Below are 72,089 nucleotides of genomic sequence, written 5' to 3' on the forward strand. Positions count from 1 at the left end.
CAAGATGTTTGTTTATTGAACAATGATGAGATGAGCTTATTAGAACTCATCAATGGAAGAGTTCAAGCGTAAGCAGTGTGAATTGTTACAGATGAAGTAGTCTTCAAGATGATAAGAGCTTGATGTGATATCTCTTATAAACTCTGTAAATACCATAATGTTTCTCCACTTTCATTGTTTTTTAGCTTCTGGATAAACTTGGCGCAATTGGTAAAGTTGTTGTCATGTGACTGAAAGGTCACGGGTTTCACCAGGCACCAGCCTCTTGTGTAAAAAATAGCATAAGGTTGCGTACAATATACCAAATGGTGGAACCTCTTCCCAGACCCTGCATATACGGAAGCTTTAGTACACTGGGTTGCCCTTTTTTAAAACTTGGCTCTCATAAACTTGAATGGAAGTCTGCACATAACTTTTGTTTTGGTAGGATTTTATCAATACGTATCAAATGGCATTGGTTGTGTATTATTCACAACATTTGATATTACACTCCACCAAATTATTCCCCCATCTCCCACCATTGGTGTGTGGAAACTGGAAAGGCAGTAAACTGAAGTAAGCCAAGTGAGTGTGGCTACCCATCAGAAGTAAGCCAAGTGAATGTGGCTACCCATCAGATTCAAAATCATATCCACAGTTTTCTTCATTACTCTATTAATTCACACACATTGCAATACATCACCTTCACTCTTCCCCATTTCAGATCCCAAAACAAATATAATGTGAAGAATTCAATGATTTCATGGATTGTTGACCAAGAGATGACAAACCAGAGAAGTCCTCAAAATTGCAAACATTTGCACTAACAGTAAACAAAAGTTGGGTTTCATGCACTAGTTATACCACTTGTGCACTCTAGACACAGTCTTTGTTCAATCCTTATACCTTTCTAAATCAAATAAAGAGCAGTTGTTAAGGAAACTAAAAGTAGTAAATTTACATTAAAAACTTCAATTTTTAAAATTTTAAAAAGTCGACATGCGCTAGTGTTAATTTCAGCGAGAGTTAACTCACGTTGCCATTTGCACTGGCGTGAGTTAACTCACGTTCATAGCAAACAACAGTTACATCATAAATGCAATCAGTTACTGAACAGACTTTGAAAAAGTCTAGAATGACCCGTAATCACGCCACATTCATAACATAACTGAATTATGCTAGTTTAACAATATTATCAGATAATACGACATAATCGATCCAAATTACACAAAATCATCGTTTTTCTCACAATAACATAATCACCAATAAACTATCCAAATGGGCCAAATTACACAAATTCGCCGGTAATGACCCGTAATCACTTAAACACACTTAATGACACGTAAACGATCCTGACAATTTGCAATGATTTGGAACAAAGATTTTGACCCAAAAATTTGCACTTTGAGTTTTTGGAGGTGGAGGGAAAGAAAAAATGGAGCTGTGTGCTTGTCTGCTGGGTTTTGTTCGACAAAAGTACTCAGTGTGAGTTAACTCACGCTGCGTGGCTTAACTCACGCTAAGTGAGTTAAGTCACGTAAGGGCAAAATTGTCCTTTCACTTGGGAGCGAGCATATTAAGTTGGGTAAAGAGCAGAATTCATTGGTAAAGATCATTCAAATAACAATCAATTTTCTCTCATGACGTTTTCTTTTGTAGCCTGTATTACATTTTCTCTAAACTTTTCACATCAAAATTCATTTCAACTCCTATTTTTAGATAAAAGACTAATGCTAGCAAATGCATCATTATAGGGAAAGATATACCCTTAACAATCATATACAACACCACATAAAATATTATTGAATAAATAAAATAAAATAAAATAAAAAGCTCTCTTCATCCTCATTTCAAATTTCACAAATCCAGTTAAATCTTTTGCATAGTAATGCCATTAGGTTGTTGTAACATATACATTCACAGCTATATCTGCATCTGCATCTAACCCAAGATTCCTCACAATCTCACTCAATAAAACTGTTACTGACCATTATATGCAGAGCCTATACAAAATTTCATGTTAACATTGAGCATTGACCTAACATCAAATCAAATGGTGGTCATAAGTAAAATGCAAATGATTGAATCACACAGGCCATTTGCAACAAACCCGCAAATTGAGTAACCAATCAATGACAATGACATATCTCAGTCCAGCATCACCACTCGTCCCATTTATTCAAGAAGTCGTCAAACATAGATGCAGAAACTGATTCACGTAATGAGAATGCAACCTGTTCTGGTATTGAAGAAATAAATTGAACATCGGGAAGTTCGTCAGGATCTGATTGTTCATCCACGAATGTCCCCCCTAAACTACTGAATAACCAGTCATTTCTTTCTTCACGGCGGATGAAATTATGCAAAACACATGCAGCTATGACTATATCCCGCTGAGTCTGAAAAGAATACTGAGGAGCAAGTTTCATGATTGGGAATCTAGTTTTCAACACATTAAATGACCTTAAGATAGTATTTCTCAGATAGCAATGCCTATGATTGAACAACTCCTTTGCATTTCTTGGTAGGTGATTAGCACCTCTAAACTCATAAGGTTGGTACCGAACCCCTTGAAAAGGAGCAAGAAATCCTTCTGTATTTAAGTATTCTTGGTCAACAAGGTAATACTTTCCTATGAAACAAATCCAAAGGAAATAAATTAATAGTTATTTTTAATGCAATGCGTAACAACCTATGAAACACAAACTCACATGGACACTGAACACGACATTGACAAGTGAATATTGATAATGATTTGAGAAAATTAATTAATTGAATGTAATACACGTGTCAGTGTCGACCGTGTCGGAAGCCAGACACGCCTTTGATCCAACGTGTTTGTACTACACAGATAACTGACAAGGACAGATAATGAAATCAAGATCACAGTCATAAATGCTAACGAACCTTGAGGAATTTGTGGGAAATTCTGATCTGGGTCATCAAGGACTGCCTTTAACACCCGTGAGTCGGTGACAGAACCTTCCCAACCAGGAAAAATGAATATAAACTGAAGGTCAAATGTGCAAGCTGCAAGCACATTTTGAGATAGGACGCCTTTCTTATTGCGAAATCGAGATTGATCTTCGGCCGGAACATGTGCAGGAATTTGCATACCATCAATTACTCCTATACAATCCTGAAATAATAGTAGGGAGATGGGAAAAGTCAGTAAAGTAGCACATAGAGTGATAAACAGGGAAAACTTAAAAGATCATACTAATATGGAAGAAGTAGCTAAAAGATCATTCAGACCTTGAAATATGGATAAAATCTAGCACTGTTGAGAATTTCTGGTGATGTTGTATCCTCAGGAGGTTGCAAAAATTCACGCGATAGTGATTTAATAGCTTTCAATACATTATTAAAATGTCGGCTAATAGTTTCACCCGAGTGCTGAAACCGCTCCTGAATCACTCTATTACGTTCACTATGGCCAATGACGTTTAAAAATATCGCTAACTGCTCTTCTATCATTACACCAGAAGTATCACGTAACATGGCTCTTTGGCGGAAAATGCCACACAGCTTCTGAAATACATGTCTGTCCATCCGCAACATTTCACGACAAAAGTCATCGTGTCCATTCAGCACTTCTGCCATAAATCCACATCTCCTGGGTGATAAACCACGGGAAGGCTGTTTTGTTAGAGAGCTATAATAATAGTATCCAGCAGCAGCCGCAACGAGTTCCATCTCATCCAATTCCATGTCAATATCACCCATGCTGATTGGTGTATCTGTAAAAATAAACTTCAAAACTTCTTTCTGGTACATCTAGTTGATATAAAGCATTCCAATTCCAATCATGCATAAAACAAATCTAGTTTGAAAACAGAGGTATGTTGGCATTAGAAATTCAAAATATAAATTGATTAACATGGGCTTTGAGCACAAAATCGAATTAGTTATATAGTAACTAACATCATTCCTTTGCAGTCTAGTTAACTATACAAAGGTATGAGACCATTCGTAACCAAAAACAAAAAAGGACGATTTTCTCAAACGATTCAAATGGAGGAAACACAAAATTTTCCCTGCAACCATGGCATTCTTTTTTCACTCTTAATAGAGATGAAAACCTCCCGGGCATTAGGGTGATTCTCAAACAAATCCAAAGCAAAAAAGTAAACCCTTTCATCAAGACCTTGCATCTCATCCAACACATTGATGCACTTGCTTATTGAAAATTTGTCCTCATTCTTCATAATTGCATTTGCCCTCATTTTTGAAGCAGCTGCTATCTGCATCATGGCATCCACTATGGCATCACCAGAAGCTTTTCGGCCCCTCTTCCGACCACCACTAGCTGGAACACTAGCTTGACGCTTGTGTCCGTCTAACATGTTCGCATCATCTCCTGAGCCTGAAGAACCATCCTCATCATCGAAAGCCATTAACACTGCAAAAACACAGCAAACCATTCAGGTTTCAAATTCTTAATGCAAAACACAGCATAATAAAACAGTATAACAACCAAGAATCAAAACACACATAAATTGAAAGCCCTGTTTCTAGGAAAATTACCGAAAGAACACAAATAACCAGCCCTAAAACCCCCAAAACTTCAAATTTTCAATGCAAACAAAGTACAGTATGATAAAACACATCATAGCAACCAATACACAGAAATTTAAGACGCCGGTAACCAACACTAAAACCCTAAAACCTATATATGTAACACCTACACTTCAGATTGAACATGTGCACAGACAACGACACATGTGGATGTGGTTACATTCAAATAGTTCACTTTCTCAAATTATTACAGCTATCTACATGTCAATGCCGTATCCGATGTCAAGTTTCGTCGATCAAAACATACAGAAATTCAAAACCCCAGTTAGAGGAAAATTACCAAAATACAAATAACCGGCCCCAAAAAAACCACCCAAAAAAAAAATCAAATTGGCAATGCAAAAAAAGCACAACATAATATAACACATCATATCAACCAATAATCAAAATTAGTAAACAAACCCTAAACCAAAACAAACTATAGCACAATGTAACACAACACAGCAACCAAGAACCAAAACACAAATAACCAACCCTAAACCCTAAAAAGAATCAAATTCTCAAAGCAAACAAAGCACAGCATAACAATGCATACACAAAGCACAGCATAACATTGCATAACACATCATACCAACCAATATATAAAACACAGAAATTCAAAACCCCATTGAAAGTTAAATTCCCAAAACACAAATAACTTCAAATTTTCAATAATAATAAGCAAAGATTCAAAAACCCTAAAAGCACACAGAAATTCAAAACCCCAGTTAAAGTTAAATTCCCAAAACACAAATAATCATACCCATATCCCAATAACTTCAAATTCTCAACAATAAACAAAAAAAACAATCAAAAAAACCAAAAATGCAATAACAAAAAAACCCCCAAAATCTAAAATGGGTCAAAAAAGGAACTTTATTTTGATTTTTAACATGGAATTGGAACGAAAATTATGAGAAATGGAAAAGGAAGAAAAGGGTCATACCAAATCGCACAATGCTGTTGGAGTTTTTCGATTTTGAGAAACGAAACTGTAGAAGAAGATTTTTAGTGTTGTTTTTGAGTGAAGTAAAGTGGTGAAATGTAGTTGCAAGTGCAAAACCCTAACAACGCTGCGTTTTCGTTTTGTGAGTACACCCTCTAGTCACTATTATAAGCAAAACTTTGTATTTTAGATTCATTCATTAAATGATGTATGTAGTCTATAATAAAGACCATATACATCATTAATTGAATGCATCTAAAATGCAAAATTTTACTTATAATAGTGACCGGAGGGTGTATCTTTTTAGTTTTTACGCGGTCTGTTGGAGGGGGGCAAAATGGCCCCATATGTCGGACCGACCCGTTTAGCTTGTGATTTTTATTGCGGATTGAGTCGAAGTTTTGAAATTGTCTTAGTTAATCAAGTTTGCTAAGTTCGTCAGAAAATGGGATATGATGGATGGGCCGGCCTGCCAACTCATTAGTTTTTTTTTTTAAATAAACTCGTCAGTTTGTTATTTTTTATATGTTGAATTTATTTTGAGATTTATTTTGTGTTTTTGAGTTTATTTTGATTGTTTGATATATCGGTGTGAGTTTATTTTGATTGTTTGATATATCGGTGGATTTGTTTAATGTTGTTGGATTTATTATGTTAGCATTGTTGATATTAATTATTATGTCAGCATTGTTGATATTAATTATGATGTTAATTTTTTTTTTTAATTATGTTGTTGGTGTTGGATTTGTATCATGAGTTTGTTTTTACCACAAATTATGTACCCAGGGGCGGATCTGGGATGATATTACTGTTGATGTGGCTAATTATTTTAGCGAAGTTAATTACGCTAAAAATAAAAAAATTTGTTCATATTTTAGAGAAATTTAACCTTTTTTAATTGTAACTTAAATAACATTATAAAAAAGATAAAATATTTTAAATAAATGGTCAATTCGAAGTAAAAAATCTCACCCAAAAAATGTATCTTTATATATATATATATATATATATATATATATATATATATATATATATATATATATATATATATATATATATATATATATATATATATATATATATAGGGTTATGATAGAATACACCTTTTATGAAGGTGTCTTTTATCAAGTTACTCTATGAACATTTGCGAAAAGACACCAACTTACTTTTAGGAAGGTGTCTTTTATCAAAGTTATAACTAAAAAGTGAAAATCACACCTTAAGGTGTGACTTGATAAAAGACACCACCAAAGGGTGGCTTGTAACATAACCCATATATATATATTGATTACGTACGAGTAAGTTACAAACTTTTAATATATGATGATGTTGCAACTAATAAAACAAATCAAACACTATGGTCTAGTGGTTGATGAGTTATCATTGAAGTTTATGCCGTGTCGATTCCGTCATGTTTTTTTTTTACATTTATATTATATTAATTAATTCTTTAAAAAAATGACAAAAACAATAGTCTAAACTTGAACCCAAGATTATGAGTTAGAAAAACATGCACTTGAACACTAGACAAATACATCATATATAATTATATATATTTATATTTCCAAATTAAAAATATATGATATAAAATTTGAAGCTCCGGAACTTTTGGCTGCTATGTTAATCTCACAATATGGCTAGAGGATTTGAAGAGGCTCAATGCCCCCAAGCATTGGATGCTTGACAAATTGGGTGGTGCTTTTGCTCCAAAACCCTCGTCAAGACCACACAAATCTAGGGAATGTCTTCCACTCATTCTGATTTTGCGAAATAGATTGAAGTATGCTTTGACATACAGAGAAGTCATTGTTATTCTCATGCAACGACATGTCCTTGTTGACGGCTAAGTTAGGACTGACAAGACTTATCCAGTTGGATTCATGGATGTTGTCTCAATCCCTAAAACAAATGAGAGCTTCCGTCTGCTTTATGATACCAAAGGCCGCTTCCGTCTCCACTCAGTCGGAGACGATGAGGCTAAGTTCAAGCTCTGCAAGGTCCGTTTAGTGCAATTTGGGCAGAAAGGTATCCCATACCTTAACACCTATGATGGTCGCACTATCCGCTAGCTAGATTTGGAGGAAAACAAGATCGTCGATTTCATCAAATTTGATGTTGGGAATAATGTCATTATGGTTACTGGTGGTAAGAATAGGGGGCGTGTTGGAGACTTGGAGTGATCAAGAACAGAGAGAAACATAAGGGAACATTCGAGACAATCCACGTTCAGGATGCCACCACCGGTCATGAGTTTGCAACTCGTCTGGTCAATGTGTTTACTATTGGCAAGGGTACAAAGCCATGGGTATCTCTTCCCAAGGGTAAGAGTATTAAGCTTACAGTCATTGAGGAAGCTTGGAAGAGGGCTGTTGCGGCTCAACAAGCAGTTGCTGCTTAAATATCTATGGACCGAGTGTTTTGTAGTTTTTATTCAACTCTTATGTTTTGAATATTTTATCAATTTTGGTGTTAAATGTCTTTTATAATCTGAGCAACTTTGGTTCACATCCCTCAACTTCTAGTCCTGTTTTTGTTGTTAGTCTAGCTGGATATTGTAATGGAAATGTTATTTTAGACTATTTTCTTTTATTTTATCAAAAAAAAAAATATGATATAAAATTTAAGATTGAATATTAAAAATAAAAAAAATTGAGTTGGGCTGGTGTGGCAATAGCCACACCCAGCCTTGAAGGGATCCGTCCCTAATGTACCATTGTTTTTTTAAATAACAACATAGTTTTTGGTATAACAATAAAATTATAAAAAAAAATGCATTAATTTTTTTTTTGTTTGATAGGTCGTCCCACTAACTCATGTGCCAGCCAACATAGTTTGGTAGAATTTTGGACTCGATCACCTTAATGAACTCGACTCGTCTCCTCTTGATTTTAGTCGACTTTAAACTGACGGGCCAAAACAGTACAAGGCGGACCGCTTTGCCATCCCACCAGTAGATTGTATTTTTCTAATGATAAATAGTTAATTTAACCTCCAAATTGTCACTCCTTCATCAGTTTAGTCTCTAAACAATTAAAATAAACTAAAAGTCCATAAATTATTATCTCATCCAAGTGTTTAGTCACTCGATGTACTAAATTGATTATTTTTCTTGATAGTTTAAGTATTAAAATTTTCACAAACAAATAAGTTTAAGTATTAAATTGATGCATTTTTCATAGTTTAAAGATAATTTAGTTGATTATATAGTTTAGAAACTAAGTTGGAAGAATTTGTGATGGTTTATATAGTTTAGAAACTAAGTTGGAAGAGTTTGTGATGGTTTAATGACCAAATTGATAGTTTTATTGATTTCATATCTTTTATTTTTAAAAACCTTTTAAAGCAAATTAGAAATTATTATCATAGTCCTCGTGAACTTAACTCAGTTGATAAGGACGATGAATAATGTATAAAAGCAGGGTTCGCGGGGTTCAAACCCCGACCACTAAAAAAAATTAGGTTTAAATGTGTAATTGGTCCCTGCACTTTTAACAGATTTTGACATTGGTCCCTGCACTTTTTTTTGTTTGGCATTGGTCCCTGCACTTTGTAAAAATATTGTCATTGGTCCCTGCACTTTTTTTTGTTTGGCATTGGTCCCTGCACTTTGTAAAAATATTGGTATTGGTCCCTGCACTTTGAAAAAATATTGGTATTGGTGCCACGTGGCATGAAATGATTGGGACCAATACCAATATTTTTCCAAAGTGCAGGGACCAATACCAATATTTTTACAAAGTGCAGGGACCAATGCCAAACAAAAAAAAAAGTACAGGGACCAATGTCAAACAAAAAAAAGTGCAGGGACCAATGTCAAAATTTGTTGAAAGTGCAGGGACCAATTACACATTTAAACCAAAAAATTATTATCATAGTAAAAAATTGTTCCGTGTGAATTTCAATTTACACATTCTGTGCAAAAGAAATCCATTTACACGTTCAGCTTCACAACTTTACCCCATAAACCCTTTCACAAAACCTCATCCCTCACACTTTCAAATCACAATCACATTCTCCAAACCCAAACAAAATCCAAAAACGATGTCGTTTCTCAGAAAACACCTCCACAACATTTCCCATAATTCCCTTTCTACCCTCCGCCGCTTCTCAACCCTTACCCCTCCACCCATCCCGGACACCCCCACCTCCGCCACCTCCTACGACACCCTCGCCGCCAACTTCGCCACCTCCGGCGACTTCACCTCCCTCCACTCCATCCTCAACAAACGCATCCAACACGGTTTCTTCAACACCAAACACACCTTCAATTTCATCACCAACACAAACTTCACACCCTCCCTTCTTCAAAACCTCATCACCACCCTCTCTCGTCTCAATCCAGGCTTCACTCGCCGTAACGCGTTTGATTCACTCATCACGCGCCTCTGTAAGCTTCGCCGCGTTGAGGACGCTCTTACCGTAGTCCAATCCATGTCGCGCGTGGACGACATGGATAATGAACTTAAAGCGTGTACTTTTCATCCAATACTAAGTTTTTTAACTAGAGTTAAGTCACTCGACCAGGCTAAACGCGTGGTCGAGGTAATGTTTGAACTTGGTGTGCCGTTAGATTTAACGGCACACAATTATTTTCTAATGACTTATTGTTATATTGGCGACGTGGAAGCGGCGGTTAGGGTTTTGAGGACGATGGAGGAGGAGGGTTTTTGTTTTGATTCACGAACTTATGACGCGCTTGTGTTAGGCGCGTGTAGGAAGAGGAATGTGGTTGGAGCTATGGTGTTGGTGAGGAGGATGGTGGATGATGGAGTGCCGATATTGTATTCGACACATATGTTTGTGATCGAAGGGTTGGTGAAGAGGGATTTGTTTGAACAAGCTTTGAGTTATGTGAGGTGTTTTAGTGGGAAAGATAAGGGTTTGGATTGTGAGCTTTTTGGGTGTTTGGGTGGGAAACTTATGGGGATGAGTAAGTTGAAAGAGGCTATGTTGGTTTTGAGGGAAATGGAGGAAAGGGGTTTGAAAATGTGTAAGAATGTGAGAGAGTTTTATAACATGAATGTTGGAGTTGGAAAGGATGATAAATTGCTGGAGTAGCTGTGATTGATAACTCTGTGGCAACACTTGTAGTGGAAGATGTGTCTGGTGTTTGATACCTGTCTGAAAGAGGCTATGCTGGTTTTGGGCGAAATGGATGAAAGGGGTTAAAAGTGTAAGAATTTGAGAGTTTTATGCGATGAATGGTGGAGTTAGAAATGGTAATTGTTGGAGTAGTTGTGATCGATAGCTCTGTAGCAACGCTTGTGATGGAAGACTTGCCTGTGACCAACACGACACTAATACATGTCATTACATTCAATTTATTTGTTTTTTTTTACAATTTTCACCTATGTCGACATGGGAGAGTGCCACATCCATGTCTGTGCTTTATAGATTGATAGTAGAGTTATAGTTGTGATTGATAGCTCCGTAGCAACAGTTGATGGAATGTGGATCCGGTGCCCGACATGTGTCTATGATCAACTCGAAATTGACACATTTGATTATATTGAATTAATTCATTTTTGCAAAATGGATACACTATGGCTGGTTGTGTAGTACAGATTGATCATCAAATCTTCATGACATTTATTTCAAATTTTATAGCTTCACTTCTACAAGGGCTACTATTTGTTCTATATTCCTTTATGAAAGCATTGAAAGAGGTTATAGAAGAATTTTTTTGATACAGGAAGATGTTGTAAACATGTGATTCTGTTCTGTTATTTCCTAAAAGAGAAATGAGTACTTATTCTATTTATGAATTCATTGGTGCTAATCAATAACTAAGGCATTCTTTATGTCATTGTTGAGTGAATATGAATATTTGAAGGTAACAGTTTTACTAACATAGTTGCTATCTATCTTTGTTTATGTTGTGGTTGCATCATATAGCCTATGATTTTAGCATAATCTTCATTCTTTCTGCATGTTTTTTCTCATTTTCTAGTACTTTCCATGCTTCTTGGTTGTTGTGGTTCTGTGAACTAAGGTAAGATCCTTAACTTTTTAAATTGGTGAAATTTATACAACGGTATGTGAAGTATGAAGATGTGTATATGGTGAAATTCAATTTACACATTCATTTTAACAAAGCTTTTCATTTGCTCCACAAACGCTTTTGCCATACAAAAACGAAGCCTCGAGCCTCACTAATGAAATGATTATTAGAGTTGAAAATGATGATAAATTGTTGGAGTAGACTTTAGAATGATGGAGTACCTGTGGTTGATAGTGGTTGAAAATGATTTTAAGATTGTAGAGTATATTTGCAATGATTTGTACTATTATTTGAGAGTAATTCTACAAATTCTTGTCTTGTTTCTACTTAAATTGTCTTCAATATCTTGTACTATTTGCAGTTGTCCACATGATCTAGTAATATTTGCAGAGGTTGTGGCACATAACTTGTAATATAGTACCTTGTGTAGATTTGCTAGTTGTCTCTTCATTTGAATTTCAAACTTGTTGAGAGAAAGCTTAAGAGGATAACATATTATTTCACCAGAGAATAAGCTTCTAGAGAATCAGATACTTGGCCATTAAACAATAAGCTATGTCTAATCTAAAATCAAAGGATGATGAATAGTTGAATTTACAAAGTGTTGGCCATAAGAAGAGCCTTAATTATTGTTTGTAGGCAATGCGAGTAGACATTGCTTTTATCAAATGCTTTGCAGCTTTCAATTTACTCTTATTTTTTTGTGTAGTTCATGTGAAAGTGACTTCATTGTATTGAATCAAACAAATAAAGTGTTATGCTTACATTACCAATGTGTTGTTTAGTATATACTGAACACCATCCCATCATTGTGAACTTATAAATGTGTGATTGAGTTATCTTTTACAATACAAACAATGGTCATCAATCTCACTGCTTCTCAAAAAGTATTTATGATTAAATAAGTTTTTTGTTCCTAAAAAATTAACGAATTTTAGTTTCGTTCCTAATAAATAAAAGGATGTTTTTATCCCCTACATAATTTTTCATTTTGATTTTAATCCCTAATGTTAGTTCAACTAACTGCAACATGGACAACACCTCAGAAATTTTTATCGTTTTATTTTATAATTAATGAAAAAAATCCCTATTTATGAGTATAAAAATATATCTTTCTTCAATCTAAAGTACACTTGATTTCCAGTATGATCTTCAAAAACTTGATCTTGACTTCTATGAAAATTGTTTTGAACTAGCTATTATAAAGTGATTTTAATAAGCAATTCTGATCTTCCTGATATGCAATCTGAAGTGTTTCTAATGTCTATTATGAAGTTCTTTTTAATTGAAGAATATTGTTCATGCGACTGACTTGATATTTGCATCTGATCTCCTGACCTAATCTCAATCTGAAGTCTTTCTGATCAATTTGAATTTATTTTTAACACATTTTAATGTGTAGAATCATGTATCTTTAGATATACTTTCGTTATGCATTTATAATAAGAAGACTCAAAGAAACTTGTTAAAAAACAACACATATCAGAATCATTCTGATATATATGTTCAATTAAGTTTGTTATCATTAAGATATCAATTTTAGAAAGATTTTGTGATTTTCCTTAACACAGAAGCATCTGAGTGCCAGACAAACTGAAATGGTCAGAAAACAGTAAGAGCTTGCAAAGAAACAGGATGATATGATGAAGCAGCGGAATGACTATGTAATCCAGCAAGCTGAAATGGCAAGAACTCAAACTGGTATGGCAAGAAAGCAAGATGAGATGAGTTCTGGCATCAAGGCTCTGTTGAAAATGATGCAGCAGAAGGAGAACCCTTAGGATTCTTTGCACTCCCTTATCTTTATGTTTACATTTATTTGCTTATGAAACAATTCTTTTTTGAATATTTGTTATGTTATTGCATTCATGTTTTATCCATATCTTTTCTTACTTCTGTTTATATTTTTGTTGATGACAAAAGGGGGAGTAAGACATTATAATAGTATTTAGGCTCCGAGTCCACTAGGTTAATAAAAATTGACTTAGGAGAATCTGCTTCTCATCTCTTAGCCTCTGGATTTAATGCGATATGCTTCTGAGTGACGTTTTATTACCTTATGCGCTTAAAATGAATTTAATTAATCTGGATGGAACTTAGGCGGAGCTTACAAACCTCACCTTCTAGACTATCAGACTTAGGGGGAGCTTACAAACCTCAGACCCTAAAGTCAAGTTGTTAATTAGATTAACAACAATTGTCTATCAATACTTGTGTTTGTCATCATCAAAAAAGGGGAGATTGTCAAAACAAAATAAGTTTTAATAATGCCTCTAGAGTTTTGATGATAACAAGGTATTAAAAGATTAAATTGGATATGCTAATATTTATTCAAGTGTGCATGATCATAGACAAAAATTTATAATGTCTCAATCATGTATTGGTTCTGAAAGAACAAATGTAGAGCAAAAAAATTTCAAGAGAAGTTAAGTATCAAGCCAGAATCTGGAGAAGTCAGACTCTGATGGCAAACCAGAGTCTGTCAGACTCTGAAGGCAAGCCAGAAGCTGGAATACTCAGACTCTGGAAGCCAGACTCTGGATAGCTGAAGACTAATAGTGCAGAAGTCTATGCAAATCCAAGCTATAGATGCGCTGAAGTTTCAAAGAGTCAATGGATGTCATTTTCAGTGAAGGACAACAGTACGACCTTATCTCCAACATCCCATGTGCACTTTTACAAAGCTACAACTATGTCTCTTTGCAAAAGAACGGTTAATTCCTCATCAAGGAAATGTTTCAAATTCATTCCTTCATAGGACATTAACCAAATCAAGCAACAAATCAATGATGTTTGATCAAGCCTCTCTAACGACTCTAATGATGCATTGACACTCTTCAACGTCTCTTTTCCCTTCAACCTTTATATAAATGATTGAAGACTTGAAGAATAAACAAGACTCTGCAATTTTTCATAGTGTCATTACTCTGTCAAACTAAATACGCATCAAACACTTATAATTTCTTATCAACTTTCACATCTTAGAAATTCATATGTCTTATAGTCTGAAATGTGTTGTATTTTGTGAACACCTCTGATTGTATATCAAGTGTTCAAGTCAAACAATATTTCTTTGTAATCTTTGTTTGTAAGAAGTCTCTTTGATAGAAGGTTGGCAAGTGCACCAAATACTATCGAAGTAGTAAAAATATCGATCCCACGAGGACTGTTTTTAACTTCAATAATTCAATTGCGTTATAGAAATAGGATGTGTAAAGTTTATTTAGGTTTTGCCACTAGGCAGTAGATTTGGTTTGATTTTAATTAAATCAAGAAACAGAAAATAAAGATTTGTTAAGAAAATATGGAGAGAGATGAGATCAGATCCGTCGAAACCTCTAAGTTCCCCTAATTGGTCTACTGCACCTATTTGTTATGAATCCTCTTCTAATTTACGATGATTAACAAAATAGCCCTAATCAATTCCTTGAGTTAGGACCCTCTTCTTAAACTACAGCCCCTAATTCCTTAGGTGGTCTAATAATTCTTGAAGGTTTTACCGAACGTTAACCTATTATCACTAACAAACGATTATCTATTCCTAGACTAACCCTGTTTATTAGAACAATTCAATTAGGTCTAAGTCGAAAGCCATGGTCAGTGGTCATTCGTTCTCACAAAATCAAGTTATATGTGATCAAGATATAAAAAGCATTAAGAACAATTGAATTGAATAAACTAGAATTGAATTCATAAACAAAATAGAGTTTCACAGCAACATGTGTCAATTAGGGTTACAAAGATTCATCTCGGATCTAATCTCTAAGAGATTTAGCTACTCATAATCGAATGAAATAATTAAAACATACATGAATTGGTAAAAGGTTGAAGAAATTGCCCTTCTAGCCGTCTCTGATGTCTCAAAATCGCACTTTGCTCTCCAAAATCGTCCCCCTTGTTCTTCAGGATTAGTGCAGTATTTATAGAAGTCATGGGCCTGACCCATCAAAATCGCGCCACGCCATGTATATAGGCGTGCCGCGATTTCCCTCAAACAGGGAGGCTGTAATTTCGCTTCAAAAATCGCAGCACGGCTTGAAATTGGCATGGCGCGATTTTCTTCAAACAAACTTCAATATTTCAGCTTTTTGCACTCCAGAACAGTATAAATTGCATGAGAACTCTATCAAAATGTCACAATAAGTCCTAAAAATTACGTAATGACAGCATGTCATCACAACCCCAAACTTAAACCATTCCTTGTCCTCAAGGAATTTGCTTGCAACAGTGACAAACGACAGTAAAATAACAGTTACCTGACAAAACGATAGTACCCAAAAGTTCATTCTCCTTCTAGCTAAAGATGAGCTAGTTTGACTTGTTCGCATCCACAAATTCACAACTCTTCGCATCAAATTGAAATAGGGTTCTACCAGTCGACATGCAGGTCTACATATTACCATATGCTTGAAAAGTTTCTAAACATCAATCAAAGTCAATATCATTACACACTTTTGAGGTCTTTAGGGTTATAACGGGGCTTAGGTGAAAAGTGGGATATATTTGGATATGTAGGCTACACAAAATGAGTTAGGCATTCCTACGGAAGTTAAGCATAAAATTCAATCCAACACATTCATTCACCTCATAGAACAACAATTGCAAAGGTACTAGAGAATATTTATAACAGTTGGGACAATCGAGTTTGAAGTTACTCGGATTTTCAATGTTTTGTCCCTTTTTTCATCATTCAATTTCATTCATTTTTTTTTGATACACGATTTTTTTTTTTGTGTGTATTTTTCATGATAAAGTTCATTCTTTGTTCTCTTATTCTCTAGTACCCCCACCCCAAACTTAGTTGGTTGCAAATTCCAATAGGAACCCCAAACTTAATCTTTAGCAACATTCTACAATGCCTTAACTCAGAAAATACATTAAGGGACAAGTCCTAAAAGTCTCTAGGCTTGTAATGTAGTTTGTCACCGAACAAAAAGTTCTAATCCTACCGGCTCACAATTGGTTAAGAAAGGATAAATTCAACAAATTAAAACAGGGTAGGCTTCAAAAAGGCTCACAGGACCAAGCACTTTTGCCTCAGTGTGTAATTAACAAAGACCAATCAATAATAGAGAAACAATGCAAGTTCTAGAAATGTAGTTGCATGGAAAACTAATCTAAATATAAGTAAATTGAAAAACAAAATTTGGCAATGAACCTTATGGCTGAGATTTCTGGGAGTATGTGACTACCTAGCAACGCCGTACACTTCGCCTTTGAATCAAGTCACCCCTCCTTTAGAACTTTTGGAATACCGTTTCATCAAACAACTGTTACTAAACTGGAATAGGTCACATGAAACAAAACAAATTCATTAATTTAACAAGTGCAGGAGCAATTACAATAGGGAAATAAGTTCAATGGACTTCGACATTAAAAGAAAATAAAGAAAATACATCAAAAGAAAAATAACTGAAAATAAAATACAAAGCAGAAAATGCTAATCCATCAGTAGATCAGCCCATGTTCACATCATCATCCGAGTGTCCAGCCCCCGGTGTCCTCAATCCTTCAAAGATGCCATCCCCTTGATCTTGCTCGGTGGCATTGAAATCATCAGTGATTTCCCTCCTCATGCGCAGACTATACTCTTCTTGATGTGTAAAATATTGCTCCTGACAAGACTCTAAAAAATAAACAAGACTCTGCAATTTTTCATAGTATCATTACTCTGTCAAACTAAATACGCATCAAACACTTATAATTTCTTATCAACTTTCACATCTTAGAAATTCATATGTCTTATAGTCTGAAATGTGTTGTATTTTGTGAACACCTCTGATTGTATATCAATTGTTCAAGTCAAACAATATTTCTTTGTAATCTTTGTTTGTAAGAAGTCTCTTGCTTGTGTGCTTAAGCATTGGAAGTCTTTTGCTTGTGTGCTTCAGCAATTGTAATCTTGTGTGATTAGTGAAAAATCTCTTGTAAGTGACCAGGATAATTGTTTGTATCTTTCTCACTCTACTCTCTGTCTCTTTATATCCGTTGCATTTAACTTTGAACATTGATTCAGATGTTGAGCTCTTTAAGAAGCTGAACTTTAAACTTAATTAAAAAGAAGAAAAAACTAACACAATTCAACCCCCTTCTTGTGTTTTTCTCACCTTCATAATAAGCTGTTCCTTCAAAAAAAGGGAATAATTATTTGTGTTGAGTTCAATGATAAAATGAATCTCATTTACTAAAACACCTTTAATTAATAGTGAAAAAAAAATGTTTATAAATACATCTTATCCTCTAATCACTATCATAAGTAAAAAATAATAATTTTAGATTCATAAGATAAATAATGTATATGATTTATGTTATAGATCAAATACATCAGTTATTTAATAAATATAAAATAAAAATTGATATTTTTCTCATAACAGTGACCACTTGTAGGGTCTTGGTATCTTAAATGAACAAATATATTAAGACATATAATAAACACTATAATGAGATAAATGAAGAAAAACCGATTTCAATTTTTTTTTTTAAATGTAATTTTTCTCTTTTTTTTTGTTTACAAAATGAAGTAAACTTTGGTGAATTTTTTTAAATCCTTTTAGTTAGTATTTTTTTTTCCAGTAGAAATTCTTTTAGTTTTGTTATTCACTTAAATAATCATAAATGTCCATAATTATTTTCTAGTCAGCAGTCAAATCATTAGTCATAATAGACAAAAAAAACATTTTTAACAAAGAGACAAAAAAATATCATTAGTCAAAAACAATCAACACACTTTATTTTTTTCCACTTTTATCAAAAAGAAGTCTATTTTTGTTTTTCAGAGACAAAGACCAAGAAATATTCATGGACCTTTCAAAAAGAAATTCAGCTTGACATCGTTTATTTATAGGGGGCTTCTATGGTGAAGTTACTTTTGTGACTTTTTTGGAAAAGTCGCTTATGTGGCTTGATGAGAGAGTGCCACGTGGATGTCTTTTTAAATCGGTTATTTGGAAAAACGATTTTAAAAAGCTTTTGTTTTAAGAAAAAATATATTTTTAATTTCTTTTTTATTTTTGTTTTCATATTTATCCCTTAGGATTGTGTTCCTGGCTCTGATACCAGATTTGAAATGGGGTTTTCTGCGGAATTTTCTCGAGCTTCATTTATAAGTTGCTCAATTCTTTCTAATCCCCAAAAGGGTTCTAAAAGAATTTTTGCTCTTTTCTTTTGAATCTCTGTGAGATTTTCTTGCATTTCTTCTACAAGATCTTCAATTAAATCTATATGAGATCTCATTAAAGTTTGAGCTTTATAAATTATTTGTTTGAATGTTATTAAATCATAATACCATTCTATATCACTTACTAAGTGTTGCAACCTAGTTTTGAAAAGTATTAATTCTGATTTAAGAGTTAAACCAGGCATTTTTATTGGTTGATTCTCCAGCGGAGATCTTCTTGTTCTAACATTTGTTCGGTTTTTATTTGATTTAACATTTTCTCGATTTTTGTTAAACCTTGAAAGGGTTCTAAAAGCATTTTTGCTTTTTCTTGCTGAATACTTGTAAGAGTATTCAAATCTTCTATTTCTTCTAATAACTTAGAAATAGAACCTACATGGTAGATTATTAAATCTTGTGAAGCAAAAAGAATTTGTTTTAACATAATTCTTGTATTTTGATAATTTATTTCAGAAATTATTTCTTCTAGTTTTTGCTTATAGAGTTGTAACTCTGTTTTTAGATTTAATCCAGGCATTTTGACTTTTTATAGTCTTTGATTAATCTTATTAACCTGTATCGATAGAGTTTTTATAGAATCATGCAGATCCTTAAGCTCTTTTTCTCTGCTTATTTCGAAATCCTTCCTAGGAGGTTCGAATGAAGTGTTATTTAAGGATGAGGCATCATCTTCAAATATGTTTTGAGAACTTAATGGTTTATTAAAATCTGTCATTCGAAGACTTTGGCTTTTAAGCAATGGTTTTTCTGTTTCTTCAAACAGATTCTTTTCTGCTTTTATTAATGAAAAGCTATTTCTTGCGAAATTTTTATAGATTGGTGATTCCAGAGAAACTAATGGTTTAAACAACTCATCAATATGAATTGTATCTTTTCCTAAGAATTCTATGCTATGATGTGAATTACTCAGAGCATAATTAATTCTATAATAGATTGTAAAAGGATGATTACCTTCTTTCATGAATTTTGGATTTTCCATTTTATAATGAAAAACTATGGATCTATCTAGATCTATATCTTTTAGGGATAATCCTATTTGTAAATTTATATCAAATTTTATTTTTCCATCTTTAAGATTACATTTTCCTTTTGCAATCATTGCATGGTTTTTATCTACAATCCTAGAGTCTTCTAGGGCTATTTCTAAGGGTGAATTAATACCTTTCATGAAGGTACTTTTGATTAAGAATTGAATGGTTGATATATGAATATAACCAATTTTTCTTCTTTCGTTTTCGGAAAACGTTTCAAGTCTCTTTTTAATTTGTTCTTTGTTTATAGTAGATATAGCTATTTTCCCATTAGTTGTTTCAATAGGAATTGCTTCTTCTCCTGTTACTATTCCGAATTTCAGAATATTTTTTCTTGAAAGAAATTCTCTCAATTTACTAAATTTTCTTTTAAAAATTTTTTCAGCAGTTAAAGATAAATCTGCTTCTTCTATTTTATTATCTATTATGCTATCAGCATAATAACTAGATGTTCCTTCAAAATTTGAAATTTCAGTCATGTTTTATAATAATATGCGATAAATTCATACCTGATTATTTCTTCAGAAATATGGTTGGTTTGCTTCAGCAATTTGATTTCTTCAGCAGTTTTTTCTGCTTGTGCTTGAGTTTTTCCCAACTCAGGGCGAATTCCTCCAGAGTATTACCTCAAGAATTCTCAACTATAATGTTTTACCACTATAGGACCACTAGTTCTTAAAACTAAGAGGCAAGCTCATATCAAATGATATAACTTATATTGCTTCAATTCATGGTGATTACAAATGAGCTTCGAGGCTCTTATTTATAGGATGAGAGACTCACAAGTTGGCCTTCATAATTGGCACAACGTCCCTTTCCTTTACAGCACACGAAAAAGAAATGACAAGACAAAAAGAAAAAGAAAACGTAGAAAAATATGTTACATAATTGCCTTAGAGATAAGGCTTATCACTAAATGGGTCCCATGCCCACTAACTTTCTACATTTTCTTCGTTGTTTGGTGATATGTCGCTATCATACAACGATTCTTTGTCGACCATGATATTCATGTCTTTTGCACACCACTTGCATTGGTGTCCTTTGTATTTTTGAAAGTGTCGGCAACACTCTTGTTGGATTGGGTCGGGTAATCGGCCCAAGTCTGCTTCAAGCCCACTAAAGTTTTCTTCAAACTTTAGAATTTGCTGAAGGTGTTCTTCTCTTGCTTGTTTTCTTGAGTCACTATAGACTAGAAAGCTTTCCTTTGCAGTAATTACCCTGAAGTTTGGTAATTTTACTCCAAATCTGATGAGAGTATCATAGAATTTTTCCATTTGATGCAGAAAACATTATGGTCTTGGATCTACATCTCTTCCATCATTTGTTGGATATGAATGATTTGAAATACCAATCTTGATTAAGTGTCTGGCTTTAATAACTTCATCGTCTTCAAACCATGGATAAGTTGAAGTAAAAGATAAAAAGAACTCTTTACCTTTTGCAAAGTTATTGTTGAATTTATAAGCGATTTCGCCTATATCCTTTGGAAGAAGTTTTAGTTCATGGATTTTTCTTCCTGCATCTTCTTGAAGATACATTGTTTTAATCATTCCACAATCATAGAATGATCTGACTAACTCTTTGCTTACGCCTGGGACTGTTACAGCTTTTACTTCTATCCCGTTGTTGCTAGGATAAAAACATTCTGTTTTTAATTCTTCTGAGTAGTTAGTTAACCATCTCCAGTTTTTGTAGTAGTCTCCAATGGTGACTTCTTTAACAAATTTGCTTTCTCCATAGATAATTCTATCTACAGATATTTTCTTATTAGTCTCCATTTTTGATGGCTGGACTATATTGCTTGCTGTTGTAACTTCCTTGTAAACAGCGTTGTAGGCTGTTTTTGCTTCTTCAAGGGTCTCATAACCTTTGTATCTAACATTTTTGCCATTTGTATGTAACTTTGTGGTTTCCCAGTTTTGGTAGATACCTTTCATAGGTCCATCAAAAATCACATAAGCTTTCTTTTTGCCTCCAAGTTGACTGTCAATTTTTTGGCTTGTTTGTTGCTCAATGGATTCTTTTTCTTTTCCATTTTTTCTTTCATCTTCTTCGACTTTATCAGCCCAAGATGTCTTTGGTAATTCTGCAAGGACAGTTGTTGGGTTTGTTGAAGATTCTTTTGTTGGATTCCATCCATTTGGTTCTATTGACTCAATTGGAATTTTTGACTCTTTTGGAGCTGAATATTTTACATAGTAGTTGAATCTTCCAGAATCTTGACCTAGCAAATCCCAGTTTTCACTATTTTTAGATTCTGAAACTGTTGATGTTTCTTTTTTACAAAGTTTTTCAAGATTTTGAATTGTTAATATCATCTCCCCCTCTTCAGAAAGAAGAGTTTCTAGACGATTCTTTGCAGAGGCAATTTGCTCCTGCTTTTGCCTGAGAGAATTCTGTAGCGTCTTTATAGCTGCTTCCATTCTCTTGTCAATGCATCTGCAAAGCAATTCTTTTCAGATTTTATATATTCAATATATGGGTGAAACGGTTGGAGTTTCATCTGCCATCTTACAAGTCTTCCATATTTATAGTTGACGCGAAGGTCATATTTCCAAAATCCGGTTACATATTTGGAATCTGTTCTTAATAAAAATCTGGTTGGAATTAATTCCATTTGCCATTTTGTTAAAACTTTAACACAACTTAATGTTTCTAATTCATGAATTGGATACCTTGTTTCGGTATCTGTAAATGATCCTGAAACATATTTACAAAGTAAAAGATCTTTATCTTTTATCTTATTTTTAATATTTTCATAAGAATAATCAATCTTAGTATCTTTTGATACTAATTTTTCTGATAAATCAGATAGTTTGTCCAATTTCTCTTCCGAGCTACTAGACTTAGCGTACTGGGTTGCTCGAGTATCTTTCATTCCTTGTTGATGGGTTACATCACCAACATAGTTTCCCGAATCATCAAGATTCAGTATCGCTTTACCATTAGGTAGAGCTCTCATACAACCTGCCCAGGTTGTTTTATCAGCATCAATCTCAACAATTAAAAAATCATTTTCTGTTGGATTGTATAAGCTGGGTAAAACTTTAATTTTTCTTTAATAGTTTTTACAGTTAGAGTATCTTGTTCAGTCCATGACCATGGAACCTTTTCAGATATCTTTTTCTGTAAAAAATTTCTTTCAGTTGCCAAATTTTTGAAAAATCCTTCATTGGCAATATAATTCAAACATCCTAAAAATCTTTGAATTTGTTTTCGATCTTTCAATTCATCAGGGAAAGCTTGAATCTTTTCCTGAACATGTGGAGATAAATCGAGAGTGCCATTTTCTTTAAAAATAAGACCTAAATACTCGATTTCTTTTTTAGCTAATTGTGATTTCTTTTTTGAAATAACAATTCCCTTTTCTGAAATTCTGTTTAAAACAATTTCTACATCTTTAAGATGTTGTTCTTTAGTTCCTTTTGTAAAAACTAAAATGTCATCAATATATGCCAAACATATATGTTCTAATCCTCTAAGAGCATTATCCATAAATCTTTGGTATATAGATGGTGCTTGTTTTAGTCCAAATGGAAGGACATTCCATTGGTAATGACCTTGTGGACATGAAAAAGCTGTTAAAGGCTTGGTTCCTTCTGAAAGTCTAATTTGATAGTATCCTGACTTTGCATCAAAGGATGAAAACCAATCACATCCTTTTATTTTCTGCAAAATATAATCCTTTCGTGGTAATTTATAAGAATCTCCGATTGTAGCATCATTGAGTTTCTTATAATTTATCACCATTCTAGCTTTTCCTCTTTTTATTTCATTGTGATTTGTCACATAAAAAGCGGGTGCCGAATGTGGACTTGCAGATGGAGTAATTAACTTCTTTTCTTGAAGTTCTTTTATATCTTTTTGAAATTCTAATTTATCTTGTACTGAATAAGGAATTTTATATTTTACATTAATCTCCTTATTAGGATCTCGTAATTTGATGGTAACAAGTTCGTGATTTGTATTTTTCAGATTATCCAAAGGATCTTCTGAACATACAGTATCAAGTTTTTGTTCTAATTCTTCAAGATTTAAAAAGAATTTTCCTTCCTCCCAAATACTTTTTAGGTTTATAAGATTTTCAGAAATTAATTGAATAATCTCATTTCTAGTTATAATTTTTGTCGTTATAACTTTTGTCTTTTCTTTGGGGTTTGCTAAATTTTTCCAAAGCAAAGAAATAGTTTTAACATTTTGCACAAACGGTGCATATAACTTTAAAAAGTTATTTCCAATGATTAAATCTAATCCTGAATCATGAAGATAAATTGTTGGTATGAAAAATTCATAACCTTCTATGGTAATTGAAATGTCTCTCAAAACAAACCATATTTGATGTTTTGATTTGTCTGCAACAATTATTTCTTTGGGTTTTTCTAACCTTTTCCAATCTCTTGATATGCTTCGTTTTCCGAAACATAATGTTGCGCATGTATCTAAATAGGCTAAAATTTCCTTCTTTCGAAGTTTTATTTTGATAAAGGTAGCACTAGGGTTTCCTTTACTCAAAATCTTGGTTTTGCTCATCTTCGGAATCTGTACAAAGTTCATAGAAACTTTGTTGCTCCCAATCAGAATCTGAATCTGTTTCTACTGGTTCATAACCTATTCTATAGATCATGTTTAGAACTTGTTTCTTTTCTTTAGAAACTTTCTTTGGACATTCATTAGCATAATGTCCTGTTTCATGGCATAGCCAACATGTACATGATTTTTTACCTTTAGGACAGGTTTTATTTTTCTTAGGGTACTCCCTTTTTCTTCTATAGAATTTTTTCTTCCTATGTTTCTTTTTATCATAGGAAAATCTTTTAAATTTCTTTCTTCTAGGATATTTTCTTTTTCTCCTAGTTTTTTCACAACCATATGCTCCAATTTTCCCTTGGATTCTATCGCAGCACAATCCTATTCGTGCATCTCGTTTTGATTGTTTCTTTAGGCACTGTTCTTGCATCCAATTTCTAAGAATAGAAATTCTAGCTCCTAAAGTGTCTTTAACCTTTCCTGAGGAAACTGCACTATTAAATTCGGTTTGAATTATTTGGGACATTGACATAGGTAATTTTTGATAAAATAATTCAACAACCTTTTGGTTTTCTCTGGTATCCTTATTTAAGTCATAATATAATTGTGAAAATTCACAAATATAATTTTCTATGTAACAAGGATTACATATGGATAAATTCATTATTCTCCATAATTTTTCAGTGTTAAAGGCGGTATTTGAATCTACCGTATCTTGCCATCCTTTGAATTCATTTAAAAGCCATTCAAAGATTTTATTTATCATTCCCATACTGTTTTCTGCAGTTTGTTCTTCTTCAGGTTTTTCAGCCAGAAATTTATATGCATTACCCTCTGTTCTACACAAAAGATAATTAAAAATTTGTTTTGGGCTTAGACCTTTTAAATCACTATCTAACTGTATTTGGATAGTATTTTTATTATACCAATTTCTTATTGCTTGAACAAGATTGTCAACACAATCAATATTTAAAATTCCACTTCCATCATTTACACTTTGTTTGGGAATATAATTCATAGGAATTCTTTGGTATTTAGCTTGAGAAAATTCTCTATGGAATTCTGTGTTCCAATTATAAGAAGGTCCTCTTTTTGTTCCTGAGCTTTCGCCCATTTCTAATTGTTCTATTTTAACGAAATTTCCATCGTCTTTTGAATCATCATCAGAACTAAAGTCGTAAACAAAATCTTCTAATTCTTTAGGTTCGGGTTCTTCCTTAATGGAATCTTTTTCACTTATGTCTAAAGTAGCCATAAGTTGGTCTAATTTTTCGAGTTGATACTCTATGTTTTCTTCTATACTCATTTTTTATAGTTAGCAAATAAGGTTTTTTCTTCGATTTTTTCCTTATTCTTCCCCCCTTCTTGAAGAGAAAAATGTTGTTTACAACAATTTTTTATCAGATAATTAATCATGTCAGTGATATTGTTTAACTGAGGATTAAAAGAATGATATATGTGAGGATATTTATGGTTCTCATTTTTATCGTAACACGGAAAATCTTTTTCCATATTTACCCAAGTTTCATGGGGTCTTTCTAGTCCTTGCTCATAATCTTTCGTAAACAAATTATTTTGTTTATAGATTTGAGGTAAGGTTTCAAGAAAAGAAATTTGTCTTTCAAATCTCTCATTTAATTTCTTGGTTTCGTCAAGCAAAGCTTTAACTCTGGTTGTGAGTGTATTATTTTCTTCACTCATCTAGCTAATTTTTTAAGTGTATCCCTTAAATCTTGAGCTAATCCTTTATATTCATTATATAAAAAATGATCTTCATTTTCATGGCTTTCATATAAATATTTGTCTAAAAAATATTCAGCCGTTTTATCACACCATCTAATTTGTGCTTTAACTAGTGTAATATCTTGATAATTTGGACATAAAATAAAGGGTTGTAAAATACACTTCCCTGTTGGTCCTTTAATAAATTCCATATTTTATTTAGACTTTTAAAGCCGGTTTTTGAACAAACTGATTTAAAAGATTTGACTTTATTGAAAAAGTCATTTGGGTGACTGCACCGTAGAATTTCCTTTATTTATATCCTCCAATTCTCGAACGCATAATTTCTTCTATTCCCGTAAATGGTTAAAAACAACAAACTAATAAACGATGAAAATTACATTCAATCTTCTATGATTGATTATTATCATTCTAGGTCACCATCATTCTAACCTTCTTCACCTTTTCATCAAAAGAGAGAAAAAAAGAACGAAAAAAGGTGAAGGAGATAATTCATAAAACACTTTGTCCAATCGCAAAAACCTCAATTCCACAATGTCATCACCAAAAAAACCCAAACTCCCTTTTCCTTTGAAGACTCGCCTTTCGATTTCATTGATTATGACTTTAACGGACGCTGCATGTCGATCTAATGGTACCGTTAACCGCCGTCTTCTCAACTTTCTAGATAAAAAAACATCAGCTAAAGCCACTCCCATTAACGGCGTTTCCACAAAAGACATAACCGTTAATGCCGAAAATAAAATTTGGTTCCGTCTCTTCACTCCCATCGGCGTCAACGCGGGTGCTGAAGGTGGTGCTGACACCGAAACCACCTCGCTTCCCGTGATAATTTTCTTCCACGGTGGAGGATTCACGTTTATGTCTCCCGCTTCATTATCCTATGATACCATTTGTAGGAGATTCTCCCGGGAAATGAATGTCGTCGTTGTCTCCGTTAACTACCGCCGCACACCGGAGTATCGCTACCCGACACAATACGAAGATGGAGAAGCCGTATTGAAATTCCTCGACGAGAACAAATCCGTTTTACCGGAAAATGCTGATGTGTCAAAATGTTTCCTAGCTGGGGACAGCGCGGGTGCAAATTTGGCACATCATGTTGTGGTTCGGGCTTGCAAAGCGGGGCTCCAAAGAATTCGGGTAATCGGTTTGATTTCAATGCAACCATTTTTTGGTGGCGAGGAGCGAACCGAAGCCGAGATTTGCCTTGAAGGGTCGTTGATGATTTCGATGGCGAGGACGGATTGGATGTGGAAGGTGTTTTTGCCGGAGGGTTCGAACCGAGATCATAGCGCGGCTAATGTAAGTGGGCCGAATGCGGAGGATTTATCCGGATTAAATTATCCGGATACACTTGTTTTTGTGGGTGGGTTGGATGGGTTATATGATTGGCAAAAGAGGTATTATGAATGGTTGAAAATATCTGGAAAAAAGGCTCAGTTGATTGAATATCCAAACATGATGCATGGTTTTTATGCGTTTCCTAATGTTCCTGAGTCTTCTCAGTTGATTTTGCAAGTCAAAGATTTTATCAACAATAGAGTCTCCAATTTTAAATAATGATGATGCTTATTGTAATGATAATAACATCAATTAGTAATAATAAATTCCCATTTGGGTCATGATATGTAGTTTAGTGGTATGTGTTTATTTTGTAACCTCAAGTGATTGTTTAAATTTCATTTGGAATAAATGTAAAATAAAAATTAGTGCCATAGTTTTGAATATTAACTCAATACTAGATTTTGAATTAAGGACCACCATATGGTATGTTTATGATGTTGCTTAATAAAGAGAAAGGTTATTTAAAATCAATAGTTATAAGTGGTGCATTTTTATACAATGTCAAATAAATTGTGAAGTTTTTTAGATGTTTAAATAACATTTCTTATTAATTTAAATACAATGTGAATGATCTTCATTTCTGTTATGACAGTGTTCACATTTTGAAAGTTTATACTTTGAATTTAGAATTTGAGTTTTCATAATTTGATATGAAAGATCTGTTGATTAATTTGCTTATGGTTTGGAATTGATATACATGTCAGAATAAGTGTTGCTTATGGCCTTCTCATCTCACATGATAATGTTTGATCGTTTTACGCATTGGTAGTAAAGTGCTCTAGGATATTGGAAAAGATTATGACAAAATGGAATACTATCAAAATTGATTAGGTTGAAATATAATAATACAATGAAAGCTTGTGAAAATGTTGAAATTAGGATGAAGTATAATGCATTTGAAGGTTGTGAAAATTGTCAAGCTTATATCATCATGCACAGTGTTTTTATCAAAATACAATTTTATCTTAGTAATATCATATAGAAAAATATAAAGGAAAAATCCATTCTATCCGTTTTATTTATTTTAATTATGGCTTATTCAATCACCCGGTCCCTTAACTTAATTGATTGTTTCAATTTGGTCCCCTAACTATAATTTGTACCAATTTGCTCATCTATGTTTTGCTCCGTTACTAGTTTTAGTCCCTTCTGTTATTTTCTCTAAAAAAAACGTTATTAGGATGTCATTAATAAGAAATTGATTTAGAGAGGGGTGCAAATAACAATATCGTTATGTGGGTTGATAATTGGTTTGTGCTCCCTTGTCACTACTGGATTCCCCCTCTCTTTTTCTCTCCTCAAACTTATAATGTTTTAGAAGGTTGACTTCCTTCCCTAATGCCAAGGAGTGAGTAGTAGCCATGACATTACTAGAAAATTTAACAATTTTGTTTTAGCTATTATCGAAAAGTTATTTTGATCAAACCCTTTTTTTATAGACAGTTTGATTGTTCAAATATCACTCATATTCTTGCGAACTCTCACATAATTGTTGATCAATCACGTGATGAGTCTCTAAGGGAGAAAATAACTATTATTTTGAGGTTCATGGATAAAAACGGATGTATACAAAAACGACATTTTGATATTGTGCATGTTAAGTACACTATAACTATTCCTCTTAAAAAAAAAAATAGTTTATGATGTTCTTCCTCGACATGGTCTTGATGTTTAAGATACCAATGGAAAATGATGTGATGGTTCTAGTAATATGAGGCGGGAGTGGAATGCATTGACAGTGATATTTCTCAAAGATTGTTTTTATGCTTATTACATACAATGTTTTGCTCATAAATTACAACTTTCTTTTCTTTAAAAAAAAAATTACAACTTGCTTTGGTTGCTGATTCAAGAGAAGTTTTTCTTATTTATGATTTCTTTTTACACTTGACTTTTATTGTCAATGTAAAATATTTCTCCAGTAAGCCTCATGATGAATTAGAAGATGCCATATTAGATGGAATGTCAAATTCGCTAGAGATTTGTAAACTTGATAGTGATAAAGGACAAAATTACATTGACACTTTGAAATCATGCCAAGATACTTATTGGAGTTCAAATTTTTCTTTTGTTTGTAGTATGATTGATAACAATAATCCAACTTGTGTGGTTCTTAAAGATATTAGGAAGAATGGATGAAGTTATATTACACGTGGGAATTTTAGTACTGCTTATAAGCTTGTTAAATCATTTGAGTTCACATTGATTCTATACATGATGAAAAATATTATGGGGGTTACTGATTGTCTTAGCCAAGGACAGAGCCATTAATTTAGTTGAGGGGAACCGAGTTCAAAGTATAACTTAGTGAAGAAAAATTAAATTTTCAAATACATAATATATACAAGATATTTAAGAAATTATAAGATATATTCGAAATTAATAGATATCCAGATTAATAGATATCCAGAATTATAAGAAATATTAAAGATACATAAAGTTGAATACTTTAAGATTTTTTTCCAGAACAGGATAAGATTAAAACGATATTTGATGAAAAAAAGAAAATGCAAATGTAAGAGGTTGCAATCAGAACCAATGATTCATTGGTAGATGAAAGTGTGAAAACAAAGTCGTAGGCAATGATTCGATATTTCTAAGAGAAATTGAATTGAAGAATCATAAATTGAAATTCTAGTTAAGGATTAAAATTCTTTTATAAGTTGAAGGAGGGAGATGCTAACTCAAAGTTCTTCCATAATTGCATCAAGGCGAGGAAGAGTAGGAATTCCATCCAGGCTCTTAAGGAGAATGATGATTGGGTGGTGTCCCCTTTCGAGGTTCGTCGGAAAGTGGTGAATTACTTCACGGATCATATTTCAGACACTAGGTGGGATAGGCCGAAATTGGATGGGGTGGATTTTAGGAGGTTAACCGATAATGATAACGGCCTATTGGTGGCTCCCTTTTCCTTGATGGAAATTGAGGCGGTGGTGAGGGATAGTGATGGTAGTAAAAGTCCGAGGCCGGACGGCTTTACCTTTGCATTTATCAAAGAATTTTGGTACTTGTTGAAAGGGGAGGTGAGGATAATGTTTGATCAATTCTATGCTAATGAGACGCTTCCTAAAAGTATGTTGGCTTTCTTTGTGGCTTTGATCCCTAAAGTGTTTTCGCCTTTGGAGTTAAAGGATTTTAGGCCAATCTCTTTACTTGGTTGCCTTTATAAGCTTTTAGCTAAGGTTTTGGCGAGGAGACTTGCTGGTGTTATGAATTCGATTATTTCACAATCTCAATCGGCTTTTCTCAAGGGGAGGCACTTGGTGGATGGGGTTTTAGTGGTGAATGAGGTGGTGGATTTTGCAAAGAAAATGAAGAAGGAGTGTCTTATTTTTAAGGTGGACTTTGAGAAGGCGTATGATTCGGTGGATTGGGGCTTTTTGGAGTATATGATGGGGAGAGTGGGTATGTGTGAGAAGTGGGTGGCTTGGATGAAGGCTTGTTGTAACACCCTATTTCTATTAAAGCGATAAAACGCGCGAATATAACAAATATTCAAGAAATAGATGCTACGTCTCAAAATAAAACCAACTAACATCATGCATATATATAATACTTCAACGGTCACAGCGGAATTCAAGTCATAAACTTCAACATATACATGCCATGGTCAAATATATCCTCATATGAAAATACTCCAAGTCCGACAAGTGGACAATAGCAACAACATAGCAAATGAATCCAAAACAACAAATAGACGCTAAGCCTAATCAGAGCCTAGATACTACGACACTGACACGACAACGGAGAAAGCTCCCGTTGTCCGAACATCCAACAAGCAAACTCACCAAGCGTCTAATCCTGCACAACGTCTACCCATCCATACAGACAGGTAGGCGGTCGAAACCACTGGGGGTAAGTATTACATTAATCATAATCAAATCATAATGGACAGAGGTACAAATATAAAAGAGTTCATAGATATTTACATACATATCCAACATCAACATTCAACCATATAAGCAATACAAGTCCACACTTACCACCCACCATTAACAATCACAAACGTAACCATCTGACAATTAAAGTTATGCAATGCGCCTAGACTTGACACATATATGCATGTGGTACCAGATCAACAACAATAGATGCCAACTGAACATCTAAGTAAGAGTACACCTCCTCTTACTATGTAAAAGTACACCTCATTTTACATTTCAACAACAACAACATGGTATGATGCATGGACATATAGCAATGACTCGATAATGCACAACTTCAACATAACTGTTAGAATACAGCAAGAGTTGATCACATTTATTATTCATCATTGTGTAAATAATTATAGTTAATTGTACAATAACTATTCATCATTGTGTAAATAATTATAGTTAATTGTACAATAACTCCCACCTTAATTGGAGTTAATGTATTGTTGTATATATGTTTGCCAAATCAATGAGAATAGACAGGCAGTATAATTCTCACATGGTATCACGAGTCTGATCCTAAAACACAAACCCGCCGCAACTCTCTTTCATTTTCATCAATGGCAGACAACAAAAACTTTCACCCCGCCCTTGCCGTGAACAATATCAAAAACTTCATTCCCATCACTCTAGAAATGGAAACCAATCACTACTCCACATGGGTAGAATTGTTCAAAACTCATTGCACAGTCTACCAAGTCATTGATCACATAATCCCAACCACACCAGAAACAGAATCCTCAAATGAAAAAGATAAAGCAACGGCCGGTAACAAAGAAGGATCCGTTACAGAAAAGGAAAAATCTGCCAAGAGTGACAAAGAACAGTGGTCACGCCTGGATGCAATCGTTCGCCAATGGATTTACGGAACGATCTCCATTGACCTCCTTCACACCATCATGTCACCGGGTTCAACCGCACAGCAAACATGGGAGCGATTGGAAAACATTTTCCAGGACAACAAAGCTTCTCGTGCCGTCCACCTGGAAAACCAATTCACACGCGTCCATTTGGATGACTTTCCCAACATCTCGGCATACTGCCAAGAACTCAAGATGATTGCTGACCAACTGTCAAACGTTGGTTCACCGGTTTCGAACCAAAGGTTAGTTCTCTAGTTAATTGCGGGTCTAAATGAGAACTACGATGGTGTTGCTATTTTTATTCAACAAAGTAATCCTTTGCCGCTATTTCATGAGGCACGATCGAGGTTGATCCTCGAAGAAACCCGCAAGGCAAAGCAAGCTGCTGCCACAGCCAATGCCGCAGGCACCGCTCTCCTCACCACAAATCAATCGAATGATGACACCTCTGGTCACAGTCGTGGTGTTACCCAAGGTTCCAGAAATCCAGCACACCGTAATAATTTTGGTCAAAAACGCGGTCAGAACAAAAACAACAATCGTGGTAGAAATGGTGGCGGTAGAGGACGAGGTCGCAGTAACAACAATCAAAACAGTGGACAGCAATACAATCCACGTCCATGGCAGCAACAACAGTGGCCATCATACCCACAATGGGGACCGTGGGGACAACAACCATGGGCAGCTCCACCATGTCCTTACCCCACATCCAATTGGGTTCGTCCACCATCAAATCGTTCTCCCGTGGCTGCAGGAACTCGTCCACCACAGGCTTACAGTGCTCATGGACCAACTCCTTCAAATTATGCACCTACAGACATTGATGCGGCAATGCAAAATCTGTCCATGAATGTTCCTGATGAAAATTGGTACATGGACACTGGTGCAACAGCACACATGACTGCATCTCAAGGTACTCTCTCAACTTATTCTAATTTGAGCATTAATAAAAATATCGTTGTTGGCAGTGGACAGGAAATTCCAATTCGTGGTTATGGACAAACACATCTTTCCCCACCTTATCCACCCCTATCATTAAACAATGTCCTTCATGCCCCTAAACTCATTAAAAACTTAATATCTGTGCGTCGTTTCACAATTGATAATAATGTTACCATTGAGTTTGATCCTTTTGGTTTTTCTGTGAAGGATATACAGACGGGGATGCCACTAATGAGATGTGATAGCACAGGGGATCTATATCCTCTCACCACAACCACAAGAAATCAATCCACCTCTCCAGCAACCTTTGCAGCTCTCTCTCCTACCTTATGGCACAACCGTTTGGGACACCCTGGATCCAATGTTTTAAGTTTTCTTAGCAAAAATAAGTTTATTGAGTGTAAACAAATCTCTAGTTCTTCTATTTGTCAATCTTGCATTTATGGGAAACATGTTAAATTACCTTTTTCTATTTCAAATTCTAATACTTCCAAGCCTTTTGATATAATCCATAGTGATTTGTGGACATCGCCAATTTTAAGTTCAGCAGGTCATAAATATTATCTTTTTTTCTTAGATGATTACACCAATTTTGTGTGGACATTTCCCATTGGAAGAAAGTCACAAGTCCCTTCCATTTTTTCCTCATTTCATGCATTCATTAAAACCCAATTTGGAACTACAATCAAATGTTTTCAATGTGATAATGGACGAGAATTTAATAACGAGTACTTTACACAATTTTGTCACAAAAATGGCATGGTATTTCGTTTTTCTTGTCCACACACTTCACCACAAAATGGAAAAGCTGAACGTAAAATACGAGCAATTAATAATTTCATCCGTACTAGCCTTGCACATTCATCTATGCCACCATCATTTTGGCACCATGCTCTACAAATCACCACATACCTTCAAAACATTCTACCCAGCAAGATTCTCTCACATCACTCCCCCACTCAATACTTATATCATAAGGATCCCTCGTATACACATTTACGTGTGTTTGGGTGTTTGTGCTATCCTCTCTTTCCCTCTACCACCATCAATAAACTACAAGCCCGCTCCACCCCATGTGCCTTCTTAGGTTATCCACAAAATCACCGTGGTTACAAATGCTACGATTTGTCTAGCAAGAAAATAATAATTTCTAGACATGTCATATTTGATGAGACCCAATTCCCATTTGCCAAAATACATACTCCCTCCACTCACACCTATGAATTCTTAAATGACGGCCTTCATCCAATTCTACACTACCACCTCCAAAATGATTCAAAACAAGATGAACCGGAACCACCTACAACTGAATCACCACAACCTGCCATAACACAGGCCTCACCCATTAATGTGACAAATCAAAGCATAATACCGTCTTCCCCTATACTTATTAACCCATTACCCCATCCACTCGTCTCAACTGAACTCACATCTCCTATGCATACTCCACAACAAATCCATCAAGAACCAACCCGAACCATGGCAACCCGCAGTATGCATGGAATTCATAAACCTAAAACTCAATTCAACTTGACCACCTCAATTACACCATCACCACTTCCCCACAACCCTAAGGCAGCCTTGTCCGACCCGAATTGGAAAGCTGCCATGTTAGACGAATTTGATGCTCTTATTAAAAATAAGACATGGGAATTGGTACCACGTCCACAAAATGTTAATGTTATTCGCTCTATGTGGATATTTCGTCACAAAAAGAAATCAGATGGGTCATTTGAGAGGTACAAAGCTCGACTTGTAGGTGATGGAAGATCTCAACAGGTTGGATTAGATTGTGATGAAACATTCAGCCCAGTTGTGAAACCAACGACTATTCGTATAGTACTTACTATAGCTCTATCAAAGTCGTGGTCCATTCATCAGCTAGATGTTAAAAATGCATTTCTTCACGGTGAACTTCAAGAAACCGTATACATGCATCAGCCGATGGGTTTTCGAGACCCAATCCATCCAGATTATGTTTGTTTATTGAAGAAATCTCTTTATGGCCTTAAACAGGCCCCTCGTGCTTGGTACCAACGGTTTGCTGATTGTGCACTCACCATCGGTTTTTCCCATAGCAAATCTGATCATTCTCTATTTATTTATAGGAAAGATAATGACATGGCATATATTTTACTCTATGTTGACGACATCATTCTTACTGCATCATCTGATGCTCTTCGTCAGTCTATTATGTCACTTCTTGCCTCCGAATTTGCTATGAAAGATTTGGGCACTCTAAGTTATTTTTTAGGCCTTGCAGTTACACATCATGCAGGTGGCTTATTTCTTAGTCAAAGAAAATATGCGTCTGAGATAATTGAACGAGCAGGTATGACCTCATGCAAACCAACAGCTACGCCAGTGGATACCAAATCTAAGCTAAGTACCTCATCAGGTTCTCCATACAAAGATCCTACACACTATAGGAGATTAGCAGGTGCATTACAATATCTCACATTCACGAGACCAGATATATCATATGCTGTACAACAGGTGTGCTTGCACATGCATGACCCAAAGGATGAACATATGAATGCTCTCAAACGCATTCTGCGATATCTTCAAGGTACTCTTGACCATGGCCTACATCTATATAAATCTTCTGTTTCTGGTCTCATCTCCTACACAGACGCCGATTGGGGTGGGTGCCCCGATACTCGACGTTCCACCTCTGGATATTGCATCTTCCTTGGTGACAACTTGATATCATGGTCATCTAAGCGTCAACCAACTCTATCTCGATCAAGTGCTGAAGCCGAATATAGAGGGGTTGCCAATGTTGTCTCTGAATCTTGTTGGATCCGGAACCTTCTCTTGGAACTCCATTGCCCAATTCCTAAAGCTACCTTAGTGCATTGTGATAATATTAGTGCAATATACCTCTCTGGTAATCCTGTTCAACATCAACGCACTAAGCATATTGAAATGGACATTCACTTTGTTCGTGAAAAAGTTTCCCGTGGACAAGTCCGTGTTCTTCATGTTCCATCTCGTTATCAAATTGCCGACATCTTCACGAAAGGTCTTCCGCGCATACTATTTGAAGATTTCAGAGACAGTCTCAGCATACGGCGGCCTCCCGCTTCGACTGCGGGGGTGTGTTAGAATACAGCAAGAGTTGATCACATTTATTATTCATCATTGTGTAAATAATTATAGTTAATTGTACAATAACTATTCATCATTGTGTAAATAATTATAGTTAATTGTACAATAACTCCCACCTTAATTGGAGTTAATGTATTGTTGTATATATGTTTGCCAAATCAATGAGAATAGACAGGCAGTATAATTCTTACAATAACAACTATCAAAACAATGTAAAAGTACACCTCCTTTTACATTTCAACAACTCAACAACATTGCATTATCAAGAATCATGCCCATACATTCAACAATCACATCTCACATAAAATTCATCAACATTCATCAACATTTATCAACATCCTTTTACAATTCATTTCCATTTACATCACATAAATCAAGTAAAATGGAATAACACAACAATTTATGATAACATCATTCTCAACCTTCCACAATCATTCAGGCACAATTACTTAGTCATATGTGACCTATTCACAAAAGATTCATAAGACTTTAGTGCATCAAGATTCATTTCTACTAAGTTCGTCTCCAAAAGTCACCATTTAAAAATAATAGAAGTTATGAACCAAAACCAATCCTACAAGCTCAATTGCCTATGCCATGTATTCTCACAAGTCACTTATAGGTGCAGTAGAGGATACATAAGTATTTCATCGGCCAAAAACGACGAATTCAAGAAAAACTCAAAGTTCGTCTCACTTTTTCACTTTTCACAAAATTTTCCATTTTCAAAGCAAAACAAGTTAGATCCATCACCTCATAGATTAGATAGTATTAAACACCTTAATTGAACTCATAAAACCCAAGTTTGAAGTTTGGAAACAATCCATAAGGTTTGGGTCGACTTAGAAATAGTTATGCGGATTTTTCGTAAAATTTTCCTAAGACCACCTTGGAGTATTTTCCTCATAACTCACAAACCAAAAATCATTTGCATGTCAAACCAAAGCCTCTGGAAAGCTAACAAAATTATCTACAACTTTCATGTTTACGTCAAAAGCCAAATCAAAACAGAAATGTGAGAAAAAGACGCAAGAACACAGAACAGGAGTGCTGGCTTCTGATCTGGATCAACTTCTGATCTGGGTCAGCTTCTGATCAGGATCAGCTTCTGATCTGGGTCAGCTTCTGATCAGTAGCGCTTCTGAACTGCTTCTGAACAGTAGCGCTTCTGAACAGTAACCGCTTCTGAACTGCTTCTGAACAGTAGCGCTTCTGAACAGTAACCGATTTTCAACTTTCACGTTTTCGCGCATAAAAATCAAACCGTTAATCCATTTTCGATGCCGTTTTCGCCTATAAGCTCCTGACACTTAGCTCTATCATAATCTACAGAAAAATTCAAGTTTCAACCATCCCAAAATCATTTCTCTCAAACCTCACATAATCATTTCTTATGCGAAAATGCTTAAACACCGACATTTCACACGAAAAACCCGTTTTCTCCCAAACAACTCGACTAACACAATCACAATATGAAAACAGAAATTCTACCAATTCTAATTCATCCAAAAACATCAAAAACTCAGTCGACAACCTCATATATCAAAATTTCATTTGGGTCCTTCACATGAACAACTTGACACAAATTTCACCAATTTGAACAACAACAACAACAAATCTCATCATAATTCATCATTTCAATGATACCCATTGCATCAATTCATCAACAACACATGTTAAAACAACAACAACAACATTTGAACATGAATTCATCAACAATTCAACAACCACAACTTCATTCATCATCAATTTCATACAAAAACATATCATGATCATATCTACCCATTTTGACATACAAATTCAACAACAACAACACAATTAACATTCAATTCATGCATATAATCATATCAACAAAATTAAGCACGAAATTCTACAACCAAAATCAAATTAAGCACTTAACCACAATTATGCAAAGAATTAGGGTAGAATTAAACTAAAGGATTATGATTAAAGCCTAACCCCCTTACCTCTAACACCAAGAATCTTTAATTCAAGCCTCAATTTAGCTCCTAGATGATGAATCCCCTCCTCTAGCTCTAGCCCTTGATCTTGTTCTACTCTCAAGCTTCTATCTCTTCTCTTCCCAAATGAAATGAAATGTGAAATGTTGTGAAACCTAATTTTCACCAACAACTAGAGTTTATATATCTGCTCTATTCAATTGGGCTTATCTCTCAAACCTTAATGGGCCTAACCCATTTCTATTCTAACACCCAAAATGTCACTACTCACTTAACGGTAAATTACAACACTAACGGTCACTTACCGGTAAATAAAATGATTACTACACTTTCTCTAGTAACTTGGTAAAATAATACTCTTACTAAGCACTAAAATAATTCTCATCCAAAATTACAAAATTACCCCTACTCTCAAAATGACCAAAATGCCCCTAAGTCCAAAATGACTAAAATACTCTTCTACACCGAATTCTACAATTCCCAACCAAAAATACACACAGATGCAAATAATCATATAATAGCAATGGTGGAGAATCTTTGGGCTATGAAGTCTCTTCTTAGAGGTTTTGAATTGGTATCGGGTCTCAAGATTAATTAATTCAAAAGCTCCTTGATAGGCATCAATGTTGAGAATGATTTTATGGAGATGGCTTGTAGTTTTTTGAATTTTTCAAAGGGGTGTGTTCCATTCAAATATTTGGGTCTTCCGGTGGGGGCAAATGTGAAAAGTATGTCAACATGGGAGCCGTTGGTGGAGAAAGTAAGTGGGAAGTTGAATATGTGGGGGCATAAGTACATTAGTTTTGGTGGTCGGATGGTGCTTTTAAATTCGGTTCTTAATGCGATTCCAATTTTTTACTTGTCCTTTTTGAAGCTTCCGGCACAAGTTTGGAAGCGGTTGGTGTGTATTCAAAGAGAATTCCTATGGGGTGGTGTTGGAGGGGATAGGAAGATTAGTTGGGTGAAATGGGAGTCGGTGTGTCAACAAAAAAGTAATGGAGGTTTGGGGATTAAGGATATCCGGATTATGAATGTTAGTCTTTTGGCTAAGTGGAGATGGAGACTTTTAGATGGGGGTGGTGCTCTTTGGAAAGAGGTTTTGGAAGCTAGGTATGGTGGTAGTGTCGGAGGTTTGTTAACGGAAACATTTATTGGGCGGCCGAGATTGGCGTCTTCTTGGTGGAAGGACATTGTGAAGATAGGGGAATTTGGAAGCCCAAATTGGTTTAATTCGAAAGTGGAGAGGAAGGTGGGTAATGGGCTTTCAACTAGTTTTTGGAATGAGGCTTGGAGAGGAGAGACGTCTTTCCGGGTTAAATTTCCTCGCTTATTTTTAATTTCGGCCAATAGGGAGGCGTTGGTGGGGGAGGTGGGGTTGGTGTCGGATCTTGGAATGGAATGGAGCCTAAATTGGAGGAGGCATCTCTTCATGTGGGAGGAGGAGGTCCTTGTTAGCCTTATGGAGGATTTGGAAGGTGTGAGGTTATCTAATGAAGTCGATGTTTGGAGGTGGAAATTAGAGGATCATGGTATTTTTTCGGTTAGTTCATCCTATAAGAAATTGGAAGGGCTAACTTTGAGTGAGGTTTCATGGTCGGAAGGGGAAAAAAGGGTGTTTGAGAAGTTGTGGAAGAGTCCGGCTCCTTCCCGTGTGGTGGCTTTTGCTTGGAGAGCTCTCCTTAATCGTGTTCATACCAAGATTAAACTTGCCTTGAGGAACGTGCTTGGGGCGGATGACTCTAAGGCTTGTGTGATGTGCAACAATTTGGAAGAATCTTCGACGCATCTTTTTCTTCATTGTGAGGTGACTAGTTCGGTGTGGTTCAAATAGATGCGGTGGTTAGATAATTTCTTCATTATACCACCTAATCTTTTTGTTCATTGGGAATGTTGGGGTGAGGGAGAAAGAAACAAAATGGTGAAAACGGGTTTTGGTTTGATTTGGCACGCTACGATTTGGGCTTTATGGAAAGAGAGGAACAATTTTATTTTAAAGGAGGTTAGTTTGGCGGTGGATGACATTGTGGAGAACGTGAAAGTGTTGTCTTGGAGGTGGGTGTTAGGTGGGACGCATTTGCCGGCTTGCCTCTTTTTTGAATGGTGTTGGAATCCTAAATTGTGCCTTGCTAGGGTAAATAGGCGGATGTTGTAACACCCTACTTCTATTAAGCGGTAAAACGCGCGAATAGACAAATATATTCTAGAAATAGATGTTACGTCTTCCAAATTAAAACATACATGCAAAAAGATCATGTTACATCACATAGCAGCGGAACATACATACAATTCATAAACCACCTCAAAGTCTCAATATAATAAGAACATATCCTCCAATCTCAAATACAAATAACATCTCAACTCCAAATACAAAGTCAAATAAACAACATGCAAATCGTATCCTAGATCAGAGCCCTAATCTAGACACTTGCATGAAAAAGAGGAACTCCACTCCTCGGCATCAACAAGCAAACAACTAAGCATCCTGCACGCCGTCTACCCGTCCATACAGAAAGGTAGGCGGTCCACCACAGACCACTGAGGGTTAGCATTACATCATCATAATCCATAAAATATTTAAACAAGAACATTGGAAATGAAAGATATATTCAAGAATACAAAATAACAAATCATACATGTATTCACAGTATTCATGATTCTCATACCATTCAAACCATTCCATATCATCATTCCAAGTTCATATCAATAAGTGTATCATACACGTATCACATATACATAACCCTCCCTCCTAGAACACTAGCATCACATAATCATTATTATCCCCCATCACTTACATTTCAAGCTATCACATTATTATCATAGCATAGCATACATATTCAACCTCTAATCAAGTCATCAACAAAAGCTCATCATTTATCAACATCAATCAATGAAAACATTACTCACTTCATTACTCATCTAGCATGCTTATCTCAATAAGTACAATTCGTCATATCGAAGTTATAAGCAAGTCATCATCATTATCAAAGAACATCACCACATCATATATGTATATATACATATAGAAATCTCACTTCATCATTATTATCAAATTAATTATCATCAAATAGATTCACCAAGTGCATAAGCACAAACAAATAAAACATCCAATTAGAGCATACTTCAATCATTCACAAAATTCCACCAAGGTATATATACACCAATCCACACAATCACAACATTCACCAATTTCACCAATCCACAAATTCACCAAGTCACATATTCAATCATGACACGACTCATCAATTAATCAAATGCATGCAATGTTTTAGACTCTTCTAGATGCATGTGGTACCAAACTCCTCCAAGGTCGTCACCTTATGATGCAACAAAAACATCATTATCAACGGCTATAATCAACGGCAATATGGATACAAGTATCCGGTCAACGGCAATATGGATATAACGTCCGAAACGACATATGATGCATGAACATATGACTCAATCCACAATGCATATGTTCACAACAATTCAACGGCTATAATCAACGGCTATAAGTCAACGGCTATAATCATCATTCAACTATATCATATAGTTCATATCTCCACATAGTTCCTTACATTCCAAATAAAAGAACAATTACAACATATGATCACAAACATCATATTCATCACCTAACAACCATTCATACCTCATCTCATAATCATATCAATCTAATCCATAAAGGATTCATAAGCAATTGGCCCTCAATGATCATTTTCAATCAAGTTCGTCTCAAAAAAATCACAACATTAAAATTAATTGAGCACCTAAGCCAAAACCAAGTAAACGAGCTCAATAGCCTATGCCATGTATCCTTTCAAGTCACACATATGTGCAGTAGAGATTACATAAGCATTTCATCGGCCAAAAACGATGAATTCATAAAAATCACAAGGTTCGTCTCCTTTTTCACATTTCACAAAAATTCTCATTTTCAAAGCAAAACAAGTCTAAACTTGATGACACCATTCACAACCATTTTTAGAAGTCATATAAACATCCTACATACTTAACCCTACTTCATTCTCTTGAGAAAACAAGTTTTCAGAAAATCAGCGTTCTTGAACATTCCTTGAACAATCAACGATAAGCTTGATTAAATCCAAGGAGTCAAGTTCAACTCAATTCTTTTGATGTTTCCATAGGTTTAGAAAGTCTAGAAAATAGTGAAAACATCGAAAGAATCGGTTTTGGAAGTCCGGAATTGGCCCCAAAGCACCCCAGCACAACACAACAGGGCAGACACCCATGAGGGGCTGCCAAGCCACGCCCAGGCATGGCTTCCTGCGCCCAGGCGCAAATGGGCAGCAGCCAGTGTCCTGAGCTGCGGTTCTGTGCAGTTCCAGTTTTCCGGTTTCGCCATTTCGTTCGTAAAATCTCGACCGTTAACCCAAATTCAATTCCGTTTTCGCCTATATTCTCCTAACACTTAGCTCTATCATAATGTATAGAAAAATTCAAGTTTCAACCATCCCAAAAATCATTTTCCATAACCTCACATCACACTCATTTTCCAAAACGGTTAACGCTCAATCTCATATGAAAATCCCGATTTCTCCCAAACCATTTCTCATTACCAAACAACAACCAAAAACAGAAAATCATTATACCATAACTCATCATAATCAACTTGTTTCATTCATTAAAAATCATTGACACTACAATTCAACTTAATCTCATCAAAATTCACCAATTCATCAATTTCCACAACTTTCAACAACAACAACATATTCATCACCAATTCACCATTTCAATGATACCCATTGCATCAATCCAACAACAACATATGTCAAGATAACAACAACAACATTTGAACATAAATTCATGCACAATTTAACACTACAACTTCAATTCTCATCAAACTTGCTCAAGAACACAAAGCACCAACAACTATGCATTTAAACATGTTAATTCACATACTAACATACAATTATCATGTAAATCATGTTCTCAAACATAACAACAACAATCATGCACGAATTTTACAACAATTAGATTCAATTCATCAATTTCACAAAAATGGGTAAGAAAGAAAAAGTTATGAATTATGGTTGAATTCTAACCCTCTTACCTCTAGCACCAAGATTCTCTAACCCAAGCTTCAATTGAACTCCTAGATGATGAAGCCCCTCTTCAAGCTCTAACCCTTGATCTTGTTGTTGCCTCTAGTATCTATCTCTTCTCTTCCCAAATGAAATGAAATGAATAATGTTTGTAAAACCTAGTTTCACCAACAACTAGAGTTTATATACTAGCTCTACTCAATTGGGCTTATCTCTTAAACCTTAATGGGTCTAACCCATTTCTTTTCAAACACCCAAATGTCACTACTCACTTAATGGTAAATTATAACACTAACGGTCACTTAATGGTAATTAAAATAATTACTACACCCTCTCTAGTAACTTGGTAAAATAATACTCCTACTAAACATTAAAAATAATCCTCGTTCAAAATTACAAAATTACCCCTACTCTCAAAATGACCAAACTACCCCTAAGTCCAAAATGACTAAAATACCCTTCTAACACCGAATTCTACGAATCCTAACCAAAAATACACACAGATGCAAATAATCACATAAGAGCACATATAACAAACACAAATAAATAATTAAAATAAAAACTAGCGAAAATCGGGCTGTTACAACTCTCCCCCACTAAAAGAATTTTCGCCCTCGAAAATTACCTGAAGGAAACAACTCCGGATACGAAACCTTCATCCTACTCTCCGATTCCCAAGTGGCACTCTCACCCGTCGGTCCAACCCAAATCACTTTAACCAAAACGATCTCCTTGCCACGCAAACGCTTCACTTCATGATCCTCAATCCTAACTGGCCAAGTCTCAATAGTCAAATTATCCCTTACTTCCAAATCATCCACTTGGATCACATGAGACGCATCATACACATACTTCCTCAACTGAGACACATGAAACACATCATGAAGATTCGACAAAGATGGTGGTAACGCAATCCGATACGCTACAACCCCAACCTTCTCAACAATCTCAAAAGGTCCAACAAAACGAGGAGTTAACTTCCGACACTTCAAAGCACGTCCAACACCGGTTACAGGATTCACTCTCAAAAACACATGATCACCAACCTGAAACTCAAGGTCTTTCCTCCTCTTATCATGATAACTCTTCTGCCTACTCTGAGACGCTTTCATCTTCTCTTGGATCATCTTAACCTTTTCCGTAGTCTCTTGCACAACATCCGGTCCTAACAAAGCACCCTCACCTGACTCATACCAACACAACGGAGTTCTACACCTCCGACCATACAAAGCCTCAAACGGTGCCATCCCGATACTAGAATGAAAATTGTTGTTGAAAGTAAACTCAATCAACGGTAAACATTCAACCCAACTGACACCTTGCTCCAACACACAAGCTCTCAACAAATCTTCCAAACTCTGAATAGTCCTCTCTGTCTGACCATTCTTGATCTCCTCCAGAATATTACTTGTCAGCTTCAACATTAGCCTTTCCAGGGTGATAACTCAGCTGAAAATCAAAATCCTTAAGATACTCCAACCACCTCCTCTGCCTCATATTCAACTCTTTCTGGTCAAACAAGTACTTCAAACTCTTATGGTCACTGAACACTTTAAACTTAGAACCATACAGATAATGCCTCCAAATCTTCAGCACATACACCACGGCTGCTAATTCCAAATCGTGAGTCGGATAATTCTTCTCATGCACTTTCAACTGCCTCAAAGCATAAGCCACAACCTGACGATTTTGCATAAGCACACCACCAAGACCCATCTTAGAAGCATCACAATACACACCAAACGATTCCTTCGGATTCGGCAAAATCAACACTGGAGCTGAAGTCAACCTCTTCTTCAACTCTTGTAAACTCTTTTCACACTTAGCATCCCAAACATACGCTTGCCCTTTCCGAGTCAACTGCGTCAATGGCAACGCCAACTTAGAGAATCCCTCAATGAACCTCCGATAATAACCTGCCAACCCAAGAAAGCTTCTAACTTCAAAAACAGACTTAGGTGATTCCCACTGCAACACTGCATCAACCTTCGACGGATCCACGACAATACCACCTTTAGAAATCACATGACCAAGGAAACTCACTTCCCGCAACCAAAACTCACACTTCGACAACTTAGCAAACAACTTATTCTCCTTCAAGACTCCCAACACAATCCTCAAATGCTCGGCATGCTCTTCTTCAGACTTCGAATACACCAAAATATCATCTATAAACACTACCACAAAACGGTCCAGAAAAGGATGAAATATCCTATTCATGTATTCCATGAAGACACCTGGCGCATTAGACACTCCAAATGGCATCACAGAATACTCATAATGTCCATACCTCGTTCTGAACGCATTTTTGGATATATCTTCCGCCTTTACTCTAATCTGATGATATCCTGACCTCAAATCAATCTTACTGAACACTTCTGCACCAACCAACTGATCCATCAAATCATCAATCCTCGGAAGCGGATACCGATTCTTGATTGTCACCTTGTTCAACTGCCGATAATCCACACACAATCTCATGCTACCATCCTTCTTCTTAACCAACAATACAGGAGCACCCCACGGAGAAACACTCGGTCTGATAAACTGTTTCTCAAGCAACTCTTCCAATTGCTTCTTCAATTCACCCAACTCTGATGCAGACATCCAATAAGGCGCAATCGAGATAGGACTCGTTCCCGGAACCAAATCAATTGCAAACTCAACTTCCCTCTCCGGCGGTAATTCGGTAATGTCGTCCGAAAAAACTTCTGGAAACTCTTGCACTACCGGCAAATCACCAACTCCTTTCTCACTACTTTCCTTCAAGGAAGCAAACATCATGATCACACAAGATCCAACTCAAAATCAACAGGAACCTTAACACAAACCACAACCAACTGAGCCTCTGCAGCCAAAGATTCCTTCCCTTGCCAGACCAACAACTAGAAGCAACCTGCTAATCCCCCACTACGCTCAAACCCACCTAAAAGAACGGAACAACACCACAAGTACCGACAGTACTCTCGTACATGTCGCATACAACAGGAAATTCAAAGAATACTAGTCCGGACAAGACCGACCACGGCTCTGATACCAACTTGTAACACCCTACTTCTATTAAGCAGTAAAACGCGCGAATATACAAATATATTCTAGAAATAAATGTTACGTCTTCCAAATTAAAACATACATGCAAAAAGATCATGTTACATCACATAGCAGCGGAACATACATACAATTCATAAACCACCTCAAAGTCTCAATATAATAAGAACATATCCTCCAATCTCAAATACAAATAACATCTCAACTCCAAATACAAAGTCAAATAAACAACATGCAAATTGTATCCTAGATCAGAGCCCTAATCTAGACACTTGCATGAAAAAGAGGAACTCCACTCCTCGGCATCAACAAGCAAACAACTAAGCATCCTGCACGCCGTCTACCCGTCCATACAGAAAGGTAGGCGGTCCACCACAGACCACTGAGGGTTAGCATTACATCATCATAATCCATAAAAGATTTAAACAAGAACATTGGAAATGAAAGATATATTCAAGAATACAAAATAACAAATCATACATGTATTCACAGTATTCATGATTCTCATACCATTCAAACCATTCCATATCATCATTCCAAGTTCATATCAATAAGTGTATCATACACGTATCACATATACATAACCCTCCCTCCTATAACACTAGCATCACATAATCATTATTATCCCCCATCACTTACATTTCAAGCTATCACATTATTATCATAGCATAGCATACATATTCAACCTCTAATAAAGTCATCAACAAAAGCTCATCATTTATCAACATCAATCAATGAAAACATTACTCACTTCATTACTCATCTAGCATGCTTATCTCAACAAGTCAATTCGTCATATCGAAGTTATAAGCAAGTCATCATCATTATCAAAGAACATCACCACATCATATATGTATATATACATATACAAATCTCACTTCATCATTATTATCAAATTAATTATCATCAAATAGATTCACCAAGTGCATAAGCACAAACAAATAAAACATCCAATTAGAGCATACTTCAATCATTCACAAAATTCCACCAAGGTATATATACACCAATCCACACAATCACAACATTCACCAATTTCACCAATCCACAAATTCACCAAGTCACATATTCAATCATGACACGACTCATCAATTAATCAAATGCATGCAATGTTCTAGACTCTTCTAGATGCATGTGGTACCAAACTCCTCCAAGGTCGTCACCTTATGATGCAACAAAAACATCATTATCAACGGCTATAATCAACGGCAATATGGATACAAGTATCCGGTCAACGGCAATATGGATATAACGTCCGAAACGACATATGATGCATGAACATATGACTCAATCCACAATGCATATGTTCACAACAATTCAACGGCTATAATCAACGGCTATAAGTCAACGGCTATAATCATCATTCAACTATATCATATAGTTCATATCTCCACATAGTTCCTTACATTCCAAATAAAAGAACAATTACAACATATGATCACAAACATCATATTCATCACCTAACAACCATTCATACCTCATCTCATAATCATATCAATCTAATCCATAAAGGATTCATAAGCAATTGGCCCTCAATGATCATTTTCAATCAAGTTCGTCTCAAAAAAATCACAACATTAAAATTAATTGAGCACCTAAGCCAAAACCAAGTAAACGAGCTCAATAGCCTATGCCATGTATCCTTTCAAGTCACACATATGTGCAGTAGAGATTACATAAGCATTTCATCGGCCAAAAACGATGAATTCATAAAAATCACAAGGTTCGTCTCCTTTTTCACATTTCACAAAAATTCTCATTTTCAAAGCAAAACAAGTCTAAACTTGATGACACCATTCACAACCATTTTTAGAAGTCATATAAACATCCTACATACTTAACCCTACTTCATTCTCTTGAGAAAACAAGTTTTCAGAAAATCAGCGTTCTTGAACATTCCTTGAACAATCAACGATAAGCTTGATTAAATCCAAGGAGTCAAGTTCAACTCAATTCTTTTGATGTTTCCATAGGTTTAGAAAGTCTAGAAAATAGTGAAAACATCGAAAGAATCGGTTTTGGAAGTCCGGAATTGGCCCCAAAGCACCCCAGCACAACACAACAGGGCAGACACCCATGAGGGGCTGCCAAGCCACGCCCAGGCATGGCTTCCTGCGCCCAGGCGCAAATGGGCAGCAGCCAGTGTCCTGAGCTGCGGTTCTGTGCAGTTCCAGTTTTCCGGTTTCGCCATTTCGTTCGTAAAATCTCGACCGTTAACCCAAATTCAATTCCGTTTTCGCCTATATTCTCCTAACACTTAGCTCTATCATAATGTATAGAAAAATTCAAGTTTCAACCATCCCAAAAATCATTTTCCATAACCTCACATCACACTCATTTTCCAAAACGGTTAACGCTCAATCTCATATGAAAATCCCGATTTCTCCCAAACCATTTCTCATTACCAAACAACAACCAAAAACAGAAAATCATTATACCATAAATCATCATAATCAACTTGTTTCATTCATTAAAAATCATTGACACTACAATTCAACTTAATCTCATCAAAATTCACCAATTCATCAATTTCCACAACTTTCAACAACAACAACATATTCATCACCAATTCACCATTTCAATGATACCCATTGCATCAATCCAACAACAACATATGTCAAGATAACAACAACAACATTTGAACATAAATTCATGCACAATTTAACACTACAACTTCAATTCTCATCAAACTTGCTCAAGAACACAAAGCACCAACAACTATGCATTTAAACATGTTAATTCACATACTAACATACAATTATCATGTAAATCATGTTCTCAAACATAACAACAACAATCATGCACGAATTTTACAACAATTAGATTCAATTCATCAATTTCACAAAAATGGGTAAGAAAGAAAAAGTTATGAATTATGGTTGAATTCTAACCCTCTTACCTCTAGCACCAAGATTCTCTAACCCAAGCTTCAATTGAGCTCCTAGATGATGAATCCTCTCTTCAAGCTCTAACCCTTGATCTTGTTGTTGCCTCTAGTATCTATCTCTTCTCTTCCCAAATGAAATGAAATGAATAATGTTTGTAAAACCTAGTTTCACCAACAACTAGAGTTTATATACTAGCTCTACTCAATTGGGCTTATCTCTTAAACCTTAATGGGCCTAACCCATTTCTATTCTAACACCCAAATGTCACTACTCACTTAATGGTAAATTATAACACTAACGGTCACTTAATGGTAATTAAAATAATTACTACACCCTCTCTAGTAACTTGGTAAAATAATACTCCTACTAAACATTAAAAATAATCCTCGTTCAAAATTAAAAAATTACCCCTACTCTCAAAATGACCAAACTACCCCTAAGTCCAAAATGACTAAAATACCCTTCTAACACCGAATTCTACGAATCCCAACCAAAAATACACACAGATGCAAATAATCACATAAGAGCACATATAACAAACACAAATAAATAATTAAAACAAAAACTAGCGAAAATCGGGCTGTTACAGATGTAATGCTTGTTTTTGGAAGCTGCATTTTTCTGGTGTGTTTTAGGTTCTGGCAGTCTGGTTGTTTGCCTCGCCTTCTCTTTGTGTGCCTGCTGCGGGTTTGTTTCTGTGTTGTTCAGCAGGAGTGCAGCCTGCTGTCTTGATATTTTTGGTGTTTTAGGGTTTGTGGGGTTCAGCAGTGTTTAGATGCGGTTGGGGTGTGAGGCAGGGATATGCCTATGTCTGCCTCTAGTTTCCATACCGGTTTGTGCTTGGATTTTGTATTGGTGTGTTTCGGTGTTCAGTATATTTGCGGCACCCTCCTGGTATTTTTTCCCTTTCTCCGCGAGTTTAAGTGCTTCTGGCACTTTCTCGACGAGAATAAAATTTTGCTATTTAAAAAAAAAATTGGATTAATGCAGCAAAACTTGGAAACTTTTTTTATTTATTTCAAGAGCTTAGAAACTTAATACTCCCTCCGGTCATGTTTACAAGAAACATTTGACTTTTTAGATTCATTGAATAATTGATGTATCTGGTCTATATTCTAGACCACATACATCAATTATTCAATGAATCTAAAAAGTCAATTGTTTCTTGTAAATAGGACCGAAGGGAGTAGTTGTTTAAAGCTCAATATATTTAGTCAAAAAAGATCATTATACAATATCGTATGAAGTCAACAAAAAATAAATATTAAAACATCTAAAAAAACTTAATAATATACTAGTATTGTTTTTTAAAAATTTGAGGGAACCATGACCACCGGTGGTCCATCTTCTAACTTCATTCCTAGTCTTAGCCATACATTGCCAAAAAAATATAATCTCAATGGATGTAAAAAAGCCTACCCAAGTTTTTTTTTGTCAAAAAAAAAGCCTACCCAATTATTATGGTCAATTGGTCATCTAGAAATCATTAAATATTTTATGGGAAATGTTAACCAGTGTCCCTAGGGCACTGGTTAAGGAGTTAAATATAGAAGTATCTTATATTGAGAGTGGATCTGGATCCCCTACTGTAGCTGTTTCATGCAGTTTCACGCAATGGTCGATCTCATCCATTGAACATTGATTGAACGGTTTAGATTATTCTGTCAGTTTTAACACATTTTGATCTCAACCACTAAAATCTGATCGGATGGCTCACATGCATTACAGCACCTGCTGTTACAGCAGGAAATCTTCCTCATATTGAAAGTTGTGCTGTCATTGCATTAAAATCTTAAAAAGTGTTCTTTTTAACTTAAAATTTCCACTTTTGACTTCCTTAACCAGTGCCCCGGGGACACTGGTTAACATGACCCATATTTTATTTGTGGGATCTAGAAATCATTTGATTAATCCGTGTGAATGTATTTTTGATGTAGTTATCATAATCATACATAAAAGAGTCAATTTTAAAGTCAACAAGTTGTTAATTAATCTTTAAAAATAAAATAAAATTACTGTATTAAGGCCAACAAATTAAGATGTACTCATAATTGAAACTTGCCTAATACTACTACAAATCTTAGGCAAGAGTCAAAATCATTAGTTAGAAACAATTCAATCTTCAATCAATAAATGACCAACAAATTCTTCATAGACCCCACTTTCCTTTCCTTCCTCAACCAAAACTCATCAAGTCGGCACCTCCTTCATTTATTTATACCACTCAAAATAGTTCAACAACAAAAAATCACTTATCTCCAATAATCGATTATTTATTCTCCTAACTTCCAACTTTCTTTGCAACATCCAAACAACAATGTCATCACCAAACAAACCCAAACCCTTCCTCCCTTGGAAATCTCGCATTTCAATTTCATTCATAACCGCTTTAACAGACGCTTCACGTCGCTCTAACGGCACCGTTAACCGCCGTTTTCTTAATTTCTTAGATCGCAAATCTTCCCCTAACGCCATCCCTGTTAACGGCGTTTCCACCAAAGACGTTATCGTTAACGCCGAAAATAACGTTTGGTTCCGTCTCTTCACACCCACTACCACCGTCAATTCCGCCGGAGATAACATCGACACCAAAACCGCCACCCTTCCGGTGATCATTTTCTTCCATGGAGGTGGATTTACCTATCTCACCCCTGATTCCTTTGCTTACGATGCTGTTTGCCGGAGATTCTGCCGGAAAATCAACGCTATTGTCGTCTCCGTCAATTACCGTCACACGCCGGAGCATCGGTATCCATCGCAATACGACGATGGAGAAGCTGTTTTGAAATATTTGGACGAGAATAAAACGGTTTTACCGGAAAATGCTGACGTGTCAAGATGTTTCCTCGCCGGAGACAGTGCCGGTGCAAATTTGGCACATCATGTTGCGGTTAGGGTTTGCAAAGCAGGGCTCCGAGAAATCCGGGTTATCGGGTTGGTATCGATCCAGCCGTTTTTTGGTGGGGAGGAGAGGACGGAGGCGGAGATTAGGCTCGAGGGATCTCCGTTGGTGTCGATGGCGAGGACTGATTGGATGTGGAAAGCGTTTTTACCGGAGGGATCGGATCGGGATCATGGCGCGGTTAATGTATGTGGGCCGAATGCCGAGGATTTGTCGGGTTTGGATTACCCGGATACGCTCGTTTTTATTGGTGGGATTGATCCTTTAAATGATTGGCAAAAGAGGTATTATGATTGGTTGAAAAAATGTGGGAAAAAAGCTGAGTTGATTGAATATCCAACTATGATTCATGCTTTTTATATTTTTCCTGATTTGCCTGAATCTGGTCAGTTGATTATGCAAGTCAAGGATTTCATCAGCAAAGTGTCCAATTCTAGATTATGATTATTGTAGTAATAATATTAATAATAATAAATTCATAGTTGTGTGGTAATTGAGGTTTGATGTATTATTAGTAGCAGTTAAGGTCTAGACATGCAATGCTACATGTTGGGTGTCCTAAAATTAGAAGTTATGGACCACAACATATGAGATGTTTATGATGTTTTCGTTTAAGGAGCATGCTAAATTAATAAGTATAATGTGAGTGAGTGATCTTAATTGCTTTGTTTAGTGTTCACATTTTGGAAGTTTTATATAGTTCGTATTGAATTTATAATCTAGGTTTGCATGATTTGATGATTAGTTTGCTTATGCATGGTTTGGAATTGACATATGTGCTAGAATAAGTGTTGTTACTACCCCACTTGTGCACAAATAGTCAATTACTTGATTTTGTGTCAGATGTAGGCGAAGACAATTTTGGTTAAAAGATTTTTTGGACAATGTTATGTTGGGTGGGAAGATAAAACAGTTGGAGATTTCCAATAACTTCTCTCTTGTAGTAACCACCAATCTGTTTTTGACCTCCATTCACATCATCATGTTGTACTCTTTTACAAATTAGGGTTAATACTGTCTTACCTTCTGTAATATGGATAATTTTCGATTTTCCATTCTGTAAATTTCTAAAATGTTTTACCTTCTGTAATATGGATAATTTTCGGTTTTCCATTATGTAAATATTTCTTTTGGTTTTCGTTCTGTAAAATATATATTTTTTGGTTTTGGACCTTCATGGAAAATTTTATCCCATGTAATTTGAGATCCCATGTAATTTGAGAAAATTTCAATTTACCCCCTTGTAATTTGAGCAAATTTTGGTTTACCTCCTTGGTAATTTGAGCAAATTTTGGTTTACCCCCTGCCATATCATCGATTTTGTACAGTCAGATGTCCTAGGGGGTATTTTGAAACATATATATATTTTTTACAACGACCGAATCCAAAAAATATATTTTACAGGAGGCAAACCAGGAAATGACCTATATTACAGTGGAGTAAAACATTATTAACCCTACAAATTAATATGCTGAAACAATTTGGTAGTGATCCAGAATGGGGAAAGACTTAGATGTTATCAAGCACGGACACTTTTTAAATTAGGCATGTTTTGGTGTCAGACATATGTTGTGTTTGATACCGACACTACATCAATACATATAATAACATCGAATATGTGATTTATTTAAATTATTAGCGGTGTCGACATGTCAGTGTCTGTATCGTGTCTTGTGTTCATGTCCACATTCATGCTTTATATTTTGAGTGTCATTGGACTTTGGTGTCATTGGATGCCATTGGACCAGGTCAGATGTTGAGGTGAAGTGATGTGGCAGAAGATGACGATGACTCTTAGAGGGTTTACCTTCAAACACTGATGATAAAGTTAGGAATTTTACTATTCTCCTTACACTTTTTGCTCGCACTGTTTGGACAATTATACCCCTGCGTGAGTTAAGTCACGCTGCGTGTCTTAACTCACGCACCTTATGAGTTTTGCGTGACTTAAGTCACATACCACTGGCCTGTGCGCGAGTTAACTCACGCACGTTGGCCGGTGGTCAGAACTGAAGAACACGCGTTTTTTGGACTTTGGTCAGTTTTTCAACATTCAATCTACATGTTTTTTTACGTTTTTTTTGACCACATTAATGGTATTTATAACCTATACTAACATTCCCACCTATAAATACCCCTCTATACCTCTCTATTTCCTCACACCATATCACTTTCTCTCCATCCTCACTCTCTCCCTCTATTTCTCTTCTTTCTTTCTTTATTTCAATAGTCTCTTTGGGGGCAAAAGTGAGCAGACTTCTTGGGGCAAAATAGTGAGTAGCCCGCTTGGGGAAAAAAAGATCAACATTTGGGGTAAAATTAAATTTGCCTTTTTTTACCCAAAAACTTTTTACCGTGGGTAAAGAGAATCTTCTTGGGTATAAAAAGAACCAGATTTAAATTTACCCCAAGTTGATGATGTCTTTTCCCCCAAGATGGTTGGTCATTATTTTACCCCAAGAAGACTGCTCACTTTTTACCCCAAGAGGGTAAAAAGAAAATAAGTAGATTATTTAGTGAATTCGAATAAATGTATCAATTATTGTATGAATTCTATTAATAAAATGAGGTGTTGTTATATGTATTAATTTTGTTCCTTTCTTTTTAATTTATATTTGCTTTTATTTTCTGATTTTGTATTTAATGAATAAATCCGAATAAATATTAATTTAGTTCATTTCTTTTTATTTATATTTGTATTTATTTAATGAATAAACTCGAATAAATATTTATTTTAAGTGCATAAATAAATTAGAATAAAGCAAATAAATTATTTATAATAACGTAAATAACTTAATTTGAATAAAGTAAATAAATAAATTAGAATTTAGAAAACGAATAATTTAGAAAATAAATAAATTAGAATAAAGTGAACAAACAATTTAGAAAATAAATAAATTAGAATAAAGTGAAAAAATAAATTAGAATAAAGTAAATAAAATAATTTGAATATAGTAAATAAATTAAAAAAATTAAGTTAAGTCACTCTGCGTGACTTAACTCTGCGCACATTTCTACACTTACGTTAGTTAACTAACGCAGGGATAGTTTAGAAATTTCTGCTGGGCGCGAGCGAAACTTGCTCGGAGAAGAGCAGAATTCTAAAGTTATTTTGTGAATGAGGGTAAGAGGTTTTGTGATTGGAAATGTGTGTTTGTCTTTAGTTGGTCAGGAACAGGGCGTAAAGGGCTTTCGGATATTTGAAAAGATTAAGAAAAAATAGAATACCATAAGTTTTAAATAGGTGTTTGGTGGTTAGGAGGACGCATAAGTTTTAAATAGTGCAAGGATAATTATGACTGTTTCTATGAAATAGGAGGTCCGGCTTTCATAATAAAAGTAGACTCTAATAAAATAAAAACGTACTTTTTAAAGAGCAATATTCTATTTAAATTGAAAATAACATCTGTAAACATAAATTGATTTCTTTAAAAAAAAATCCGTAAACATAAAAAATATTTATCATTGTAATTAACACAAAAAATATCCATACTCTAATCAATACTATAAAAATACAGCTTCAAATGATTATTTTTTTTATCAACCCTTCAAGAATGATGAAGGTTGTTAAGACGAGTATGGGCGAAAAAAGTTTATAATGATTTTTTTAAGGGAATAATTATAATGTTTGTTGTTAAAACTTTGCAATTTAATGATATAGAAAAAATAAATTAGGTTTTCATCTCTTTTTCTTTGTTTTGATCTGTTAAGTTTCTTATGATATAGAAACATAATTATCTTATGTACTCCAATAAAGCATTTTAGTGTACCTCTGTGTATGGTTATTTGCCTTTGTTTGCTATTACCATGTTTGGAATTTGTATTGTGCAAGGGAATTTTTGTACACATTACTTATTGAACATTTTAATTTTATTCTAGATGAATAATGATGATATTGACGAAGAATTTCAAGATTTGGAAGCACAAGATGAAGAGATATAAATGTTGGTGTGTCTGGTAGATATTGGTGGTCGCTTTGAAGATGTTATATTGATTGTGATCGATGATAATGTCATTATTGTCATTATAACTAAGGATATTGATTAGAAATAAAAAAAAATAATATTATGTATGTAATTTTGAAGATGTTATTTTCATTGTGATCAATAATGACCGATATAAATTTCATTTTATATAATTTTTTAATTTAGTATCATGTTACAATTTTATATGAAGTTTTTATTTATGTTATTTTACAATTTTAGTATCAAATATATATATTTTTTTAAAATAAAAAAAAAGGATTTTGCAACGTTTTTTGACTGTTGGGGTAGTTAAGAAGAGGACATTAAATACTGGTCTCCCAGAACGGTTCCCTTAATGGCAACGGTGAGAGGCGTAGCGACATACCCTAGAAAACCGTTCCCAAAGACTACCAATTGCTACGCTTTTGTTCTTCAGAATGGCAAAATACCGTTGTTATTTGGATCATTGAAAACCGTTCTGGTAGACTACAGCAACAGTTTTTTCGCATTTCGCAACGTTTATTTATCATTGCGGTAAGATGAATATGTTGTTGTGAATATAGGATAGAAAAACAAACATCCTATATAGAAACTTTGCAGATTAAAGAAGAAAAGTATAAACCTCATGAAACATGGAGTTTTAATGAAGAAAATTTTGCATGTTATGAAGAAGATGAAACACATAGATATCCTCACCTTTTTCATACAGAAAACCCACATCTCAACAATATAGCTTGTATGTTAGCTTACATAATCAAGAATTGTTGTTATAAAAAATTTCACCAAAGAATGGATGAAATTCAAGAAAGTATTTTGAAACTCTTAGAAAATAAAGAAAGATATTTAACCCTAGATGAGTTATCTCAATTTCTTACACCAGAAATAATTAAAATTCAAGAAAAGTTTCTGAACCTAAGGAAACTTCTGAATCTAAACAATTAACTATTAGACCTCCATCTAATTTCTTTTGATGGATGATATAAAAGAAGCCCTTAATAAGCAACTGGAAAATCTAGAAAGACTTATGGTTTCTTTGGATATTAGTGGAAAAGGTCAAGAAACCTTTGATGACAAACCAGAAGATAATAATCAAATTATCTATGACTTTAGCTCGGAAGAAGCTAATGAAACCGATAATGAAAACCCTCATTATGTAAAAATAGAAGAAACTGAAACTTCAGGAACTAAAAGACCTGCAAACTTTGAAAAAGAATTCACAAAATAAAAATTTCAAAAAATAACTCATTACTATGAGCCTTCACAAAATCCTTTTCAAGGGCAAGAAATTCTAGATATAGATTGTAGTATAGGTATGCAAAAGATTTAAGAGATTGGTATAATACAAATAATGTATTAGTCCAATTAAATGAGGATCTTAGAAATTTGAGCGCTATTGATACCTTCAACTATCTGCAATATAAAACCAGAGGAAATGCATATAAATACATTTCAACTCTACCTTCAGAAGTTATGGCAACTATACCCTTAACTGGATTCTTAGTAACAGACTGGGTGTATGGTCTATTATTTAAAGAATTCAAAGGATGGAAAGATACCATCCAATCAAAAATAGCATTTTTCGTACAGAACCTTTAGAAGATAACCAATCTAAAAATTTGCAATATGTGTTATGTAGATAACTTTATTTGTGAATTCCAAAACTATTATTATAACATAGATAATAATACCAGAAACTCTAGGAACTTGATAGAATTATTCTATTTCAAGTTACCAGAAAAAGTTTCAGAGCAAATTAAGTTGTACTTTGCATGAGCCCTCACAGAAGGAAAAGTAGATAACACCCTTGGTGGAAGAATAACTTGCCTAAAGATCTGGCTTCAAGAGAAATGTAGCCAAAAAATAGCTAAAAGAGAAGCTCAAGTATCCCTTTGTTGTAATAAATTACAAGACAAAGTAGGAAACTATGGATGTAACCATAATCCTAGAAAAGGGTCTAGATGATCAGAAACATCATTATAAGAAAAAGAGATTTAAGAAAATCCTGTTTAGAAAATTTAAGAAGGGAGATAAAAAATTCTTTAGAAAAAAACCACCTCATCCAAAAAGAAAAACATAGCCAAAAGGTAAAAAATCATGTACATGTTGGCTATGTCATGAAGAAGGTCATTATGCAAACGAGTGTCCTAAGAAAGATAATCCAAAGAAAAATGTCCTACATGCTATATATGCTTTAGGATACGAACATATAGAATCAGACATTAGTTCTAATGACGAACTTTATGAATATTGTACTGAGACAGATTCAGATGTCGTAGAAAATACTTGGTAAAGGAAATCCGAGTGCTACATTCATAAAAATAGTGTTAGGAAATTATAGTTGCAGACAAGTCAAAACATCATATATGGTTTCACCTTAGAGATGCTTCTATAGAAATTGAAGGATGTAAGTTTTTCATTCCAACAATTTACCTCCATGATTCAGGACTAGATTTAATCATAGGAAATAACTTTTTAAAGTTATATGAACCATTTACTCAAAGAAGAGATACTACATCACTTCATTGGAAAGACTTAGGAAATCCTAAGAATAGTATGTTATACCCTAATTTTGGACCTAAAAATACCAACTCAATTCTTGTCTTGCATTATAAGTCGTTTGAACTGTCTCTGATCAATTGCATCTTTCTCTGCATTTTATTTCAATGTTATTTGCAAATTTCACACACAAGGGTATTTTAGTCATTTCCTATGTCAAATTTCTCTCAGTCTTTCAAAATTTTGGTTGAGTCCTTTCAAGTAGTGTGAATAAGTCTTCATTCCAAGTCTATGTCAAAATCCAGTTCAAGAATTGCATTTGAAGTCATTTTGAGTCAGTTTTGCCCCTAGGGGCATTTTAGTCTTTTCATGTGTTAAAGCTCTGTTTAAACCCTTAAAATTGTCTCTGAGTCTTTCAAGTTGGTTTAAATAAACTGTTGTCTCATTTCTCTATTAAAAATCCATTCTAAATTTGCATCTGAGTCATTTACAGTTGTTTTAGCCCCAGGGGCATTTTGGTCATTTCACACGAAATTTCGGCAGAGAGAGGTTACTTTAAAGTACCTCATTTAGGCCATTGGTCCGTTTTAGTCCGTTTTGTCAGTTTTAATTGTTTCACTTTACGTTTAGTCAAATTACCATTTTTTATTCCAATTTTATTTTTAGTTTTTTTTTCTAAGTCCTAAAGTTTCTAATTTTGCATTTTAGTCCTTGTGTCATTTTTTCCTTTGTCTTCTTTCGTCCTTATTTTTCATCATTTTGCAGATTAGTCCTTTTTTACAGTCCAGTCCTTTTTTCTTTTTATAAGAATAGTCCATGAATTTTCAAGATTTGCAGGAAGGTCCCCAAGGTCTTAAAATTTGCAGGAAGGCCCAAATGTCCAAGATTATGCCAAGGCCGAATCAGTTAGGGCCTAAGTCCACATGTCAACTTTCTATTGGGGCATCAGTACACATGTCAGCTATATAAGGAGTCCCAATCATTGCTAGATCCAGGGATTCGGTGCCAACTCACACAAACACATCACAATTTTCTCTCTCTTGTCAGTTGGATCAAGGTTCAGAAATTTGAAGAAAACTTTCGAAGTTCATCAAGAACTTCGCATGAAATTCATCTTCTCCGAACCCTAATCCCTTCAATTCTCCATCAAATCCTTCAATTCATACGCAATTCAATTCCACAAAATCCTTACAATCCTCAAAACAGTTTCAATTTCACAAAGAACACAAGAATGCACAAAATCACATAGGAACCCTAATTTTCCAGAATCAACAATTCAAGGCAGACTTGTGGATTTCGTTACGATTCTCAGTGATCCATTGCTGGATTCTCATCATTGAACCGTGCTTCGCAATTCTGGTGCGAATCCACCACCTACGGTGACGAATTCAAGCACGATCACGAAGACTTGATAGTGCGAAGAGAAGAAGAAAGAACGAAGTGAATCCTGAAACGGTGAAAAGGAACCAGAGGACTCAAAAGCTTTCTCAAGGATCTGTGTTCGAATCTCCACTAAAAATCCAGGTAATTTCGAAAAGACCTTTTCGTTTCACCTCAAATCTTCATCAAAGGTCCATAAACAAAAAATAAACGGTGAATCAAGTGGGTTAACAAGTCTTGAGACTCGTTCATTTGAAAAAGGTTGAAAGAAGTTCAAAAAAAACTTGAAATCGAAACCCTAAAGTACAAATCCACGAAGATTCACGGTTTATTTTACAAATACGAGTTCATATTCATAATCAGTAGAGGAAATAGTCCAGATCAGAGCCTCGTTTCAAGAGATTTCGAAAGGATTTGAAAAGCCTGAAACCGTAAGTTTGAATTGTAGATCTACAAAGTTTCAATAAGTTTTAGAAAAAACGAAGTAGATCTTCAAACTCAGGAAGGAAAAACGAACACACCAGTGTAAAAAGCTTTCAAAAACAGTCAAGTATGAAGTTCCGGCACGGTGGTTCCGTCACCGGAAACCTAACCGTCGCCGGAAACTTCATCGGTGTTCTTGTTTTTCTAGGAAGTCATGAGGTTGAAGATGAAGGTTGGGTGAGAGCTTCTCTCACTAAACCACAACGTAGAGAGAGAAGTTAGGGTTAGGAATGGTTCAAGGCCTTATATAGGCCTGGGAACCGGTTCAGCCCGTCGGATCGACCCACAACCCGCCTCTTTGAGGCCCAATTGTCATAACTGTGCATATGCTGCTCTTTGCGCCCCCCATCCCTGCGTATTTCTTGCTATTTCTGCTATTCGTACCCCCTGTTGTGTTAGATTTTCATGATAAGAGTCTTAAAATTTTTCTTTACGTGTTCTTGACCATTTTTCTTGACTTTTTTTTTTTTGTGATATTTTCATATATTGAATCTTGGTTAAAAAATGTGTGATATTTTCTTTGACAATTATTTACTATTTTGGTTAAAAATTGTGAAATTTTATATGTTTTTGTGTCTTAAAAATGTCTTAAAATTCTAATAATTTGCATACACATTTCTTGATGATTTTGTGGTGTTCTTGTAATAATCTTGCATATCAAAACTTGATGAACATAATGTGGCTAATTTTCCTACTATTTTTGAGATATTTTGTGCCAAAAATGAATGAAAATTTGTTTGATTTTAATCCAAATTGCTTAGTGAATAATTGTGACCTATACCACTTGATTTCATAGGGTTTTAGCTGCTGTTTGTGCTTAATATTGTTGAATAATTGTGAATCTTGGTAGGTTACTTAGCTTACAAGTTAGTTGTGTAGTTAAATAATGCAAATATGCTTAAAGTTTGTTTTAAAATGCCAAGTAAATCATGTTGCCTTAATTCCCATTCCAAGACTTGATTCTAAACCTTTAAAAATGTATTGGGATGTGAGAATTATAGGTCACTTGGTTCTTGTATTCTAAGAACAAATTTTAGCCATGTTTGCACTCATTTTGCCTTTATTTTCTATCCTTTATATTCTAATGCTTCTCTTACTTCATTTCCTTTGATATTGTCATGTGTTACTAACCATTTCTTTCCATGTCTCATACTCTCCATAAGCATTCCCATTTCATTCCATATCTCATCTCTTTCTCCACTTTTATTTCTTGCATTTTAAGTTTCAATCTCATGCAAAAATTAGAATGTAAATGTTTAGGAGCTTTTGTATTGTACGTTTATGCAATTTCAATTTCTTGGCAAAGAGGCCATAGAATGTATCTAGGGTATGATGTAAAGGACAATGGACTCTAATAATGTACACCGACACAAGCACCGACACATGCACACACACCACTATAGCTAGAATATGCATGTTTAGATGTATGTTTAGGATTGTATGTTTAGATGAATGTTTAGGCTTTATACTTAGAAAAATCAATTTTCTAAACAAATATGAACAACATCACTCAAACCATTTTTTGAAATAAACCTTGGGATCAAAATCCCATTGTATTTTCCTTTTTCATTTTCTTAATCAAATTTCAATGAAAATAATCATGTTTAGACCACATTTTGCAAATGACTAATTCAACCTCACAATTTTATAATCTCATGCCCTTGAGGCCTCTTTCTCTCATTCTTCAAAATTCCAATTTTCAAACTTAAAATCAACCAACAAAAACAAAAACATTTTTGGAAGAGAACTACGGTGGATTTGATCCCTTAAACGGGTACGTAGGCAAGGAACAAAATTCCTTCAATTCAACTAAAATAAAAATCCAAAAACATTTTTCTCCCTCCAATTCTTCACTTAGCAAACTTTAGGTGTAAATATCATTTCAAAATAGCATTTAAAAATAAAGCGCGCGCGTAGAAATTAAAGACGGTTCCTATAGGATACTATAGTCGTTATGGGTGCCTAACACCTTCCCGTAGCGAAAACAACTCCCGGACCTTGATTCTCAAGGGTTTTGCTTACTTTTTCCCTTCCCAAGAAAAAATAAGATATCACCGGTTTAAAAGGTTCAAACGTAATCAATGTTTGACACCCGAAAACCAAGATAAAACAGCTGGCGACTCCGCTGGGGAGATTCGAGAGTTACGCCTAGTCTTTATTTCCACACATGCGCTTGTATTTTTACTTGTTGCTTTTACTTACTTTCCTATGTGAATAAATGTTTAAATTCTTGCAAACGTGTGGGGTGAGAATATCAAAAGTCCTGCACCCGGGCTGAGTGAACTTAGGATTTAGGAGGGATATAATCGACAATTCATTCCGGGGGTTGCCTCGTGTTTTGGATTATGCGATCAATCCCACATAGCTGAGGCATTTTGGGGGTGATGTTGTCGGCGCGTGTTGTCGCGTTTAGGCACTTTGCCTCTAATTGTTCTATGACGCTATGAACCGTAGATAACCAAACCCATCCATGGCCATTTTCTAGGACGTAGTGCGGAGGCTAAACCGAGTGTTGTCTCGAGTTTTAGTCGTCACGCAATGCTACACTCAAGTTAGACCTTCCACGTATAATCATGGAACGAGTGTTGTCTCGTGACACCGTGAGATACGTCGGAGAGGTTGCAACTTGGGAACCTTTTTAGAACCCGGTTACTATTATCCTAAAGCCCTAGTTTCACCGGACACCGTGTCCACCCATGACTCCTCAACTTTGAACTTCAACCCACCATGTTTTCACCGAACTTGAACATAATCATGCATTCATGCATACATGCATACATGCATAAACTTTTGTCATGCATTGTTATCGAAGGGCTTAGACAAGTTGAATTTGTAAACATTGCAGGGATGAAGATGACTAAGTCCTACAAGTTCAAGGAAGTGGATTTGGCTAGTTTGAGAGATTTGGCACTCAAGATTGAGGATCCGACTGGTTTCCGACGTCGTTACGGGGCCTTACTTCCTATTCTCCATACTAATGTGGATGAGAAGCTTGTGCACACTCTAGTGCAATTCTATGATCCGGAGTATCGGTGCTTTACTTTTCCAGACTTTCAGTTGGTGCCTACTCTAGAGGCTTATTCTTCCTTGATGGATCTGTCTATTGCTAAGGGGGTACCTTTCTCAGGACTTGAGCCTCCTCTTACTCCGTTGGTTATTGCCAAGGATCTCTATCTCAGGACCACCGATGTCTCCAAGAATCTTGTCACTAAGGCGCGTATCCGAGGGTTCACTTCAGAGTATCTTCTTGGGAAAGCCAACCTTAATACCACTTGTCAGGACACTCTCGAGGCTATTCTTGCACTTCTCATCTATGGGCTTATTCTCTTTCTGAATCTTGACGGCTTCGTGGACATGAATGCTATTATGATCTTCCACTCCAAGAATCCGATTCCTACTCTGCTAGGTGACACATATCATGCTATTCATGATCGTACTGGCAAGGGTCGTGGATATATTCTTTGTTGTGTGCCTCTCCTCTATAGGTGGTTTATTTCGCACCTTCCGAAGTCTTTCCATGACAATCCGGAGAATTGGTCTATCTCACAGAGGATTATGGCTCTCACTCCTAATGAAGTGGTTTGGCTTACTCCAGCTTCTAGAGTTAAGGAAATTATCTTCGGTGGTGGGAAGTTTCTTAATGTACCTCTTCTTGGTACCCGGGGTGGAATCAACTATAACCCGGAGCTTGCTTTACGACAATTTGGCTTTCCGATGAAAGATAAGCCCATCAATCTTGCTACAGCTCCTTACTTCTTTCACTACTCCAATGCTCCCACCGGAATTAGAGGAGATTTCATGCAAGCTTGGACTAAGCTTCGGAAGAAAGAGGTGAAGCATATGGGTGTAAGGTCCGGAATTGCTCATAAGGCCTATACACAGTGGGTGATAAACCAAGCTGAGGAGATTGGTATGCCTTACCCCTCTATGAGATATGTGTCTGCATCTGTTCCTACCATGGCTTTGCCTCTACTCCCACCTACCCAGGAGATGTATCAGGAGCATCTAGCTATGGAGAGTCGGGAGAAGCGTCAGTGGAGAGCTAGATACTATGAGGCTGAGAACTTGATCATGACTTTGGATGGAAAGGATGAGCAGCAGACTCATGAGGTCTTGACACTGAAGAAAGAGTTAGCTAAGGCTAGGAGAGAGATTGAGGAGAAAGATAGATTGCTTATGAGAGACTCCAAGAGGGCTAGGAGTGCCCATGACTTCTATGCACGATACTGCGACTATGAGTCTGAGTCTGAGGATGATGCTTCCACTTCTTATACTTGAGGACTTCCATTTCCTGTTTTATTTCCATTTGCTTATGTTGAAATTGTTTCGTAAAACTATATGTTGGTTGTTTGTTTCCCGTTTATGTTAATTGCTGTTTAGTAATGTTTACAAGTTTATAATTTGTCTAAAAACCCTTCGATAACACAAAAAGAGTCTTTTTGCATACGCATTAACACATTTCATGCATCATATGCATTCATTGGTCACAAAAAACTTCCCTCGTGCTCATTGCCTCCTGGTTTTGTCCGCCGCAGTCTGAAAAGTGGCTCGTGTTCGCAAAGTCTACCAACCAGATAGAATTCATCAGACAAGATTTCACAAGAGAAGGGTGATGGCTAACTTTGAAGAAGAAAATGCTCAGCTCCGTGCCGAATTGGCCGCTATGAAAGAAGACTTGGCTAAGGCTCATGATGCTATGTCCGCTATGATGGCTGCACAGGAACAACCAGCCACTTCTATTCTGGTTACTGCTGAGGTGATTCCCTCTATCCCACTGTCTACTGTGGCTACTGATGCTCGTTTTGTTATGCCCAACGACCGTCCTTATGGCCTCTCAGCTTACTACTCTCCTGATACTGCTGCTGGTGTCTCTGGTTTTGCTGGTCAAAGACAGATTCCGGTGTCTAGTGCTATGCCTCAGGTGACTACTGTTGTTACCGACCCTATTGTACACACTGTGCAACAGGTGATTGATGTTGATACTCCGCGTGGACAAGATCCCGCAATGGAATCTATGAAGAGACAGTTGAGGGAGTTGGCTGGAGAACTCCGTGAGGTCAAGGCTAGCCGAGGAAACAATGGTGCTCCTGCTAAAGCTCGTGATCTATGCTTGGTATCCCGGTTTGAGGTTCCCAAGAAATTCAAAGAGCCAGAATTCGACAAATACAATGGGACTTCTTGCCCACACAACCATGTCATCCGGTATGTCCGATAGATGGCGAACTATGCAGATAATGATGCACTAATGATCCATTGCTTCCAGAGTAGCTTGACAGATGATGCAGCAGATTGGTACACTAGTCTGAGCAAAGACAACATCCACACCTTTGAGGAACTTGCTGCCGCTTTTGAAGGCCAATATGAATTCAATACCCGTCTGAAGCCAAATAGGGACTCTCTCAAGGCTCTGTCTCAGAAATCAGATGAAACCTTCCGTGAATATGCTCAGAGGTGGAGAGGGGCAGCTGCCCGTGTTTCTCCTCGACTTGATGAGGAAGAATTAACACAGACATTCCTGAAGACTCTGAAGAAGGAATACAAGGAAAGAATGATAGTCTCTGCCCCAAACAACTTCTCTGATATGGTTACGATGGGAACTCGCTTAGAGGAGGCTGTCCGAGATGGTATTATTGTCCTTGAGAAAGGTGAATCTTCAAACAGTGCGCCAAAGAAGTATGGCAATGGTCACCACAAGAGGAAAGAATCTGACGTAGGAATGGTGTCAGGTAACCCAGCTGCAGCTGCTACACAATTACCTCTGCCCTATCACTACATGCAGTACTCTCAACATCCCTTCTTCCCGCCATTCTATCAACAGTACCCTCTGCCACCGGGTCAACCGCCAATGCCCGTCAATGCCATCCCTCAGCAAGTACAACAACAGCCTCCTGCTCAACAGCAACGACAGCAACAACAGGGTCCCCGACCCAAACCTTCTTTTCCGCCGATACCAATGCGGTATGGTGAGCTGCTCCCAACTCTACTGGCTAAGGGACACTGTGTCACCAGACCCGGCAAGCCTCCGCCTAATCCATTGCCTCCCAGGTTCCGACAGGATCTGACATGTGAATTCCATCAGGGTGCTCAAGGCCACGATGTTGAAGGTTGCTTTGCTCTGAAATATATTGTGAAAGACCTGATAGAAAAGGGACGGTTGACTTTTGAGAATAGTGTTCCTCATGTTCTTGACAATCCGCTTCCAAACCATGCTGCTGTTAACATGATTGAAGCCTTTGAAAGGGTTCCCGTTCCTCAAGAGGATCCCATGTTGGATGTCCGCAATGTCGTTACTCCCTTGGTACCGCTACATGTCAAACTTTGCCAAGCTTCTCTGTTCAAACATGATCATGCTTCTTGTCCGGAATGTCTTCGGAATCCTAGGGGCTGTTGTGTGGTGCAAAATGATATCCAGAGCCTGATGGATGACAAGTACTTGATTGCCAGTGATGTGTGTGTGATTGTGCCAGTGTTCCATGACTCTCCTGTTGAAAGTGTATCCCAGGCAAAGAATGTTGAGCCTTTGGTGATCAGGTTACCTGGTCCGGTATCTTATACCTCTACCAAAGCAATTCCCTACAAGTACAATGCAACCATGATTGAGAACGGAGTGGAGGTGCCCCTGGTATCCCCAGCTACAGTTGACAATGTTGCCAGTGAAATTACAACTCTGAGAAGCGGAAAAGTCCGTCCACCCTTGTTTCAAAAGAAGGTGGTGACACCCATCGCCACAACAACCCCACCAGTTGTTCCTCCTGTTGACAAGAACACCGGCCCAGCAGGCCAGTCTATTGAAGAGTCCAATCTGGACGAAATCCTGAGGCTTATCAAGAAAAGTGACTATAAGATTGTTGACCAGCTGCTACAAACCCCATCAAAGATATCCATCTTGTCTCTGCTCATGAGCTCAGAAGCTCACAGGAAGGTGTTGATGAAGATACTTGAGCAAGCTTACGTTGATCACGAAGTCTCTGTGGAGCAATTCAATGGAATAGTGGGTAATATCACTGCTTGCAACAGTTTGGGATTCGGTGATGATGAACTCTCCGAAGCAGGGAAACATCACAACTTGGCTCTACATATCTCGGTGCACTGTGGGTCTGATATGATATCCAACGTGCTGGTGGACACTGGATCATCATTGAATGTAATGCCTGAGTCCACACTAAGGCAATTGAGCCATCATGGAATTTCTCTGAGGGGTAGCAGCTATCTGGTTAAAGCTTTTGATGGATCCCGCAAAGATGTTCTCGGGGAAGTGGACTTGCCAATTACCATTGGTCCCGAAACATTTCAGATTACCTTCCAAGTCATGGATATCAATGCTTCTTACAGTTGTCTCCTCGGAAGGCCGTGGATTCACGACGCTGGAGCAGTCACTTCCACTTTGCATCAGAAGCTCAAGTTCATGAGGAATGGTAAGATTGTCACTGTGCATGGTGAAGAAGCATATCTGGTTAGCCAAGTGTCATCTTTCTCTTGTGTTGAAGCAGGGTCCGCTGAAGGGACGTCGTTTCAAGGCTTGACCGTTGAGGGTGCAGAACCCCGAAGGGCTGATACTAGCATGGCTTCATTGAAAGATGCCCAGAAGGCTGTTCGGGAAGGGCAAGCTGCCGGCTGGGGCAAAGTAATTCAGATTCTGGAAAACAAGCGTAAAGAGGGCCTTGGATTCTCTCCAACTTCTGGTGTCTCAAAAGGAACCTTCTACAGTGCTGGGTTCATCAATGCTATTGCTGACGATGCTGCTGGAAGAAGCCATGTGCCTACATTTGTTATACCAGGAGGCACTGTGCGAAATTGGGAGGCCATTGATGTTCCCTTAGTCATGCGTGCTTCCATGTAATGTGTCTTGTTGCTCATGTTTTTTGTTTTCAAAATAACAATCCTTTCGCTCTGCCCAAGGCGAAAGTGATATCATTGTAAGGGCGTGTTTGTTTTGGCATTGCCGTTATCAATAAAAGTTGTCGTTTTTCTCACGACTCTTTTTTTTTTTTTTTACTTTTTAGTGCCTTTTTCTTGGAAATAATGGTAATGCCAGAAAAAAACCAAAACATTTGTTATTTTCTTATTAATTTCAAAAATCTGCATAAGAAACTTTTTCTAAAGATCATCCCAATCATATTATGCAGATTGAACCACAATAAACCCGTTGAACACAGTGACCCTATGGTTCCTCCAAATTTTGAATTCCCTGTATATGAAGCTGAAGATGAGGATGATGATGATGAAGAGATACCGTATGAGATCACTCGACTGCTTGAGCAAGAAAGAAGAGCCATTCAGCCTCACCAGGAAGAGATTGAGCTTATTAACCTGGGTACTAAAGAGAACAAGCGAGAGATCAAGATTGGTGCTGCACTTGAGCCAGAAGTGAAAAGGAAGATTATTCAGCTTCTCCATGATTATCCAGATGTCTTTGCATGGTCCTATGAAGATATGCCGGGTCTAGATCCCCAGATTGTGGAACATCGGATACCGACAAGACCTGAATGTCCTCCTGCCAAACAGAAATTGAGAAGGTCTCGTCCAGACATGGCTCTTAAGATCAAGGCTGAGGTGCAAAAGCAAATTGATGCGGGTTTCCTCATGACAGCTGAATACCCTGAGTGGATTGCCAATATCGTACTAGTACCAAAGAAAGATGGGAAGGTTCGAATGTGTGTTGATTACAGAGATTTGAATAAGGCCAGTCCAAAAGATAACTTCCCATTGCCCCATATTGATGTGCTTGTTGACAGTACTGCTCAATCCAAAGTGTTCTCCTTCATGGATGGTTTCTCTGGCTATAACCAGATACGGATGTCGCCTGAAGATAGAGAAAAGACGTCCTTCATTACTCCATGGGGAACATTCTGTTATAAAGTGATGCCGTTTGGCTTGATAAATGCTGGTGCTACCTATCAAAGAGGTATGACAACTCTATTTCATGATATGATCCACAAAGAGATTGAAGTATATGTTGATGATATGATTGTGAAGTCAAGTGATGAAGAGCAGCATGTTGTGTATTTGAAAAAGATGTTTGAAAGATTGAGAAAGTACAAGCTGCGGTTGAATCCTAACAAGTGCACCTTTGGTGTAAGATCTGGAAAGTTGCTAGGCTTCATTGTCAGTCAGAGAGGCATTGAAGTTGACCCTGACAAAGTCCGAGCCATCAGAGAGATGCCAGCCCCTCAAACTGAGAAGCAAGTCAGAGGTTTCCTCGGACGTCTGAATTATATTTCAAGATTCATATCTCACATGACTACTACCTGTGGACCAATTTTCAAATTGCTCAGAAAGAATCAGCCTGTTGTATGGAATGATGAATGCCAGGAAGCTTTTGATAGCATTAAAAAATACCTGTTAGAGCCACCTATCCTTGTCCCACCAGTGGAAGGAAGGCCTTTGATTATGTATCTGTCAGTGTTAGATGATTCAGTGGGCTGTGTTCTCAGTCAGCAAGATGAGACTGGTAAGAAAGAGCATGCCATCTACTATCTGAGCAAGAAGTTCACCAACTGTGAGACTCGGTATACAATGCTTGAAAAGACTTGTTGTGCTTTAGCTTGGGCTGCCAAACGCCTGCGTCATTACATGGTGAATCATACAACTTGGTTGATATCCCGAATGGATCCAATCAAGTACATCTTTGAGAAGCCTGCTGTTACTGGAAAGATTGCACGTTGGCAAATGTTGTTGTCTGAATATGATATTGTGTACAAAGCTCAGAAAGCAATCAAAGGAAGTGTCCTTGCTGAGCATCTTGCTTGTCAACCTCTTGATGAATACCAGCCAATTAAGTTTGATTTCCCTGATGAAGAGATTATGTATCTGAAAGCAAAAGACTGTGAAGAACCACTGATCAATGAAGGGCCGGACCCCAATAGCAAATGGGGATTGGTGTTTGATGGTGCTGTTAATGCTTATGGTAAGGGAATTGGGGCCATCATTGTAACCCCGCAGGGGCACCACATTCCTTTCACCGCTCGAATAACTTTTGAATGCACAAACAACATAGCTGAATATGAAGCATGCATCTTGGGCATCGAAGAAGCCCTTGACCTGAGAATTAAGCACCTTGACATCTATGGAGATTCTGCACTTGTTATTAATCAAATAAAGGGTGAATGGGAGACTCATCATGAGAAGCTGATCCCATACCGTGACTATGCAAGACGTCTGTTGACATACTTTACAAAGGTTGAACTGCACCACATCCCTCGGGATGAAAACCAGATGGCTGATGCTCTCGCTACTTTGTCTTCCATGTTTCGTGTGAATCACTGGAATGATGTGCCCGTGATCAAGGTGCAGCGTCTTGATAGACCCGCTCATGTGTTTACTATTGAAAATATGCCAGATCAAGCTGATAGAGATGTGAATGATAAAAAGCCATGGTATTACAACATCAAACAATTCTTGCAAAATCATGAATATCCACCTGGTGCTTCCAACAGGGATAAAAAGACTTTGAGACGATGGGCTAGTAAATTCCTTCTGGACGGAGAAATCCTATACAAGAGGAACTTTGACATGGTCTTGCTGAGATGTGTTGACAAACAAGAAGCTGAGAAGTTGATGCATGATGTACATGATGGTACCTTTGGGACCCATGCTTCGGGCCACACTATGTCGAGGAAATTGTTAAGAGCCGGCTATTACTGGATAACTATGGAGCGTGATTGCCACAAACATGCTAAAAGATGCCACAAATGTCAAATTTATGCTGACAAGATTCATGTGCCTCCACATGCTCTCAATGTTATCTCTTCCCCATGGCCTTTCTCTATGTGGGGCATTGACATGATCATAAGAATTGAACCGAAGGCTTCCAATGGACATCGTTTCATTCTAGTGGCAATTGATTATTTCACCAAGTGGGTTGAGGCTGCTTCCTATGCAAATGTGACCAAGCAAGTGGTTGTCAAGTTTATCAAGAATAACATCATCTGTCGATATGGTGTTCCCAACAAGATCATCACTGACAATGGTTCCAATCTGAACAATAGTATGATGCAAGCTTTATGTGAAGAATTCAAGATTGAACATCACAACCCTTCTCCTTATAGACCTCAGATGAATGGTGCAGTTGAGGCCGCTAACAAAAACATCAAGAAGATTGTTCAGAAGATGGTCACTACCTACAAAGACTGGCATGAAATGCTACCTTTTGCCTTGCATGGTTACCGTACTACAGTGCGCAGTTCAACCGGGGCAACTCCTTTCTCTCTGGTATATGGTATGGAAGCAGTTCTCCCTCTGGAAGTGGAGATTCCATCTCTTCGAGTAATCATGGAAGCAAAATTAACTGAGGCTGAATGGTGTCAAAGTCGGTATGATCAATTGAATCTGATTGAAGAAAAACGTATGGATGCTATGACTCATGGACAGTTGTATCAAGTGCGAATGAAGAATGCTTTTGACAAGAAAGTCCGACCTCGAGAATTCAAGGAAGGCGAACTTGTATTGAAAAGAAGGATAAGTCAGCAACCCGACCCAAGGGGCAAGTGGACACCTAACTATGAAGGTCCTTATGTTGTCAAGAAGGCTTTCTCTGGTGGTGCTTTGATTCTTACACACATGGATGGTGTTGAACTCCCAAATCCTGTTAATGCCGATATAGTCAAGAAATACTTTGTCTAAAAAGAAAAGAACAGCGTGGTAGGTCGAAAACCCGAAAGGGCGGCCTAGGCAAAAATGCGCTTCCCGGTGGATCGAAAACCCGAAAGGGCGATCCAGGCAAAAGTTAGGGACAAAAAATGAATATGAAAAAGCTCGCTGAGATTGTACACAAC

General features: G+C 36.2%; 3 protein-coding genes and 3 pseudogenes across 4 annotated transcripts; all 6 read left to right on the top strand.

Annotated features, from left to right (window-relative positions):
- Positions 1-7,101: 7,101 nt before the first annotated feature.
- On the top strand, positions 7,102-8,061 carry LOC146917008 (small ribosomal subunit protein eS4z pseudogene; annotated as a pseudogene). The gene has a single exon (XR_015015414.1). The product of XR_015015414.1 is annotated as a small ribosomal subunit protein eS4z pseudogene (transcript).
- A 1,332-nt stretch (positions 8,062-9,393) lies between these two features.
- LOC146917009 (pentatricopeptide repeat-containing protein At2g40240, mitochondrial-like) lies at positions 9,394-11,081 on the top strand. The gene has a single exon (XM_085718850.1). The coding sequence runs from the start codon at positions 9,524-9,526 to the stop codon at positions 10,538-10,540; it is 1,017 nt and encodes a 338-aa protein (XP_085574976.1). The 5' UTR covers positions 9,394-9,523; the 3' UTR covers positions 10,541-11,081.
- Positions 11,082-26,371: 15,290 nt separating this feature from the next.
- Positions 26,372-27,724, top strand: LOC146917010 (putative carboxylesterase 18 pseudogene; annotated as a pseudogene).
- Positions 27,725-31,797: 4,073 nt separating this feature from the next.
- LOC146917011 (uncharacterized) lies at positions 31,798-33,514 on the top strand. The gene is made up of 3 exons (XM_085717798.1): positions 31,798-32,271; positions 32,356-33,013; positions 33,250-33,514. The coding sequence occupies exons 1-3, from the start codon at positions 31,798-31,800 to the stop codon at positions 33,282-33,284; spliced, it is 1,167 nt and encodes a 388-aa protein (XP_085573924.1). The 3' UTR covers positions 33,285-33,514.
- A 17,687-nt stretch (positions 33,515-51,201) lies between these two features.
- Positions 51,202-52,651, top strand: LOC146917012 (putative carboxylesterase 18). The gene has a single exon (XM_085718852.1). It carries the CDS (start codon positions 51,407-51,409, stop codon positions 52,433-52,435), a length of 1,029 nt encoding a protein of 342 aa, XP_085574978.1. The 5' UTR covers positions 51,202-51,406; the 3' UTR covers positions 52,436-52,651.
- Positions 52,652-56,926: 4,275 nt separating this feature from the next.
- On the top strand, positions 56,927-58,246 carry LOC146917013 (uncharacterized; annotated as a pseudogene).
- The last annotated feature ends 13,843 nt before the right edge of the window (positions 58,247-72,089 follow it).

The sequence above is a fragment of the Medicago sativa genome, chromosome 6, assembly GCF_051527215.1.
Source record: "Medicago sativa cultivar Bolivia chromosome 6, Bolivia_mono, whole genome shotgun sequence".
In the NCBI taxonomy this organism is placed as follows: Eukaryota; Viridiplantae; Streptophyta; class Magnoliopsida; order Fabales; family Fabaceae; genus Medicago; species Medicago sativa.

What these genes read in the sequence shown, in the direction of transcription:
- LOC146917012 (XM_085718852.1), top strand. Translation starts at nt 51,407, where the DNA reads ATGTCATCACCAAACAAACCCAAACCCTTCCTCCCTTGGAAATCTCGC.
- LOC146917011 (XM_085717798.1), top strand. Translation starts at nt 31,798, where the DNA reads ATGGCAGACAACAAAAACTTTCACCCCGCCCTTGCCGTGAACAATATC. An exon ending in ATGACTTTCCCAACATCTCG is followed by an intron (nt 32,272 to 32,355) that starts GCATACTGCCAA and finishes TTAGTTCTCTAG; the next exon opens with TTAATTGCGGGTCTAAATGA. An exon ending in ACACATGACTGCATCTCAAG is followed by an intron (nt 33,014 to 33,249) that starts GTACTCTCTCAA and finishes TTTTCTGTGAAG; the next exon opens with GATATACAGACGGGGATGCC.
- LOC146917009 (XM_085718850.1), top strand. Translation starts at nt 9,524, where the DNA reads ATGTCGTTTCTCAGAAAACACCTCCACAACATTTCCCATAATTCCCTT.